This window comes from Doryrhamphus excisus, linkage group LG10, assembly GCF_037039965.1.
Source record: "Doryrhamphus excisus strain RoL-2023G ecotype Guam linkage group LG10, RoL_Dexc_Guam_v1.1, whole genome shotgun sequence".
Taxonomy (NCBI): domain Eukaryota; kingdom Metazoa; phylum Chordata; class Actinopteri; order Syngnathiformes; family Syngnathidae; genus Doryrhamphus; species Doryrhamphus excisus.
Window position 1 is genome coordinate 17,546,446 of NC_136366.1, and position 71,059 is coordinate 17,617,504.

General features: G+C 44.5%; 5 protein-coding genes across 5 annotated transcripts in view; 2 read left to right on the forward strand and 3 right to left on the reverse strand.

Moving 5' to 3' along the window:
• LOC144901165 (ras-GEF domain-containing family member 1B-B-like) overlaps positions 1-4,685 on the reverse strand; it is a 4,700-nt gene extending 15 nt beyond the window's left edge. The window contains exons 1-13 of the mRNA XM_078794349.1: positions 4,620-4,685; positions 4,420-4,539; positions 4,208-4,345; positions 3,418-3,621; positions 3,202-3,264; positions 2,991-3,068; positions 2,785-2,887; positions 2,543-2,622; positions 2,267-2,458; positions 1,981-2,104; positions 266-270; positions 130-188; positions 1-88 (exon numbers count right to left, since the gene is read on the reverse strand). The exon at positions 1-88 is cut by the window's left edge and continues 15 nt beyond it. Of these exons, the coding sequence (XP_078650475.1) occupies positions 1-88; positions 130-188; positions 266-270; positions 1,981-2,104; positions 2,267-2,458; positions 2,543-2,622; positions 2,785-2,887; positions 2,991-3,068; positions 3,202-3,264; positions 3,418-3,621; positions 4,208-4,345; positions 4,420-4,539; positions 4,620-4,685 (1,320 nt within the window). The remainder of the gene's footprint in view (positions 89-129; positions 189-265; positions 271-1,980; positions 2,105-2,266; positions 2,459-2,542; positions 2,623-2,784; positions 2,888-2,990; positions 3,069-3,201; positions 3,265-3,417; positions 3,622-4,207; positions 4,346-4,419; positions 4,540-4,619) is intronic.
• A 13,601-nt stretch (positions 4,686-18,286) lies between these two features.
• On the reverse strand, positions 18,287-21,389 carry LOC144901166 (ras-GEF domain-containing family member 1B-B-like). Its single transcript, XM_078794350.1, has 12 exons — positions 21,324-21,389; positions 21,124-21,243; positions 20,912-21,049; positions 20,123-20,326; positions 19,907-19,969; positions 19,696-19,773; positions 19,490-19,592; positions 19,249-19,328; positions 18,973-19,164; positions 18,687-18,810; positions 18,497-18,535; positions 18,287-18,399 (listed from the first exon to the last, which is right to left on the reverse strand). Exons 1-12 carry the CDS (start codon positions 21,387-21,389, stop codon positions 18,287-18,289), a joined length of 1,320 nt encoding a protein of 439 aa, XP_078650476.1.
• An 8,327-nt stretch (positions 21,390-29,716) lies between these two features.
• Positions 29,717-34,229, forward strand: LOC131127868 (uncharacterized). Its single transcript, XM_058070163.2, has 2 exons — positions 29,717-30,699; positions 30,777-34,229. Exons 1-2 carry the CDS (start codon positions 29,805-29,807, stop codon positions 30,914-30,916), a joined length of 1,035 nt encoding a protein of 344 aa, XP_057926146.2. The 5' UTR covers positions 29,717-29,804; the 3' UTR covers positions 30,917-34,229.
• Positions 34,230-36,613: 2,384 nt separating this feature from the next.
• LOC144901167 (ras-GEF domain-containing family member 1B-B-like) lies at positions 36,614-39,671 on the reverse strand. Its single transcript, XM_078794351.1, has 11 exons — positions 39,606-39,671; positions 39,406-39,525; positions 39,194-39,331; positions 38,411-38,614; positions 38,190-38,252; positions 37,979-38,056; positions 37,773-37,875; positions 37,531-37,610; positions 37,255-37,446; positions 36,969-37,092; positions 36,614-36,681 (listed from the first exon to the last, which is right to left on the reverse strand). The coding sequence occupies exons 1-11, from the start codon at positions 39,669-39,671 to the stop codon at positions 36,614-36,616; spliced, it is 1,236 nt and encodes a 411-aa protein (XP_078650477.1).
• A 19,879-nt stretch (positions 39,672-59,550) lies between these two features.
• On the forward strand, positions 59,551-63,574 carry LOC144901168 (ras-GEF domain-containing family member 1B-B-like). The gene is made up of 11 exons (XM_078794352.1): positions 59,551-59,616; positions 59,697-59,816; positions 59,891-60,028; positions 60,627-60,809; positions 60,963-61,025; positions 61,159-61,236; positions 61,340-61,442; positions 61,605-61,684; positions 61,769-61,960; positions 62,123-62,246; positions 63,378-63,574. The coding sequence occupies exons 1-11, from the start codon at positions 59,551-59,553 to the stop codon at positions 63,572-63,574; spliced, it is 1,344 nt and encodes a 447-aa protein (XP_078650478.1).
• The last annotated feature ends 7,485 nt before the right edge of the window (positions 63,575-71,059 follow it).

A 71,059-nucleotide genomic window follows, 5' to 3' on the forward strand; every position in this document is an offset into this window, starting at 1 on the left:
AACGTGCAAAATCTGGATGAAGAGGGCCTTCACACAGTTCTTTGTGAAGTGGAGTCCATCGTTAACAGCAGGCCGATTACCAAGGCATCTACAGATCCGAATGATCTGGAGGCCTTGACGCCAAATCACCTGTTGCTGCTGAAGACTTTACCATCTTTACCACCAGGAGACTGCCAGGCAGCTGACCTCTACGCTCGCAGGCGATGGAGGCAGGTGCAATACATGTCAGATTTATTCTGGAAAAGGTGGATTAAAGAATACTTACCACAACTGCAGGAGCGTCAGAGATGGTCCAGAGTGAAGCGCAACATTGTCCCTGGAGATATAGTGCTTATTGTGGACAACACAGCACCTCGAAATTCCTGGGTTATGGGAAAAGTTCTTCAAACCTTTCCAGATAGAAGAGGATTAGTGCGGCAGGTGCGGATCAAAACAAAGGGCAGTTGCTTGGATCGTCCAATTACGAAGATCTGCCTACTACAGGAAGCTGAAGACTTGCCACAGAATGATGGCTAAAATCTTTTGATTGAGCCTGATTATTGACTTCACAGACTTTGGATTCAAGAAGAAAGAAGACAGAAGACAATATATGTATTATGGACTCTAAATATGAAGCTTTTAATTGTTACATGTCTCCTATTGATATGAATATGGGTAATTATTATGTGTGAACCTAATAATTAGGGGCTGGAATGTAGGAGCCATGAATGAATTTGGATTGATTCTTTGTAGGTGCATGATAGTTTAAACTTGAATAGTGGTGTTTGTTATTGTTTATGATATTATTTAGATTCGTTGTGATCACGTGGACACGGGAAGTAGGTCAAATGGTTATGAGCGGTGACGTTTCATTAATAAAGGCACCTGTTCACCTGTGTGGCCAGAGAGAGACAGAGAGAGGGTGAGCAGGGTTGCCGTATTTTTTGTTGACCGCTAATTCATTTAATCTCTGTGATTACTTTGATTATGAGTTTGTGCACGGTATCATAAGTTGATCTTTAATTTTCTTTAATAAAAGGTTGAACTCATTTTTTGTATCTCGGAGATTTTTTATGTGTGGCGCGTCAGACAAAGGAAAGGCCCGGCTTCAGCCTCTCAGCGACTCTTTTGGATGAAGTCGCTATAGGTGTTATTTAATATTTAGAGGGTTCTAATAATGTTGCACGGCGGACAAATGGTTAGCACCTCACAGCTAGGAGACCCGAGTTCAATTCCACCCTTGGCCATCTCTGTGTGGAGTTTGCATGTTCTCCCCGTGCATGCGTGGGTTTTCTCCGGGTACTCCGGTTTCCTCCCACATTCCAAAAACATGCTAGGTTAATTGGCCACTCCAAATTGTCCATAGGTATGAATGTGAGTGTGAATGGTTGTTTGTCTATATGTGCCTTGTGATTGGTTGGTGACCAGTCCAGGGTGTACCCCGCCTCTCGCCCGAAGGCAGCTGGGATAGGCTCCAGCACCCTGGTGAGGATAAGCGGTAGAAAATGAATGAATGAATGAATGATTTCTTATGAGAAAAATCTATTTGGTTAGCATCCGTTTTGGTTTGAGTAAGACCTTTTGGACTGAAACCATGGCCTCAGAGTCTCATCCCCAAAGCATTTAGATGAATAAAATTATCTGCCCCAATGGCTGAGCAGAACAAAAGTGAGTGAGCATCCTGAATGATGCTGGACTGATGGGACAGAGGATCTTCAGAGAAAGAAAGGAATATAAGAATGGTTTTGAATGGTTTATTGTTTTTTCTTTTTTTTTAATTTTTGTGTGAGGAACCCCCAAAAAGATGGACGGCTGTCCTTCACGATGCCTTCAGAGATCAGATGGAACTCTGCAGAAACAAAACACCACACATAACTTTAACTAATTGTCTCATAAAAAAAATAATACATTCATCCCTAATCCACATGCAGTCATTTTTATCCATATAATGTACATGATAAAGTATAAAACAAGACAAGATATAACAGCGGGTTGATTTACCGTCTTCGGTGATGATCGGCATGGTGATGAGAAACTGAAGGATTGTCTCATCTCTGTGGAATGGGCATATGGCCTGACGCCAGAGCAGAAACTGGCTGATCGGCTTTGTAATATCCTCCAGTTTCTGAAAAAAAAGAAAACACATTTGAGTCAAATCTAATCATAGCTACCTACACTTACATACACTATACTCATCCATATTTTATTTATTACATTTGTGTGGTTTATTTGGTTAAAGTACAGATTAATGATGAAAACTGAGGTGTGTGTTTAATTGTGTACCAACCTCAAGGTTGATGTGTCCATTAGGAAGCCTGCTAGCACAGCTTTCATCCAGGAAGAAGATGTCCTTCATGAGAAGACAGAAGAAAGGAATGACAATCTTCTCCTGGGTGCTGTCAGCAGTGTTGGACATCTCAGTGGCGTCATGGAGCGCAGTGCGATAGTTCTTGAAGTTATAGGATGGGTCCATCAGGTTCTGAGACAACCAAGAATAAGGCAATGATAGTGTACTGTGTCCTCCATGATGGTATTTAGTATTTGGTCATGTGATTTTTCTCACCTCTAAGGTTTTAAACCTGTGAGTGTTGTCTTTATTCCAGGTCTTTTTCAGCTTGGAAATACAGTTCATGTTCATCCCCGCTGAAAGGTAGAATCACAGATTTAGTGACACACACAAAAAGAGTCCATCTGTGCTTTTTTTGTAAGACAACAATACTTCACTATCAGGTCCAGAAAAAGAAAAAAGAAAAACTCAAAAGCTGGAACAAAAGGCAGCAGAGTTCATGGTAAAAAAATACTCACCAATGATGGCCATTAGGGAGTTGAAGTTTCCAATATCCAAACACTGCTGAGCCACATCGATGAAGAACTTGACCACTCCATCTCTGTGTTTCTTCTTGGTCGGCTGCAATGCCAGAACACGAATAAGTCACAGACTCCTAAACAACCCGTATGGAGCGCCATGAAATCTTTACAAGCTGACTAAATGCAAACACCAGTGAACATACCATACAGATCTCAGTAGCCACAAGGGAGCTCAGTCTGTTGAACCACCTCACATAAGCCTCAAGGTTGCTGCCCTGACACTGAAAACATGCACATGAGAGACAAAAAAGACCAACACACAAACACCTGTAAGTCAGTAAGTAGGGAAAATTGGTCATGTAATGTTTTAAGTCCAGACACACACAGACATAATAACTGTCACTGCACATCTACCTGAGGGTTCTTCACTGCAAATGATTGGGTGAACTCCTCCGGCCCGATCAAACTCATCCTGTCCTGGAAGAAAAAGAATCAGCAATAAAAGTTAAATGGTGATGAAGAAAAATCTTCAAAAGTTGTATTTGTACACCACAACCACATATTTACTATATGACTAAAGGTGTGGTTAGTGTACAATATCATACTATGGAGTCCCAAGTAAGTGCTTACTATTTCAATGTGTGTGAGCTGCTGGGCGAAGATGATGGGGTAATCGCACATGCTCAGTATGCCGCTTCTTTCCTCCGGTTCCGGTGAGGCAGGATGCTCGGCTAGCATGGAGTTTAGCACAGCGAATTCCTCTTCATATTGGATGAGTGTTGACTTGCTTTTCAGAAGACGGTCAGTCGCCTGCTGTATGTCTCGTAATGAGTACTAGTGACAAAAAGAAAGGGAAAAAATAAATCATATGAATAGAAAGTGATGACGAGTGAACTGTGTGTCAGTGCCATTAGCTGACCAAAAGACGCATATGCACCATCTAGTGAACAAAATGAGTTTACCGCCCTCTAGTGGACAGAACAAAAAGTAGCATCAGTGCAGTCCAATGGAATTGAATGGGGATTTACAGCTCTATAATATAGTATATAATATAGTTAGTGTCATCTAGTGTGGTAATTTTCAACCACTGTGCCGTGGTGCACTAGTGAGGAATTATCACTTTTTTTAATTAACATTTATTAATAATTTTCTGCAAATATTATGTAATTGTCTAGTGTCCGTGGTGTAACGACTGCCCGAGCAATGTAATATTCGTCCGTGTGGGAACACGAAGCTGATTGCATCGTTCCTACAATAGACTAGTGATGCACGTGAGAGGTCGTGGCGACATTTTGTAACATTTTGGGTTAGTGATGTGCCGCAAGATCCCCCCCCCCCCCCCCCAAAAAAAAAGGTGTCTCAGGAAAGGTGGAGAAACACTGATCTAGTGTTTGATGTACGGAGGAAATGTGACACTAACCTCGTCCACGCCAGCTACATGATGTGTTATATCTCTGAGAGAACGCATCATCCGCTCATCGCTGAAGTCGTGTGGAAAGGCCTCAGTCCACTCAGTCATCAGCTGCACCAGCTTCTTCGCCTCTTCGTAGAGACGTATCTGAAGAAACATCAAATGTAAGCATAAATACCTTGTCAGTTATTACAACTTGTTGTCAGTTGTAATCTACAGACCTGATCTAGCAGGTCATCTCCAGAGCCCTGCTCCAAACACAAGTGGCAAACTCGTGTCATTAGATCATAGGGCTGCAGGAAGAGACGTGAAGTCAACAGGAAGTTGAAGGCGTACGGCTTCTAATGATGTGAAGGACACAGAAGGGGATGGTGAGGACAAGTGAGGCTGACAAGTGCATTGACAGAAAGATGGAACTCACATCAGGGTAGTAATCCATGTGTTGGATCAGCGCCTCAAGAGATGCTGAAACCAAATTGTTTGCCATTTGCCTGTAATTGAACATGTTCACCTGCAAACAAGACAATAAACAACAAAATATTATTTTCATTCTCGAAGTCAACGTGTAAGTAAACAAGTGCAAGTTAGTCGTTATATTTCATATTATAATTAACACGTTACTACACACAAATCACACGTTACCAGCCTGTAAAAATTAACAAAACTAACCAACAAAGCAGAACATCTAATATCAGCAAATTGTTTTACGATGTATTTCTTTTAAGCCGTGCGTTTTATTTTTTCCAGCGTACCTGTCCAATGATGCAGCTCAACGTTCCGTTAGCCGTTAGATGAAAATTATTTATTAATTCTTCGTTCGATGTACTTTCCATCCGATTGACGTTATTTTATCTTTATCTTTTTACAATAAATACACAAAACTGTGTTACAACTGGAACTTTATGCAATTAGACAATTAGAAAATCGCACTTACCATCGCAATGATGCAGTTCAACGACGTTAGAAAGTATCCTGTCGATGTATTTTTTCACAAAAAATCCAGACAAAACAAATCAATCTTCAAGCAGGTTGTTCGTGATGCTGTCAGATCCCTTGGGTGTTTACCCTCCTGATATTTCAAGCACAGTAAACTTGATCTCTGGAGGCCCGATAAACCTGACCAATCAGGGCCAGGTGAAAAGTCTCACGTGGGATCAAGGGGACCAATCGCAACAGAGTACGTAAACTGTTCAGTTGCTGCCATCCATCCATCCATCCATCCATTTCTATACCCTGTAAAAAAAAAATAAAAAAATAAAAAATGATGACTATAATTATTTGAATTATTATCTAGTTATCTATCAATCAAATGGTTGTTTGTGTACATGTTTAAACTTTAACATTATCTAATAGCATTATAGAGGAGAAATAACCCATATATTAATGGGAATTTCTTTTACAAATATTTCTACATTAAATAATTCATTAAAACTACAGGCGGCACAATTGTAATGATAAATTATGAACTGATTTAAAATCACGAAGAACTAAAAAAGAAGATGGTTTTAAGAAGTGTTAAAACACAATGTAGCAGTTGTCATGCAATGCTATGAATGTCATTGCTAATATTTGATCAATGTAGACATTTACTTGTCCTGATCCCCTTGCCCTGCTGCGATTGGTCCGCTTGGTACAACGTGGTCCCACTTCTGCGCTATGATTGGTCAGGTTTACAGGGCCTCTGGAAGTCAAGTGGCGGGTTGCTTGCTAGCAAAGGTTAACCTGCTGAAATCACTTTTGTGTGGCTCGTGAGTGACAGAAGTAAAAAAATAGACCGTTTTAATTTTTGACGGTTCACCGAACTTAATTCAGCTATATCACTCGAAAGGTCGGTGTGATTTGAAAAATTGTTCTGTTAAATAACGTCCCAGTTTTAACTTCCGATACAGTTTTACATATTTGTCGTTAAGTGTACTTAACGTCGCTCAGGTGGAAAGTGCATCGAACGGACGGTTGTGTAACGGCTAATGGAACGTTAGTGTACTGTAAGAAATAAAACCCCTACAACTTTGAAATTCTTATTATTAGTAGTAATTTTCTTGATTATGAGCTGAGATTTCATATGTGTTGAATTAGCGTGTGTGTTTATTGTGGGGTTTTTTTGCAGGTGATCATTCCAGTTACGAAGAAATCCCTTGAGGAAATGATCCATCACTTGGATTTCTTCCCTGATGTGAGTTCCAAGCAGTCATTGTTTTGTTTTTTTATGCACTTGCAATCTCACTTGTCTTCAGCATCCTGTTCTGTGTCCTTCACATCATCAGAGGTCAGACATCTTCAACTTCCTGTTGAGTTCACGCCACTTCTTGCAGCCGTACGAGCTAATGACACCAGTTTGTCACCTGTGCTTGGAGCAGCAGCGCTCTGGAGATCATCTGCTATCAGGTAGGTGGATTATAAACACACACACACGCATAATATTGCTGACATGTTGACACTTTTGTGTGCAAACATTTTAAACACATCTTCACCAATTAAACATTTCACCTTCATGCTAATCTTCGATTGCAAACATTGATTTTTTTGTGCCCAATAGATGGTACTAACATACCTCTTTCTATCCACTAGATGGCACTAACTGCTGTCATTTGGCATACACTACATGACAGCTGCCATGCTGGATTCAATCCACTCGATGGCACATTTATCTCTGTTCGGCCCATTAGACTGCACTGATACTTTTTATTTTGAGAAGGTACTGACATGCCTCTCCACTGTTGGCAAAGTCATTATCACACAATTTCTGTCCACTAGATGGCACTAACACGTCTCATTTGGTCCACTACATGGTGCAGATGCTTCTTTTGGTCAGCTAATGGCACTGAAAAAGTCACTTTCTATTCATATGATATATTTCTTCCCTTCCTTTTTGTCACTAGTACTCATTGCGAGACATACAGGAGATGCCCCACCGTTTTATGAAACGCCAGTCAACACTCATCCAATATGAAAAGGAATTGCCCTTTGTCACCCCCGGTGGATGGTGGGGTCCGTCGGTGGCCTTGTGCTGGTCTTTACTCCTCGGCTCTGGTGCTTGGCCTCCCCATGACTTGGAGCTATGGCTCTCCCTCACGGGGGTGAGCTGCCCGGCGGGTGTCGGCCGGCGCGGTGGTTCTGTTTTTAATAAATTTGTTTGTTTTTTTTGGAAAACCTGATGCGGCCCAGCCTTGCCCAGACCCTAGCTCCGGTGGCCCCCAGGTAAATTGAGTTTGAGACCCCTGGTCTAGAAGGTACGTGTCCTACGTGTCCACCTTGTGGTGCTGGGAATCCCCATTGAGGCCAACCAAACGGATGTTTATCCATTCCTAAGAGTGTGTATTCCTGTTCCATGCCAAACCATATCTGGTGCTCTTTGACCTGGTCCATCACTTTCTTGCAGCTCATTCGATGGTTCGTTTCTGTACAGAACAAACACTTTCAGAATGCACTATTGGGAAATCGCACATACGTACAAACAAGCAAGTGGAAAAAAGGTACCTTCAGGCAACCGTTCTTAAGAACTTCACATAGAACCAGCTTGTTTGGGTCAAGGGTAAATGGATCTCTGAACATGCACACTGGTATGAGGAACAATTCATTGTAGCATACTTGGACCAGCGATAATCTGTGTGCCGTACAAAAGTTCCATTCAGGGATTTCTGTTTGGATAATTGCACATGAGAGCTTTAACATCAGTAGAGCTAATGTGACTAAAACAAAAATGAAGATGATTTCTGAGGATAGTAAACTGACTTCATGAACATTAACTATTTTACATTTATTACATCATTTCTCAATACTCGGAACAATACTCATATTGGGTCTGCTTTTAAATCATATACTCAAGAAGAGGTTTTCAATATGCAATACTGCAATCAACACACACCAAGTCAAGTCAAGTCAAGTTTATTTATATAGCCCTTAATCACAAAAGAGCCTCAAAGGGCTTAACAAGCAGGCAACAGTAGATGATAGACAATAGACGACAAACGACATCCCCTGATCTGAACCCCCATCAGGGCAAGGAAAAACTCAAAACCCATTAGGGAAAAAGAAACCTTGAGAAGGGACCGCAGATGGGGCAATCCCCCTTCAAGGATGACCAAGCTGCAATGGATGTCGAGAGGTTAACATGTGACAGTTAAATATAAACAGAGTATAATAGTCCAGGTCCAAGATGTAATGCCATTAGGACAGTTGGGCAGCCGCGGGTCTTGAGATGATCACCATCCCTCTGCTGCAGCGCCTTCACAAGGTAGGCCACGTCAGATGTCCAGTTCTGTCAAGGCAACTTCCAAACAGCCTCTCCTGGACCCCCCCCCCCCCCCCCCACCGGGGGGGGCGGTATGGGAGAGAGAAGGAGTGGCAGTCAAAACAGGCAGGGAATATTTTTAACTAAACACTAAAGTATAGAAATGAGTCTTTAGTCGGGACTTGAACATTTCTACTGAGGTAGCAGCTCTAATATTAACAGGTAGAGCATTCCACAACGTTGGGGCCCGAATGGAAAAGGCTCTAGAGCCCGCATACTTCTTTCTGGCTCTCGGGATAGTCCAAAGACCGGCGTGTTGTGAGCGTAGGTTTCTAGACGGAGCATAGGGTACAATTAGGTCAACCAGATAAAAAGGTGCCAACCCATGTAATATTTTGTAAACCAGAAGCAGTACCTTAAAGTCACATCTTAAATGAACTGGGAGCCAGTGCGGGTTGGCTAGTATTGGAGAAATATGGTCACACTTACGTGTCCTTGTAAGAAGTCGCGCTGCAGCATTTTGTACTAACTGCAAGCTTTTGAGACTCGCCATTGGAAGACCAGAAAGCAGTACATTACAGTAGTCAAGGCGAGACGTGACAAATGCATGGACTAGGGTCTCTGCATCAGAAGTGGATAAAATAGGTCGTATCTTCGCAATATTGCAAAGATGAAAAAATGCTGTTTTAGTAACATTCTAAATGTGTTTATGAAAGGATAGAGTCGGGTCCAATATCACACCCAGATTTTTTACAGAGTCACTTTGGGAAATTATGCTATTATCAAAACTCAGAGTGGTGTCCTTAAACAGGCGGCTCTGTTTAGCAGGGCCGATGATCAACATCTCAGTTTTATCAGGGTTCAAGAGTAAAAAGTTACAGGACATCCAATGTTTAATATCAATGAGACAAGCCTCCAAATTAGAGCAGTCCTGCGGGTCAGTTAACTTTAGTGGGACATTAGCTGAGTGTCATCCGCATAAGAGTGAAAGCTAATCTTATGTTTGCGAATGATGTCGCCAAGCGGCAACATGTAAATGTTAAACAAAAGAGGGCCGAGCACTGAACCTTGTGGAACTCCACAAGTGACACCACAGAACTCTGAAGTCATATCATCACAAACGACACGATGCGTCCGATCCTCAAGATAAGATCTAAACCAAGAGAGTACCGGACCAGTAAGACCAATATATGTTTGAAGGCGTTCCAGTAGGATAGAGTGATCGACAGTGTCGAAAGCAGCACTGAGATCAGGTAACAACAATATTGTAGATGTGTCACAGTCCATAGATAGAAGAAGATCATTTGTCACTTTTGCAAGGGCTGATTCAGTGGAGTGGTTCATCCTGAAAAGACTGAAAAGGTTCAAAAAGATCACCCAAAGCCATGTGGTCATTGAGCTGTTGTGCTACAATTCTTTCAAGGATCTTGGACAGAAATGGGAGGTTAGACACCGGCCTACAGTGGGAAATACTCCCGGGGTCGAGGGTTGTTTTTTTCAGCAGGGGTCGAATCACTGCAGTCTTGAAAGCTGCAGGCACAGTGCCAGATGAGAGTGATAGATTAATTATATTTAAGATTGAGGGGGCTAGAATTGGGAACAATTCTTTAACAAGTTTCCCAGGAAGCGGGTCAAGCAGACATGTTGTCTGTTTTGCTGCACTGACAAGTTTTGTAAGCTCGTCCAGAGATACTTCCTCAAAGTAGGAGAAACTAGTGGGACAGAGGATGGAAGTAGTCCCAGCAGTGGTCATGGCGGCCGACATGTTTAAACTGTCTGGCGGTAGGGTGTCCTTTATTTCCTTCCTGATGAGCTCAACTTTATTTGTGAAGAATCGCAAGAACTCGTCGGCTGAGAAAGGGGAACTACTAGGAGAGGTCCTCTTCTGGGTTAGCAATGCAACTGTGTCGAATAAGTATTTAGGGTTATTTTTATGGAGGTCAATTAGTCTAGAAAAATAGTTGTTTTTTGCCGCAACAAGAGCCTGTTTATATTTAGTCAGACTATCTCCCCATCGGAAGACCTCAAGTTTAGTTGCACGCCATCTGCGCTCCAATCTCTGACAAAATTGTTTCAGCCTTCGAGTTTCACCTGTAAAACCTTGGCATGGCCTGTAAACCTTTTGGCATGACACTTAAATCTCAAAGGTGCAACAGTATCAAGAGCTTTACATAACACCTTGTTGAAATCATTTGTAAGGTTGTCTATAGGGCCCTTACAGGAAGGGAAAGAGGAAACCACTGAGGGCAGTACCTCAGCAAGTGCAGTAGCAGTCGAAGAACTAATATTACGACTGCTAGAGCACTGGTTCCGGTCCAAGCGCTGGCATTGGGTCAAGATTTCAAATGTTATAAAATAATGGTCAGACACAGTGGTTATGTAAGGAAGGACTGTTACGTTGGAGGTCCTAATACCTCGAATTAAAACCAGATCCAGGGTATTACCACTGATGTGGGTTGGCTCATTAATTAATTGAACAAAACCAAAAGTATCGATTATTGTCTGAAAAGCCACACTAAGGGACTCTTCAGGAGAATTGACATGGATATTGAAATCACCCATGAGTACAATATTGTCTGCGTGGGTTACCAGGTCTGCAATAAATTCAGAAAATTCATCCAAGAAGCCCGAGTACGGACCAGGAGGACGATAGAGAAGTGCTAGATAAAATGGCAATGATGCGGTCGATCGCAAAACGAGGACCTCAAATGTTTTAATTTCAGATTTTGACCAAGTTCTGAGGTTAAGAGCAGATTCATGGATGAGGGCAACACCCCCACCTTTCCTATTAGGACGTGGAACCTGAGAACTCAAAAAATTAGTTGGAGATGCCTCATTAAGGGATATAAAATCGTTTGGTTTTAACCAGGTCTCGCAAAGACCGATTATGTTGAGATTATGATCTCTTATCAGATCGTTAATGAGCACAGCCTTTGAGGAGAGCGATCTAATATTCATAAGACCAATTTTCGTAAAGGTTGGCTGACTGAGGCTGTTCACTCCCAAAGAATTAATAGTAGTAATATTAACGAGATTGCTCCGTCTAGAACCCATGCCATATTTTGACTTGTTGTACACACGATAAGAAGTCAATACCATAGGGGTCTGATAGTTGTTTGTTGAATCATCATTAGTACAAGAGGGAGGTTCAAATTTATCACGAGGCCCTACCTCAGTAGAAGGCAAGACAGACTGTGGAGCATTTATGGGTTGTGAATCTGTATGCATAATATGTTGCTTTATTCTACAGAAAAGGGCTATGTGTATTGTTCAAGTCCGGCATAGCGCCAGTTAGCCATACCCTTACAGACTCCACACCCGTTCTAACAGGCTCGCTAATCACCTGTCCCCCGACTTGTTCTAGTGCAGGATGTCATGTGGGACTTAAACAGTAATCTATATTTCTGGAAAGGGTAAGAGCACCTTCCCCATTAGGGTGAAGGCCATCTCTACCAAACAGTCGAGGGTTCCTCCAGAAGGAAGGCCAGTTATCTACAAACTGAAATCCCTGTTCGTTACAGAAGCCAGCCAGCCACCGGTTTAGCGAGAATAATCTACTAAACCTCTCATCATTGCCTCTCGCAGGCAAGGGACCAAAGACAACTACTCGATGCCGACACATCTTTCTGGCGAGATTACAAGTCCTTGCTATGTTCCTTTTTGTAATCTCTGATTGCCTCATCCTAGTGTCATTGGAGCCGACGTGTATCACTATATCAGACAAACTAGTGTCGTTTGCTTTATGTCGGTGTTTGGACCTGTTGCGAGTCAGCTCCCTAAGGCTAGCTTCAATATCGGGTGCTCTGGCCCCAGGAATACACATTACGGTGGCTGGGTTCTTAAGCTTAATGTTACGGGTGATGGAGTCACCTATAACTAATGTGCGGGAGCCAGTAGACTGTGACATCGTGGGGCTTTCTAAGGGAGTGTAACTGTTATGCGTCTGAATTGGCTCACCGCGGTTAGCCGGCCGCTTAGGGCTAATGCTAACCAGACTAGTAGGTTGGCTACAACCTACGCTATCCGGTGTGCCCGCCACATCTATCGTTACGAAATTACTCTCCTCTAGTTGGCGGACACGCTCCTCCAGCAGGGAAAGCCTCTCAAGGAGGAGGGAACAGGAGTTGCAAGAAGCCATACTCACGTTTCTTGTTGATCGGCGAGTTAGTAGGAAACTTGAAGAACAACTCCGGTGACACCGCTGGAAGTCCAAGTCGACGGGCAAGCTTGGTCCAGTCAGTCGTTTTAGTTTAAGAAAAAAAATTGGTTGAGAAAAAAGTCTAGAAGAAAAGATCTGTTGAAGATCGGAATGAACGGAGCTAGCTTAATTTAACGAGCGCGCGCGAGAAGCAGTCTGTCAGCACAGGAAGTGACGTGTTATAAAACTATAATTGCAAAACTATAAAAACATGTTTTTTTTATTGTTGTTCAAATGTATTAACCGGGGGGAATGTTAACTGAGGTTCCACTATCATTATTTTGTCCTCATGCCACTCCTGCCTTGTTTTGTTTGTTGCCTTCAAACTCCTTGCATCACCGTTAGTGATTTATCCAGTTCTTTCCATGGCCCTCTGCAAAGCTTTTTGTTGTTGTATTTTTACCATTCATGGTTTTAGTACTTTATTTTTTTCAAGACACCATGCATCACTCTAAATTTATCTAAATTTTTTTTAAGTAATGAAGACTCTACATCTTGAGTTCTTGAGTCTTATTTGCAAGTATTTGTTCTCTGTGGTCCGACAGTTAAAAACTACCACACATACTGACATTCATTCCTTAAAATGCATGTTTTGGGCTGTGGAAGGTTACCATAGTAGGAAGAATAATAAACTCCATATGTATGTATCACTATTATATGAATTAAATGTACTTACTTTGTTGGAAATTCTGCCGGGTGTCTTAGTGGTGTCTGATATCTGCAGTCAGATGTTTCTGTGACAGATCAAAACCTGTTTGTGGTACAGTAAAGTCTCGTTATATCGATATCGGTTATATCGAAGTACTGCTTATTACGATACTATTTTCATTTCCCGGCAAATTTCTAGTCTTTTATGATATAATTAGTTCCGTTAGTACGATACCCGGTTATTATGATAATCCGGTTACTACAATGCCCTTTTCATCTCCCGCCAGCCAATTTGGTCTGCTTATATCGATACAAAAGCAGCTTAAATCAATCTTTGCTTAAGGATTTCAATACCAAAAAAGAACACAGCGAACGGCTGCTTCCAGTCAACTTTATTTTTCACACTTCCACCACCAGAGCACAGCACACACACCGATTCCCGCACTTCCTGGTTCACAGGTCATGCTCAACCCGCCCCACATAGCTGGCCAAACACATGCCTGCAACAGAAGAACCAACTGACATAGCATACACACCTATTCCAACGAAGACACAAGCGTACAAATACATGTATTTAATTGTGTTGTATTCAGATATCTTTTATCGCTTGCAATAATCACTGTTTTTCATATGTACATGCTGGCGTTTGTGGTTTCTCTCGTGTGTATAGAATCTATATACACACAGAAACCACGAACGCAGTTGGTTCTTCTGTTGCAGGCATGTGTTTGGCCAGCTATGTGGGGCGAGTTGAGCATGACCTGTGAACCAGGAAGTGCGGGAATCGGTGTGTGTGCTGCGCTCTGGTGGTGGAAGTGTGAAAAATAAAGTTGACTGGAAGCAGCCGTTCGCCGTGTTCTTTTTTGGTATTGAAATCCTTAAGCAAAGATTGATTTAAGATACTCGACATTGTTCTATGCTATAGAACAATGTCGAGTGCATTATTGCCCACTTTTAATGCAGTTCGGCGCAGCATCGGATATATCGACAGTCCGGTTATATCGATATTTTTTTCCGACTCCCGACAATATCGATATAACGAGACTTTACTGTATTTGTGTTGGCCCCTGCTGTGCGGCCTACCCCCCGCCCCCCACTTCTCTCTCTCTCTTTCTCTCTCTCTGTTTAGGTTACTGCAATATCTGATGCAATACCAATACCTAATGCAGGTGAACTCCCGATAAACAAGATCACAGCAGAGGAACCAGAGTACTGACACAGACATCAGTGTTGTTACTGAGCAGGTCTACAATAACTAAATTGAAAGCTTTTAAAATAAAATACGAATAGAAAATACTTATCTTCTACAAGATGGATGGATGGATTCTATATTATACTCCTACTGCACTGATATCATGGCTCAGTCCATCCCCCCAACGCATTCACTTCAAAATTCTTCTCATCACCTACAAAGCCCTCCATGATCTGACCCCCCATATCTCACAGACCTCCTCAATCCACATAATCCCCCGCGTCCCCTTCGCTCCTCAGACTCAAACCTCCTGGCACTCCCCTGTAAGACCAAGCTCCGAACCTGGGGAGACAGAGCCTTCTCCATCGCTGCCCCCACCCTCTGGAACTCTTTGCCCCATTCACTCCGTGCTTGCCCTGACCTTCCCACCTTCAAAAAACAACTCAAAACCCACCTCTTTAAATCTGTTTTTAATGTCTAACCTTTTATATCTGACTGCTGTGCCCCGCCCCGCTTTTACTCATTTTTTAACTGTACTCATGTTTTTACTCATGTATTAACCAATGAATGTTGTATTTTGGTGTGTCTTTTATTCTGTTTACTTGTTTACTTGTTACTCTTTCGGTCTTGACACAAAGCTCATGACCATAGGTGAGGGTGGGAACATAGATCGACCGGTAAATTGAGAGCTTTGCCCTCCGGCTCAGCTCTCTTTTCACCACGACGGTCCGGTACAGCGACCGCATTACTGCCGAGGCTGCACCGATCCATCTGTCAACCTCACGCTCCCACTTTCCCTCACTCGTGAACAAGACCCCGAGATACTTAAACTCCTCCACCTGGGGCAGGACCTCATTCCCAACCCGGAGGGAGCACTCCACCCTCTTCCGACTGAGAACCATGGCCTCTGATTTGGAGGTACTGAGTCTCATCCCAGAAGCTTCACACTCAGATGCAAACCGTCCCAGTAAACGCTGAAGGTCGCAGCCCGAAGAAGCCATAAGAACCACATCATCTGCAAATAGCAGAGATGAGATTCTAAGGCCCCCGAACTGGACTCCCTCAACACCTTGGCTGCGCCTAGAAATTCTGTCCATGAAAATTGTGAACAGAATCGGTGACAAAGGGCAGCCTTGGCGGAGGCCAACGTTTAAACAGGCTCGACTTACTACTGGCAATGCGAACCAGACTCCTGCCCCGTTTGAGGCTGAGGAGTGTGATCCCCCTGTAGTTGGAACACACCCTCCGGTCACCCTTCTTGAAAAGGGGGACCACCACCCCGGTCTGCCAGTCTAAAGGTACTGTTCCCGACTTCCATGCAATGTTGAAGAGACGTGTCAGCCAAGACAGTCCCTCAACATCCAGAGCCTTGAGGAATTCTGGGCGGAACTCGTCCACCCCGGAGCTTTGCCACTGAGGAGCGTCTTAACGACCCCAGATACCTCAGCCACAGTGATGGCACTGTCCACGTATGTGTCCTCAGGCTCTGCTTCCTCTATGGAAGGTATGTCAGTGGGATTGAGAAGGGCCTCAAAGTATTCCTTCCACCGTCCGACTACATCCCCAGTCGAGGTCAGCAGGCCCCCGTCTCCACTGTAAACAGTGTGGACTGGGCACTGCTTCCCTTTTCTGAGGCGCCGGATGGTTTGCCAGAACCTCTTCGAGGCCGACCGAAAGTCGTGCTCCATGGCCTCACCGAATTCCTCCCACACCCAAGTTTTTGCCTCGACAACCGCCGAAGCCGCAAACCGTTTGGCCTGACGGTACCTGTCAGCTGCTTCCGGAGTCCCAAAAGCCATCAAGGCTCGATAGGACTCCTTCTTCAGCTTGACGGCAGCCCTGACCTCTGGTGTCCACCATCAGGTTCGGGGCCTGCCGCCGTGACTGGCACCGACCGCCTTGCGGCCGCAGCTCCAGTCGGCTGCCTCAGCAATGGAGGCACGAAATATGGCCCATTCGGACTTAATATCCCGGTTCTCCCCCGGGATGCAGGTGAAGCTCTGCCGGAGGTGAGAGTTGAAGACTCGACGAACGGGAGACTCTGCCAGACGTTCCCAGCACACCCTCACTACTCGTTTGGGTCTACCAGGTCTGTCCAGCATCCTCCCCCGCCATCTAATCCAACTCATCACCAGGTGGTGATCAGTTGACAGCTCAGCTCCTCTCTTCACCCGTGTGTCCAGAACATGCGGACGCAGGTCTGATGATACGACTACAAAGTCGATCATAGACCTGCGGCCTAGGGTGTCCTGGTGCCAAGTGCACTTATGGACATCCCTATGTTCGAACATGGTGTTAGTTATGGACAAACTGTGGTTCGCACAGAAGTCCAATAACATCACACCGCACGGGTTCAGATCAGGGAGGCCGTTCCTCCCAATCACGCCCCTCCAGGTCACACTGTCATTGCCCACATGGGCGTTGAAGTCTCCCAGTAGAACGACGGAGTCACCACCCCTCTGATGGACTCCAAGAAGGCCGGGTACTCCGAACTGCCATTTGGTGCGTACGCACAAATGACAGTCAGGACCCTTTCCCCAGCCCGAAGGCGAAGGGAAATGACCCTCTCGTTCACCGGGGCTGACTCCAACACAGAGGCACCAAGCCGGGGGGCTATTAATAAGCCCACACTAGCTCGCCGCCTCTCCCCTGCAGCAACTCCAGAGTAGAACAAGGTCCAGCCCCTCTCGAGGAGTTTGGTTCCGGAACCCAAACTGTGGGTCGAGGTGAGTCCGACTATGTCTAGTCGGAATGTCTCAACCTCTCGCACAAGTTCAGGTTCCTTCCCCACCAGTGAAGTGACATTCCATGTCCCAAGAACCAGATTTGGCCGCCGAAGACCAGGTCGCCTACGCACCCGCCCTTGACCGCCACCCAACACACATTGCACCGGACCCTTATGCTTGCCCCCGTAGGTGGTGGGTCTACGAGGGGGAGATCCCGTGTGGCTTCTTCGGTCTGGGCCCGGCCGGGCTCCACGGGTGAAGGCCCGACCACCAGGCGCTCGCCTGCGAGCCCCTCCCCCGGGCCTGGCTCCAGGGTGAGGCCCCGGTATCCCACATCCGGGCGAGGTACGTTGTCTCCTCTCGTTCTTGCTCATATGGGTCTTCTGAATCACTCTTGGTCTGTCCCGTCACCTCGGACCTGTTTGCCTTGGGAGACCCTACCAGGGGCATATAGCCCCAGACAACATAGCTCCTCGGATCACTCGGGCACTCAAACCCCTCCACCACGATAAGGTGGTGATTCACGGAGAGGAACTTCATGTTGAGTACGATAAATAAATAAAAAAATTAATGAGGAACTGCTAACATGTTTATCATGTTTATATGGCTACTATATTGGATAATACAAATGTAAAGGTGATTATATGGGTGTTATTTAATATTTAGAGGGTTCTAATAATGTTGCACGGCGGACAAATGGTTAGCACCTCACAGCTAGGAGACCCGAGTTCAACTCCACCCTCGGCCATCTCTGTGTGGAGTTTGCATGTTCTCCCCGTGCATGCGTGGGTTTTCTCCGGGTACTCCGGTTTCCTCCCACATTCCAAAAACATGCTAGGTTAATTGGCCACTCCAAATTGTCCATAGGTATGAATGTGAGTGTGAATGGTTGTTTGTCTATATGTGCCCTGTGATTGGTTGGTGACCAGTCCAGGGTGTACCCCGCCTCTCGCCCGAAGACAGTTGGGATAGGCTCCAGCACCCTGGTGAGGATAAGCGGTAGAAAATGAATGAATGATTTCTTATGAGAAAAATCTATTTGGTTAGCATCCGTTTTGGTTTGAGTAAGACCTTTTGGACTGAAACCATGGCCTCAGAGTCTCATCCCCAAAGCATTTAGATGAATAAAATTATCTGCCCCAATGGCTGAGCAGAACAAAAGTGAGTGAGCATCCTGAATGATGCTGGACTGATGGGACAGAGGATCTTCAGAGAAAGAAAGGAATATAAGAATGGTTTTGAATGGTTTATTGTTTTTTCTTTTTTTTTAATTTTTGTGTAAGGAACCCCCAAAAAGATGGACGGCTGTCCTTCACGATGCCTTCAGAGATCAGATGGAACTCTGCAGAAACAAAACACCACACATAACTTTAACTAATTGTCTCATGAAAAAATAATACATTCATCCCTAATCCACATGCAGTCATTTTTATCCATATAATGTACATGATAAAGTATAAAACAAGACAAGATATAACAGCGGGTTGATTTACCGTCTTCGGTGATGATCGGCATGGTGATGAGAAACTGAAGGATTGTCTCATCTCTGTGGAATGGGCATATGGCCTGACGCCAGAGCAGAAACTGGCTGATCGGCTTTGTAATATCCTCCAGTTTCTGAAAAAAAAGAAAACACATTTGAGTCAAATCTAATCATAGCTACCTACACTTACATACACTATACTCATCCATATTTTATTTATTACATTTGTGTGGTTTATTTGGTTAAAGTACAGATTAATGATGAAAACCGAGGTGTGTGTTTAATTGTGTACCAACCTCAAGGTTGATGTGTCCATTAGGAAGCCTGCTAGCACAGCTTTCATCCAGGAAGAAGATGTCCTTCATGAGAAGACAGAAGAAAGGAATGACAATCTTCTCCTGGGTGCTGTCAGCAGTGTTGGACATCTCAGTGGCGTCATGGAGCGCAGTGCGATAGTTCTTGAAGTTATAGGATGGGTCCATCAGGTTCTGAGACAACCAAGAATAAGGCAATGATAGTGTACTGTGTCCTCCATGATGGTATTTAGTATTTGGTCATGTGATTTTTCTCACCACTAAGGTTTTAAACCTGTGAGTGTTGTCTTTATTCCAGGTCTTTTTCAGCTTGGAAATACAGTTCATGTTCATCCCCGCTGAAAGGTAGAATCACAGATTTAGTGACACACACAAAAAGAGTCCATCTGTGCTTTTTTGTAAGACAACAATACTTCACTATCAGGTCTAGAAAAAGAAAAAAGAAAAACTCAAAAGCTGGAACAAAAGGCAGCAGAGTTCATGGTAAAAAAATACTCACCAATGATGGCCATTAGGGAGTTGAAGTTTCCAATATCCAAACACTGCTGAGCCACATCGATGAAGAACTTGACCACTCCATCTCTGTGTTTCTTCTTGGTCGGCTGCAATGCCAGAACACGAATAAGTCACAGACTCCTAAACAACCCGTATGGAGCGCCATGAAATCTTTACAAGCTGACTAAATGCAAACACCAGTGAACATACCATACAGATCTCAGTAGCCACAAGGGAGCTCAGTCTGTTGAACCACCTCACATAAGCCTCAAGGTTGCTGCCCTGACACTGAAAACATGCACATGAGAGACAAAAAAGACCAACACACAAACACCTGTAAGTCAGTAAGTAGGGAAAATTGGGCATGTAATGTTTTAAGTCCAGACACACACAGACATAATAACTGTCACTGCACATCTACCTGAGGGTTCTTCACTGCAAATGATTGGGTGAACTCCTCCGGCCCGATCAAACTCATCCTGTCCTGGAAGAAAAAGAATCAGCAATAAAAGTTAAATGGTGATGAAGGAAAATCTTCAAAAGTTGTATTTGTACACCACAACCACATATTTACTATATGACTAAAGGTGTGGTTAGTGTACAATATCATACTATGGAGTCCCAAGTAAGTGCTTACTATTTCAATGTGTGTGAGCTGCTGGGCGAAGATGATGGGGTCATCGCACATGCTCAGTATGCCGCTTCTTTCCTCCGGTTCCGGTGAGGCAGGATGCTCGGCTAGCATGGAGTTTAGCACAGCGAATTCCTCTTCATATTGGATGAGTGTTGACTTGCTTTTCAGAAGACGGTCAGTCGCCTGCTGTATGTCTCGTAATGAGTACTAGTGACAAAAAGAAAGGGAAAAAATAAATCATATGAATAGAAAGTGATGACGAGTGAACTGTGTGTCAGTGCCATTAGCTGACCAAAAGACGCATATGCACCATCTAGTGAACAAAATGAGTTTAGCGCCCTCTAGTGGACAGAACAAAAAGTAGCATCAGTGCAGTCCAATGGAATTGAATGGGGATTTACAGCTCTATAATATAGTATATAATATAGTTAGTGTCATCTAGTGTGGTAATTTTCAACCACTGTGCCGTGGTGCACTAGTGAGGAATTATCACTTTTTTTAATTAACATTTATTAACAATTTTCTGCAAATATTATGTAATTGTCTAGTGTCCGTGGTGTAACGACTGCCCGAGCAATGTAATATTCGTCCGTGTGGGAACACGAAGCTGATTGCATCGTTCCTACAATAGACTAGTGATGCACGTGAGAGGTCGTGGCGACATTTTGTAACATTTTGGGTTAGTGATGTGCCGCAAGATCCCCCCCCCCCCCCCCAAAAAAAAAGGTGTCTCAGGAAAGGTGGAGAAACACTGATCTAGTGTTTGATGTACGGAGGAAATGTGACACTAACCTCGTCCACGCCAGCTACATGATGTGTTATATCTCTGAGAGAACGCATCATCCGCTCATCGCTGAAGTCGTGTGGAAAGGCCTCAGTCCACTCAGTCATCAGCTGCACCAGCTTCTTCGCCTCTTCGTAGAGACGTATCTGAAGAAACATCAAATGTAAGCATAAATACCTTGTCAGTTATTACAACTTGTTGTCAGTTGTAATCTACAGACCTGATCTAGCAGGTCATCTCCAGAGCCCTGCTCCAAACACAAGTGGCAAACTCGTGTCATTAGATCATAGGGCTGCAGGAAGAGACGTGAAGTCAACAGGAAGTTGAAGGCGTACGGCTTCTAATGATGTGAAGGACACAGAAGGGGATGGTGAGGACAAGTGAGGCTGACAAGTGCATTGACAGAAAGATGGAACTCACATCAGGGTAGTAATCCATGTGTTGGATCAGCGCCTCAAGAGATGCTGAAACCAAATTGTTTGCCATTTGCCTGTAATTGAACATGTTCACCTGCAAACAAGACAATAAACAACAAAATATTATTTTCATTCTCGAAGTCAACGTGTAAGTAAACAAGTGCAAGTTAGTCGTTATATTTCATATTATAATTAACACGTTACTACACACAAATCACACGTTACCAGCCTGTAAAAATTAACAAAACTAACCAACAAAGCAGAACATCTAATATCAGCAAATTGTTTTACGATGTATTTCTTTTAAGCCGTGCGTTTTATTTTTTCCAGCGTACCTGTCCAATGATGCAGCTCAACGTTCCGTTAGCCGTTAGATGAAAATTATTTATTAATTGTTCGTTCGATGTACTTTCCACCCGATTGACGTTATTTTATCTTTATTTTTTTACAATAAATACACAAAACTGTGTTACAACTGGAACTTTATGCAATTAGACAATTAGAAAATCGCACTCACCATCGCAATGATGCAGTTCAACGACGTTAGAAAGTATCCTGTCGATGTATTTTTTCACAAAAAATCCAGACAAAACAAATCAATCTTCAAGCAGGTTGTTCGTGATGCTGTCAGATCCCTTGGGTGTTTACCCTCCTGATATTTCAAGCACAGTAAACTTGATTTCTGGAGGCCCGATAAACCTGACCAATCAGGGCCAGGTGAAAAGTCTCACGTGGGATCAAGGGGACCAATCGCAGCAGAGTATGTCAACTGTTCAGTTGCTGCCATCCATCCATCCATCCATCCATCCATCCATCCATCCATCCATTTCTATACCCCGTAAAAAAAATAAAAAATAAAAAATGTTGACTATAATTATTTGAATTATTATCTAGTTATCTATCAATCGAATGGTTGTTTGTGTACATGTTTAAACGTTAACATTATCTAATAGCATTATAGAGGAGAAATAACCCATATATTCATGGGAATTTCTTTTACAAATATTTCTACCTTAAATAATTCATTAAAACTACAGGCGGCACAATTTTAATGATAAATTATGAATTGATTTAAAATCACGAAGAACTAAAAAAGAAGGTGGTTTTAAGAAGCGTTAAAACAAAATGTAGCAGTTGTCATGCAATGCTATGAATGTCATTGCTAATATTTGATCAATGTAGACATTTACTTGTCCTGATCCCCTTGCCCTGCTGCGATTGGTCCGCTTGGTACAACGTGGTCCCACTTCTGCGCTATGATTGGTCAGGTTTACAGGGCCTCTGGAAGTCAAGTGGCGGGTTGCTTGCTAGCAACGGATAACCTGCTGAAATCACTTTTGTGTGGCTCGTGAGTGACAGAAGTAAAAAAAAATAGACCGTTTTAATTTCTGACGGTTCACCGAACTTAATTCAGCTATATCACTCGAAAGGTCGGTGTGATTTGAAAAATTGTTCTGTTAAATAACGTCCCAGTTTTAACTTCCGATACAGTTTTACATATTTGTCGTTAAGTGTACTTAACGTCGCTCAGGTGGAAAGTGCATCGAACGAACGGCTGTGTAACGGCTAATGGAACGTTAGTGTACTGTAAGAAATAAAACCCCTAAAACTTTGAAATTCTTATTATTAGTAGTAATTTTCTTGATTATGAGCTGAGATTTCATATGTGTTGAATTAGCGTGTGTGTTTATTGTGTTTTTTTTTTGCAGGTGATCATTCCAGTTACGAAGAAATCCCTTGAGGAAATGATCCATCACTTGGATTTCTTCCCTGATGTGAGTTCCAAGCAGTCATTGTTTTGTTTTTTTTATGCACTTGCAATCTCACTTGTCTTCAGCATCCTGTTCTGTGTCCTTCACATCATCAGAGGTCAGACATCTTCAACTTCCTGTTGAGTTCACGCCACTTCTTGCAGCCGTACGAGCTAATGACACCAGTTTGTCACCTGTGCTTGGAGCAGCAGCGCTCTGGAGATCATCTGCTATCAGGTAGGTGGATTATAAACACACACACACGCATAATATTGCTGACATGTTGACACTTTTGTGTGCAAACATTTTAAACACATCTTCACCAATTAAACATTTCACCTTCATGCTAATCTTCGATTGCAAACATTGATTTTTTTGTGCCCAATAGATGGTACTAACATACCTCTTTCTATCCACTAGATGGCACTAACTGCTGTCATTTGGCATACACTACATGACAGCTGCCATGCTGGATTCAATCCACTCGATGGCACATTTATCTCTGTTCGGCCCATTAGACTGCACTGATACTTTTTATTTTGAGAAGGTACTGACATGCCTCTCCACTGTTGGCAAAGTCATTATCACACAATTTCTGTCCACTAGATGGCACTAACACGTCTCATTTGGTCCACTACATGGTGCAGATGCTTCTTTTGGTCAGCTAATGGCACTGAAAAAGTCACTTTCTATTCATATGATATATTTCTTCCCTTCCTTTTTGTCACTAGTACTCATTGCGAGACATACAGGAGATGCCCCACCGTTTTATGAAACGCCAGTCAACACTCATCCAATATGAAAAGGAATTCACTGGATTTTCTACGCTGAAAAAGTCCTGGAATATAAAGACAGGAGAAGATTGTCATTCCTTTCTTCTGTCTTCCCATGAAAGACATCTTCTTCCTGGATGAAAGCTGTGCTAGCAGGCTTCCAAATGGACACATTAACCTTGAGGTTGGTCCACAATTAAACACACACACACATTGACTTAGTGACACATTAAGAAATAAATGAGTAATCACAATGCTATGATGTAACAATGCCACCTTGTGGATGTGTATAGCACACAATTGCTTGTGTACAGTTGTCCCTCATTTATAACGTAGAATTGGTTCCAGACCAACAATAAATTAATTTCTATGATAATGTTAATAAATGGATAGACCATAGAAAAACATGTTTATGACTTTCTAAATATGTTATTTAAACATCATTGGAGACCTGTTGACATGAAATAACACCTCAATAGTCACCTTACCACTTAGCCTTGAATTTATTTGTTCTTAACTTAACTTCATGCAGTGTTAAAGGGGACCTATTATGCTTGGCCCTTTGTATTGTATAGAGTGATGAAAAATTATTATAACATATTGAAAACTTCATTTAAGCTGTCCATTGTCTTGTATTTGGGTGAACCATGTAAACATTTATTATAGTTAATATTTAAGGTATGAACATTTGTATGAATCAGTTGTCTGTACATTTAATCAAAATTGGATCAACCCAATCAATATGATGATATGCTAAGAAGTTCTCTATGTATTTATATATAAATATAAGTAGTATGGACTTTCGCCAAGGCTGCCCTTTGTCACCGATTCTGTTCACAATTTTCATGGACAGAATTTCTAGGCGCAGCCAAGGTGTTGAGGGAGTCCAGTTCGGGGGCCTTAGAATCTCATCTCTGCTATTTGCAGATGATGTGGTTCTTATGGCTTCTTCGGGCTGCGACCTTCAGCGTTTACTGGGACGGTTTGCATCTGAGTGTGAAGCTTCTGGGATGAGACTCAGTACCTCCAAATCAGAGGCCATGGTTCTCAGTCGGAAAAGGGTGGAGTGCTCCCTTAGGGTTGGGAATGAGGTCCTGCCCCAGGTGGAGGAGTTTAAGTATCTCGGGGTCTGGGTGGCGTGTGAGGATGGGGAGCATGCTCCTCGGAGTGGGGCCTGCTGGGGGGGCGGTGCTCTTCCGGGCGTTTGGGTGTCTGCTGCCACTGGTCCTATGCTCTGCTGCATCGCTGTCCCTGTCTTTGCCCATCCCCAGTCTTGCCTTATGGCTCGTCGGGGATGGTTCTCCGGTACGTGGGTAGAGCGCTGCTGGTTCTGGGGGCGGAGGGGGGGTTGGCCCTCCCGGTGGATGGTGGGGTCCGTTGGTGGCCTTGTGCTGGTCTTTACTCCTCCGCTCTGGTGCTTGCCCTCCCCATGACTTGGAGCTATGGCTCTCCCTCACGGGGGTGAGCTACCCGGCGGGTGTCGGCTGGCGCGGTGGAGCGCCTCACCACTCGCCTGCTCGCCCCCTCCGCTTGCTCATGTGCGGGCCTCCTCCCCTCACCCGCTCCTTTGTCTGCCACACTGCCGTAGCCCTGATGCCGTGGTCGAGGGGAGTCTGGAGGTGCTATGCCTTGGCGGTCCATACCTCCCTGGGCTCGGGGCCTGGTTGTGGGTCTGGGACCCCTGGGTCCCCCGCCCTGTGATGCCCCGGACGCCCCACCCGGGGACGTCCACAGTGTGTGCTTGCGTGTGTGTGTATTGAGTGGATGGGGTGTGCGCGTGTGTCTGAGATTATTTTATGTATTTATTGTTTTAAATACTGAGATAAATAATGATTAGTTTTATTATAATTATATATATATATATATGTATGTGGGTGTGTGTGTGTGTATATGGCCATATAGATATACGGGAGGGGGGGCTCTGCGGGGGTCTGGTGCAGGGCGTTCCATCTCTACCGCCCGGTCCTCCATGGGGCAGTGTGCCCGGGCCTCTTCTGTCCTGGCCGGGGCGGTCCTATGTCAGTGGTCAGGCCTCGGGTTACCTGGGGCGGGCCGGGTTCTGCTTCCTGGGGGTGTGTGGGGGGCGGGGGGCGGCGCCTCCGGCCGTGGACGGGCTCCCTTCCGGCTGGCAGGGGCGCCCCTGTGCCCACGGGTGTGTGGCCTTCGATGCCCTTCTGCCCTAGTGGGGTATGGTCTCCCGCTGGTCTCGGTGGTGCGGCTCTCCTCCGGCCTGCTGGCGCCCTGTTGCCGGTTGGGATTGCTCCTCCATGGCCTCTTGCTGGTCTCTTCGGGGAGTTGCTTCGGGGGCGGGTCTTGGGGAGTCGGCCCTGGCTTTGCCCACACCCACGGGGCCGGAGGTTCTCTGGCGGTGGGGGCTTGACCTGGCTGCGCGGGGCGGGGTTTGCTGGGTGGTAGAAGGCAGTCTCTCTCCTTTTGTCATTCTCAGTGACAATTACACATTCACACACTCGCATTCACATACACAACACACCTCCATATGGACACTCACAGCACATGGGTGCTTCTCTATACAATCTACCATCTTATCCCTGATGTTTATATGCTATTGGTATGCTATTACTACAGTAATAATGGTTGTAATTGTGTTTACTATCATGGGTCATGTCTTCATTGTTACTATTGCTACTGGTAAGTTGGACTGTTTCATTTCACTGATGTCATCTCCATTGTGACCCTTAGCCATCATTGACATTTAACTGTTCTGTTTGTCACTGTTGTTGTTATGGGAATTCTTGTTGCTGCTGTTTTTGTCTCTCCCTCTACTGCCCCCCCCCCCCCCCCCACCCCACCTTTCTCTTCTTCTTTTCTGTTCTTCTTCTTGCTCCGGTCCAGTCGCTCCAAATGGCATAACAAAAACATCAAATAACGGCAAATAAAATTTCATGGTACAGGGAAGTTGTAGCCAACACCTTTCCTGACACAGAGCAAATCTGTCTAGCATGTAAGGGCATTTAGATCAACAATACTATCTGCCCCAATGGCTGGACGGGACACACAAAAAAAAAAGTATCTCGGGGTCTTGTTCACGAGTGAGGGAAAGTGGGAGCGTGAGGTCAACAGACGGATCGGTGCAGCCTCGGCAGTAATGCGGTCGCTGTACCGGATCGTCATGGTGAAAAGAGAGCTGAGCCGGAAGGCAAAGCTCTCAATTTACCGGTCGATCTATGTTCCCACCCTCACCTATGGTCATGAGCTTTGGGTCAAGACCGAAAGAATGAGATTGCGGGTACAGACGGCTGAAATGAGTTTCCTCCGTAGGGTAGCTGGACTCACCCTAAGAGATAGGGTGAGGAGCTCAGCCATCCGGGAGGGGCTCAGAGTAGAGCCTCTTCTCCTTCACATCGAGAGGAGTCAGTTGAGGTGGCTCGGGCATCTAGTCCGGATGCCTCCCGGACGCCTCCCTGGTGAGGTGTTCCGGGCATGCCCAGCCGGGAAAAGGCCCCGGGGCAGACCTAGGACACGTTGGAGGGATTATGTCTCACAGCTGGCCTGGGAACGCCTCCCGGTGGAGCTGGAGGAGGTGGCCGGGGACCGGGAAGTCTGGGCTTCCCTTCTAAGACTGATGCATGTTCAAATGAAATAAAATCATTACCATTACCATTGTCATTACCATTACCATTACAACAGGCTCTTATTGCAGGTTTGAATGATCTCACAACAGGCACAATAATCCCTAATAAATAATAAGAAAAATAACTTTGCCCACTCAACTCAACTCTGAGTCACTTCCTGTCTGTTTCTCGATGAGGCCCCGTCAGGAAGACGTTTATAGTACCACACATGAGCATGACTACTATGTACTTAAACGGACGAATAACTCTAAATTTTCTACTGTACTTTACTCTACTTTCCTAGTGTATTTCATTTGTAAGGTTCTCTAATGATGGTAAATGTTATTTAACTGTTTTTTCCCTATGAAAATATTCACTTTATGAATAAAGATATCTACTTTGCAGATATTCATTGATCCCAGTTGGCACAGGAACCAAGTAGCGGCAATGAACGATAGATTATTTATACTTAAAACATCGTGTTTTGCCTTGCCGCCTTATTATTATTATTCCTATTAAAATTACAGTGGAACCTTGGTTAGCATCATTAATTTGTTCCAGAAGGTCTTACTCTAACCAAAACAAATGCTAACCAAATAGATTTTTCTCATAACAAATCATTCATTCATTCATTCATTTTCTACCGCTTATCCTCACCAGGGTCGCGGGGGTGCTGGAGCCTATCCCAGCTGTACACCCTGGACTGGTCGCCAGCCAATCACAGGGCACATATAGACAAACAACCATTCACACTCACATTCATACCTATGGACAATTTGGAGTCGCCAATTAACCTAGCATGTTTTTGGAATGTGGGAGGAAACCGGAGTACCCGGAGAAAACCCACGCATGCACGGGGAGAACATGCATGCAAACTCCACATACAGATGCCTGAGGGTGATATCGAACTTGGGTCTCCTAGCTGCAAGGCCAGTGCGCTCACCACTCCTGCGCTGTGCAGCCCACATTTTCATTCATTCATTCATTTTCTACCGCTTATCCTCACAAGGGTCGTGGGGGTGCTGGAGCCTATCCCAGCTGTCTTTGGGCGAGAGGCAGGGTACACCCTGGACTGGTTTCCAGCCAATCACAGGGCACATATAGACAAACAACCATTCACACACTGTAAAACATAACATGGAGCTTAATAAAAAATACCAAGTGAACCTAACTAACTTTTCGTCAATCTGTTACGAACACTCAATTTAAGCAAGTACCATGTAATTAGAAGATGAAAAAGTTGAAGAACTCAGTATGTCTCAGTTGTATTAATGTAGAAAAAATAAGTTATTAGTGAGATGTGTTTAGTTAATCAATTCACACATGCGCAAAGGAGCCCTCATCTATTTGGCGCTTAATTAACTTCCGTGTCCGGACAAGTCCAGCGAGCGGATGTCCATGCTACTGAAGTGGTCACTTTTGTCGGGATTGCGTTGATTCCTGTGCTTCGAACGCTTTGGTAAGTAAATATGTCACTCTTTCACAAATTAACGATTGTCTTTTTATTAATAAGTGCGCAGTTCATTGAGTTTTTAATTCGGGCTAATGTTAGCTTAACTGAGCCATACAACAACACGAGGGGAGGAGGAGTTGTATGTGGACAAACAACTACATTACAAAGCGGTAAAGAATATGTCACTTGCTATTGACAATATCTTAGAATGCATAACTATTGAAATCTGTCAAGAAAAAAAGCAACAGAACGCCACATTTAAGGATAGGAATGAAACCATTACCATTAAACCATACAACCATGGCGACATCCTGTTGCAAATTTGGACCATTGCGATGAAATAAGTTTATGGGGTGCTCTAGCTAACACAGCCGACCCCACAGCATGCAGCTAGGATGCGTTGCGATACTTTTTTGCTTTTTATTTTGGCCCCACGAGCTGCCGAGGCAGCGGGTCTGCTTTCACCCAGCTCAGTCCGCTGCTGCATACAGAGAGACCCGGACTCTTTTCGAGCGGCGAATTCAACTGTTCACATGTCGATTTGTCCTCGTCCGTGAGTATGTATTTAACAAAGTGACATAACCCGTTACAGTAGTTGAGATATTGGGTGTCATACTTGCTAGATTATTGTTCATGTTGCTCATGTCAAGGATATATAAATTGGTGATTCCGGGTCATGTGATTGTCGTTAGCAACTGTTGCTCCGTTGTAGTCGCTGTGTTCAAGTGCAGTATTAACGCTTTTTACCGCTTATCCTTGGCTTTTAAATCTTTTTAAATCTTTTTAAATCTTTTTGAATCACATCTCCACCTTTGCTGACGCTCAGCGCGAGACAGGCGGCAGCGAGACAGAGGTGGCTCGGTGTTGGCCCCAGTCGTTAGCCGTGGAAGCTAACGTAGCTAGCTAACTTTTTAGCTGTGACGCTTGTACCTCATTATGCCAACATTGGACGCTGCTGACTCACCGGGAAAGTTGGAACAAATGCTGAACAAAGCATACGAAAAGATCGCTCACCTTCTCGAGGACATCGAGTGGATGTCGAATGAACTCCAGAGGAAGGATTCAGTGCTGATCTCCCTCAAGACCTGTTTCCCGACGCTGACCAACTGGCTGGAGACCTCTCGATTCGGTGAGTTCGCTCCGCCGAACACCACCTCCGTGCTCGGGCAAACTGTTCTTTGGGACCCGTCTTCCCCCTGTCAGCGGCCCGCCTGCTCCACTCCAAACAAGGGGACCCCCTGGACCGAAGTGGTTGTCCGCGGGCGGAAGAGGGCTCCGAGCGGGACTCACGGCGGGGCTGCTTCTCCTCCGTTACTGCTCTCCAACAAATACGCGGCTCTGTCCGTGAGCGAGAAGTCGGCAACCCGGGACCCACACCAAGAGTCAACATCTGTTGCTGTGGCCACAGGCACCATGCCCCCGCTGACGGGCACCACAACCTTCCCTCCACTCACTGCCAGCCGCCCTCCGGTCGGTGGGTGTCCAACAGGGAGCCGTCTGCCAGCACAGGAGCCGACCCACTCCTCAACTCGGCGTAAGCAGCTCGTGACGGATGCGGTGCGCCACCACTCGTCCCGCTCTTCCCACCTGGCGAGGAATCACACACGGGGCCCTGCTTTGGGTGGTGGGATGGCTGAGCTGGCTTGTTCCCCTGAAGACCGAGCGGCCGCTCCCACAACCCTGGTCATCGGGGACTCCATTGTGAGGCATGTCCGTATAAGGGAGGCGTTAACTTTGTCGTTCCCCGGAGCCACCGTTTCCGACGTAACCGGGAAAATACCAGACATCCTGAACTCTCATCCGCAGGCGAAAAGGATTATTATCCACGCAGGTACGAACGACATCGCCAGGCAACAGTCCGAACTTTTAAAACAGGACTTTAGACACCTTTTTAATTCCATTTCACAGTCCAAAGTGACTGTTTTTATCTCTGGCCCCACCCCCACCTGCGGCAGAGGGATCGGCAGATTCAGCCGTCTGCTGAGTCTCAACACCTGGCTCTCCTCTGCCTGCAACTCCCACCACGTCGGCTTCATCAACAACTTTGATGTTTTCTGGGAGAGACGACACCTCTTTGGGCCTGACGGGCTTCATCTTAACAGGGGAGGTGCCCGCATGCTCTCAGCCAACCTGGCTTATGGCCTTCAGCATGGTATCATCCCCAAACCCACACCTGTTGCTCTGTCCCACTCTGATTGATGTCCCCCAGGTCCATGCTCCTATCCACTCAGTTCCACCTCTGACCACCATACACACAATACTGGACTTGGACCTCAAACGTACATCAACACTACTTCCATTCCGGTAATCATTACACTACATCGACACATCAGACACCGCCATACTCACTCTGTGAACCCTCATAACCTCCGACCACTCAATAGACACCCATACCCCACCTCCATGATCAACAAGCCACCTGTCACCATCAATGTAGCACTTTTTAATGTTCGCTCTCTTTTAAATAGAACCTTTTTAATGAATGATGTGATTTTAGATAATAAGTTAGACTGTCTTCTTTTAACTGAGACATGGCTTGGTACTGACGCATCCGTTGTTCTCACTGAGGCCTGCCCACCAAATTTTAACTTTTTATATTCTACTAGAGAGGGTAAAAGAGGAGGTGGGACGGCATCCATCACAAATGACTCGCTGACCTCAAATGGAGTGTCTTTCAACAGTTACAAGTCATTTGAGCACCATGCCTTTACTTTTAGCAGCCCTCCGATTCTTTGTATCACTGTATACAGACCACCCCATCACTCTAGTTCTTTTATTAGTGAATTCTCGGAACTTTTATCAATCATTCACACTTCTTATAACAGGATTTTATTATCTGGTGATTTTAATCTACATGTTGATGATACCTCGGATCCAATATACAGAGAGTTTTTAAACCTTTTAAATTGTCTTGATTTTAAGCAGCACGTCACACAGCCAACTCACAACAGAGGACACACCCTGGACCTGGTCATAACCCATGGCCTGTCCATCGGTGTGTCCTCTGTTGTTGACCTGGCTATGTCCGACCACTACTGTGTATTTTTTAGCATCACCAGTTTTAACCAGGAGGAGGCCCCGGTGAGAACAGTGAGGAGACGCTATCTAACTTCTGAAGTGGCTGCAAATTTTATTGAGATTTTACAGAGCACTCCTGCTGAAATTTTACCTGCACCTTGTGATTTTATCGTTGATAATTTTAACAGTAAACTGAAGTCAACTCTGGACTCAGTAGCTCCACCTGTAACAAAAACAATAAAAAGGAAACCTACACCCCCGTGGAGAAATAACGATGAAATCAATAAACTGAAAAGAAAATGCAGGAGTGCTGAGAGAAGATGGAGAAAAACTAAATTGACAGTTCATTACGAGATTTTATGTCAACAACTCAAAACCTACAATAATACAGTAAAAAAGGCACAAATTTCCCATTTCTCACAACTCATTTCCAACCATAAAAACAATCCCCGGTTCCTCTTCTCCACCTTTAATATTTTAACAGGCACTAATTTTAATAAAGTTTTTAAGACACCAACAGACGATCTTTGTGAAAACTTTGCAGACCACTTCAGAACTAAAATCAAGGACATCAGATCCTGCCTGTTACCCCAGAAAGTTTTGCCTGTTAACACACCTGGACTGTTGTCCTTGCCTGAGGAGAGACTGGAGAGTTTTGCCCTGGTTGATGCAAGGACACTTGGTCGAGTTTTCTCCCAAGTCAGCCCAACAACCTGCCTTTTAGATCCAATTCCCACATCACTCTTAAAATCACTTTATGGATTCTTTGAGGAGCAGTTTTTAAACATCTTGAATTGCTCTCTTCAGACGGGTGTCTTCCCCACCGCCTTTAAAATGGTGGTGGTGAAGCCCCTTCTGAAGAAGAGCAACTTAGACCCCAACAATCTTAATAATTACCGACCCGTATCCAACTTGCCGTTTTTAAGTAAAATTTTAGAAAAACTGTTTTTTTTACCAACTTAATGACTTTTTAAACAGAAATAGCATTTTAGAGAAACATCAGTCTGGCTTTAGGAGGAACCACAGTACCGAGACAGCACTTTTAAAGATTTTAAACGACATCAGGTGGAATTTAGATAACAAAAAGCTTACAGTCTTGGTTCTACTGGATCTAAGCTCTGCTTTTTATACAGTGGACCATCACATTTTATTAAATAGACTTAGATACCTGGTCGGCCTCTCTGGTACTGTTCTTAACTGGTTCTGTTCTTATCTCACAGGCCGATGTTTTTATGTAAGTATGGATGCATGTTCCTCAGGAACCCATGAAATTGAATGTGGGGTTCCTCAAGGCTCAATCTTAGGTCCACTCCTTTTTAATCCGTACATGCTTCCCCTTGGGGACGTCATCAGGAAGCACGGCATCACCTTCCATAGTTATGCTGATGATACGCAGCTATACATCGCCGTGTCTCCTGATGACTCAGGGCCACTTGATGCCCTTTTTAACTGCATTGTAGACATCAAGTCATGGATGGCAGAGAATTTCCTGCAGCTCAACCAGGACAAAACTGAGGTTTTAGTTATAGGTCCTGAAGGCCAGAGAGAGAAACCTTTACCAAAATTACAGGATATTAAACCAGCCGACTCTGTTAAAAACCTGGGCGTGATTTTTGACTCTGAGCTAAATTTTATCCCACATATCAAAAATATAACAAAAATAGGTTTTTATCACCTTAAGAACATAGCCAGAGTCCGCCCGTTTCTCTCTCAGGCCAGTACGGAGGTGCTAATGCATGCTTTTATATCCTGTCGTTTAGATTACTGTAATGCCCTGCTCTCTGGTCTTCCCAAAAAAAGTATTTTAAATCTCCAATTATTACAGAACTCAGCCGCACGTGTGCTGACGAGGACCAGAGGGCGGGAGCACATTACACCGGTTTTAAAGTCGCTGCATTGGCTCCCCGTCCGCTTCAGGATCGATTTTAAGATTCTCTTACTGGTTTTTAAATGTCTTAACGGCTTTGCCCCTTCTTATTTATCTGATCTGCTTTTACCATATCAACCCCCGCGGACCCCGCGGTCCTCCGGCACTGGCCTTTTAGCGAAACCAAAACCCAGAACAAAAACCCACGGTGAGGCAGCATTTAGCCACTATGGCCCCCACCTGTGGAACAGCCTGCTGGAGAGCCTCAGGACTGCGGAGACTGTTGATATTTTTAAAAGAAGATTAAAGACGCACCTTTTTAATCAGGCTTTTAACTAATATTGTTAAGCTTTTCTTATGTTTTCATCCTTTTAGTCCGATTTTATGTTCTTATTCTTCAGCTTTTAACTCCAGTGTTTTGTTTTTATCTTGTTAGTCCTATTTTATGCTCTTAGTCTTTAGCTTCTAACTCCAGTGTTTCCTCAGGGGGGTCCTCCACACTGGGGGCTGTTCGGGTATGCTGAGTGGGTGCCATCCTTGGGTCCCTTCGACACGGCCGGCTGGGGTTTCCTCCCTTTAATGTGGGGGTCAGCCCGTCTATCGGAGTCGGGGGGCCCGGGTGCTGGTCCTCCGATGGCACGGCCTGCAGCCCCTCCCAGTATGGACGGCCCCAAAGGTGGCGTTTCCTTGTTCCTCAGTGCCATGCCATGTCTCCCTACTCTGTGTGATTGTGTGCTTGCGTGTGTGTGTGCGTGTGTGGGTCTAGTATGGAGGGTGGGAAGGAGGGGCTTTCTTTTTGCTTCATTGTTTTCCTTTTTAATTGTGGAAATTGTTTTAATTCTGGAAAGAACTTTGTGTTGCATCTCCTTGCAGGAAAAGTGCTATACAAATAAAGTTGATTTGATTTGATTTAATTTGACTGGTCGCCAGCCAATCACAGGGCACATATAGTCAAACAACCATTCACACTCACATTCATACCTATGGACAATTTGGAGTCGCCAGTTAACCTAGCATGTTTTTGGAATGTGGGAGGAAACCGGAGTACCCGGAGAAAACCCACGCATGCACGGGGAGAACATGCAAACTCCACATACAGATGCCCAGGGTGATATCAAACTCAGGTTTCCTAGCTGCAAGGTCTGTGCGCTAACCACTCCTGCGCCGTGCAGCCCTCATATAAAACTATAATTGCAAAACTATAAAAACATGTTTTTTTATTGTTGTTCAAATGTATTAACCGGGGGGAATGTTAACTGAGGTTCCACTATCATTATTTTGTCCTCATGCCACTCCTGCCTTGTTTTGTTTGTTGCCTTCAAACTCCTTGCATCACCGTTAGTGATTTATCCAGTTCTTTCCATGGCCCTCTGCAAAGCTTTTTGTTGTTGTATTTTTACCATTCATGGTTGTACTCGTTTTTAGTAATTTATTTTTTTGAAGACACCATGCATCACTCTAAATTTATCTAAATTTTTTTAAGTAATGAAGACTCTACATCTTGAGTTCTTGAGTCTTATTTGCAAGTATTTGTTCTCTGTGGTCCGACAGTAAAAAACTACCACACATACTGACATTCATTCCTTAAAATGCATGTTTTGGGCTGTGGAAGGTTACCATAGTAGGAAGAATAATAAACTCCATATGTATGTATCACTATTATATGAATTAAATGTACTTACTTTGTTGGAAATTCTGCCGGGTGTCTTAGTGGTGTCTGATATCTGCAGTCAGATGTTTCTGTGACAGATCAAAACCGGTTTGTGGTACAGCAAAGTCTCGTTATATCGATATCGGTTATATCGAAGTACTGCTTATTACAATACTATTTTCATTTCCCGGCAAATTTCTAGTCTTTTATGATATAATTAGTTCCGTTAGTACGATACCCGGTTATTATGATAATCCGGTTACTACGATGCCCTTTTCATCTCCCGCCAGCCAATTTGGTCTGCTTATATCGATACAAAAGCAGCTTAAATCAATCTTTGCTTAAGGATTTCAATACCAAAAAAGAACACGGCGAACGGCTGCTTCCAGTCAACTGTATTTTTCACACTTCCACCACCAGAGCACAGCACACACACCGATTCCCGCACTTCCTGGTTCACAGGTCATGCTCAACCCGCCCCACATAGCTGGCCAAACACATGCCTGCAACAGAAGAACCAACTGACATAGCATACACACCTATTCCAACGAAGACACAAGCGTACAAATACATGTATTTAATTGTGTTGTATTCAGATATCTTTTTATCGCTTGCAATAATCACTGTTTTTCATATGTACATGCTGGCATTCGTGGTTTCTCTCGTGTGTATAGATTCTATACACACGAGAGAAACCACGAATGCAGTTGGTTCTTCTGTTGCAGGCATGTGTTTGGCCAGCTATGTGGGGCGGGTTGAGCATGACCTGTGAACCAGGAAGTGCGGGAATCGGTGTGTGTGCTGCGCTCTGCCATCCTCGGCCATCTCTGTGTGGAGTTTGCATGTTCTCCCCGTGCATGCGTGGGTTTTCTCCGGGTACTCCGGTTTCCTCCCACATTCCAAAAACATGCTAGGTTAATTGGCCACTCCAAATTGTCCATAGGTATGAATGTGAGTGTGAATGGTTGTTTGTCTATATGTGCCCTGTGATTGGTTGGTGACCAGTCCAGGGTGTACCCCGCCTCTCGCCCGAAGACAGCTGGGATAGGCTCCAGCACCCTGGTGAGGATAAGCGGTAGAAAATGAATGAATGAATGAATGATTTCTTATGAGAAAAATCTATTTGGTTAGCATTCGTTTTGGTTTGAGTAAGACCTTTTGGACTGAAACCATGGCCTCAGAGTCTCATCCCCAAAGCATTTAGATGAATTAAATGATCTGCCCCAATGGCTGAACAGAACAAAAGTGAATGATGCTGGACTGATGGGACAGAGGATCTTCAGAGAAAGAAAGGAATATAAGAATGGTTTTGAATGGTTTATTGTTTTTTCTTTTTCTTTAATTTTTGTGTGAGGAACCCCCAAAAAGATGGACGGCTGTCCTTCACGATGCCTTCAGAGATCAGATGGAGCGCTGCAGAAACAAAACACCACACATAACTTTAACTAATTGTCTCATAAAAAAATAATACATTCATCCCTAATCCACATGCAGTCATTTTTATCCATATAATGTACATGATAAAGTATAAAACAAGACAAGATATAACAGCGGGTTGATTTACCGTCTTCGGTGATGATCGGCATGGTGATGAGAAACTGAAGGATTGTCTCATCTCTGTGGAATGGGCATATGGCCTGACGCCAGAGCAGAAACTGGCTGATCGGCTTTGTAATATCCTCCAGTTTCTGAAAAAAAAGAAAACACATTTGAGTCAAATCTAATCATAGCTACCTACACTTACATACACTATACTCATCCATATTTTATTTATTACATTTGTGTGGTTTATTTGGTTAAAGTACAGATTAATGATGAAAACTGAGGTGTGTGTTTAATTGTGTACCAACCTCAAGGTTGATGTGTCCATTAGGAAGCCTGCTAGCACAGCTTTCATCCAGGAAGAAGATGTCCTTCATGAGAAGACAGAAGAAAGGAATGACAATCTTCTCCTGGGTGCTGTCAGCAGTGTTGGACATCTCAGTGGCGTCATGGAGCGCAGTGCGATAGTTCTTGAAGTTGTAGGATGGGTCCATCAGGTTCTGAGACAACCAAGAATAAGGCAATGATAGTGTACTGTGTCCTCCATGATGGTATTTAGTATTTAGTCATGTGATTTTTCTCACCTCTAAGGTTTTAAACCTGTGAGTGTTGTCTTTATTCCAGGTCTTTTTCAGCTTGGAAATACAGTTCATGTTCATCCCCGCTGAAAGGTAGAATCACAGATTTAGTGACACACACAAAAAGAGTCCATCTGTGCTTTTTTTGTAAGACAACAATACTTCACTATCAGGTCTAGAAAAAGAAAAAAGAAAAACTCAAAAGCTGGAACAAAAGGCAGCAGAGTTCATGGTAAAAAAATACTCACCAATGATGGCCATTAGGGAGTTGAAGTTTCCAATATCCAAACACTGCTGAGCCACATCGATGAAGAACTTGACCACTCCATCTCTGTGTTTCTTCTTGGTCGGCTGCAATGCCAGAACACGAATAAGTCACAGACTCCTAAACAACCCGTATGGAGCGCCATGAAATCTTTACAAGCTGACTAAATGCAAACACCAGTGAACATACCATACAGATCTCAGTAGCCACAAGGGAGCTCAGTCTGTTGAACCACCTCACATAAGCCTCAAGGTTGCTGCCCTGACACTGAAAACATGCACATGAGAGACAAAAAAGACCAACACACAAACACCTGTAAGTCAGTAAGTAGGGAAAATTGGTCATGTAATGTTTTAAGTCCAGACACACACAGACATAATAACTGTCACTGCACATCTACCTGAGGGTTCTTCACTGCAAATGATTGGGTGAACTCCTCCGGCCCGATCAAACTCATCCTGTCCTGGAAGAAAAAGAATAAGAAGAAAGAAGAAAGTTAAATGGTGATGAAGAAAAATCTTTCAAAGTTGTATTTGTACACCACAACCACATATTTACTATATGACTAAAGGTGTGGTTAGTGTACAATATCATACTATGGAGTCCCAAGTAAGTGCTTACTATTTCAATGTGTGTGAGCTGCTGGGCGAAGATGATGGGGTCATCGCACATGCTCAGTATGCCGCTTCTTTCCTCCGGTTCCGGTGAGGCAGGATGCTCGGCTAGCATGGAGTTTAGCACAGCGAATTCCTCTTCATATTGGATGAGTGTTGACTTGCTTTTCAGAAGACGGTCAGTCGCCTGCTGTATGTCTCGTAGTGAGTACTAGTGACAAAAAGAAAGGGAAAAAATATATCATATGAATAGAAAGTGATGACGAGTGAACTGTGTGTCAGTGCCATTAGCTGACCAAAAGACGCATATGCACCATCTAGTGAACAAAGTGAATTTAGCGCCCTCTAGTGGACAGAACAAAAAGTAGCATCAGTGCAGTCCAATGGAATTGAATGGGGATTTACAGCTCTATAATATAGTATATAATATAGTTAGTGTCATCTAGTGTGGTAATTTTCAACCACTGTGCCGTGGTGCACTAGTGAGGAATTATCACTTTTTTTAATTAACATTTATTAATAATTTTCTGCAAATATTATGTAATTGTCTAGTGTCCGTGGTGTAACGATTGCCTGAGCAATGTAATATTCGTCCGTGTGGGAACACGAAGCTGATTGCATCGTTCCTACAATAGACTAGTGATGCACGTGAGAGGTCGTGGCGACATTTTGTAACATTTTCGGTTAGTGATGTGCCGCAAGATTCCCCCCCCCCCAAAAAAAGGTGGCTCAGGAAAGGTGGAGAAACACTGATCTAGTGTTTGATGTACGGAGGAAATGTGACACTAACCTCGTCCACGCCAGCTACATGATGTGTTATATCTCTGAGAGAACGCATCATCCGCTCATCGCTGAAGTCGTGTGGAAAGGCCTCAGTCCACTCAGTCATCAGCTGCACCAGCTTCTTCGCCTCTTCGTAGAGACGTATCTGAAGAAACATCAAATGTAAGCATAAATACCTTGTCAGTTATTACAACTTGTTGTCAGTTGTAATCTACAGACCTGATCTAGCAGGTCATCTCCAGAGCCCTGCTCCAAACACAAGTGGCAAACTCGTGTCATTAGATCATAGGGCTGCAGGAAGAGACGTGAAGTCAACAGGAAGTTGAAGGCGTACGGCTTCTAATGATGTGAAGGACACAGAAGGGGATGGTGAGGACAAGTGAGGCTGACAAGTGCATTGACAGAAAGATGGAACTCACATCAGGGTAGTAATCCATGTGTTGGATCAGCGCCTCAAGAGATGCTGAAACCAAATTGTTTGCCATTTGCCTGTAATTGAACATGTTCACCTGCAAACAAGACAATAAACAACAAAATATTATTTTCATTCTCGAAGTCAACGTGTAAGTAAACAAGTGCAAGTTAGTCGTTATATTTCATATTATAATTAACACGTTACTACACACAAATCACACGTTACCAGCCTGTAAAAATTAACAAAACTAACCAACAAAGCAGAACATCTAATATCAGCAAATTGTTTTACGATGTATTTCTTTTAAGCCGTGCGTTTTATTTTTTCCAGCGTACCTGTCCAATGATGCAGCTCAACGTTCCGTTAGCCGTTAGATGAAAATTATTTATTAATTGTTCGTTCGATGTACTTTTCATCCGATTGACGTTATTTTATCTTTATTTTTTCACAATAAATACACAAAACTGTGTTACAACTGGATCTTTATGCAATTAGACAATTAGAAAATCGCACTTACCATCGCAATGATGCAGTTCAACGACGTTAGAAAGTATCCTGTCGATGTATTTTTTCACAGAAAATCCAGACAAAACAAATCAATCTTCAAGCAGGTTGTTCGTGATGCTGTCAGATCCCTTGGGTGTTTACCCTCCTGATATTTCAAGCACAGTAAACTTGATTTCTGGAGGCCCGATAAACCTGACCAATCAGGGCCAGGTGAAAAGTCTCACGTGGGATCAAGGGGACCAATCGCAGCAGAGGACGTCAACTGTTCAGTTGCTGCCATCCATCCATCCATCCATCCATCCATCCATCCATCCATCCATCCATCCATCCATCCATTTCTATACCCTGTAAAAACATAAAAAAATAAAAAAATGATGACTATAATTATTTGAATTATTATCTAGTTATCTATCAATCAAATGGTTGTTTGTGTACATGTTTAAACTTTAACATTATCTAATAGCATTGTAGAGGAGAAATAACCCATATATTCATGGGAATTTCTTTTACAAATATTTCTACATTAAATAATTCATTAAAACTACAGGGGGCACAATTTTAATGATAAATTATGAATTGATTTAAAATCACGAAGAACTAAAAAAGAAGGTGGTTTTAAGAAGTGTTAAAACAAAATGTAGCAGTTGTCATGCAATGCTATGAATGTCATTGCTAATATTTGATCAATGTAGACATTTACTTGTCCTGATCCCCTTGCCCTGCTGCGATTGGTCCGCTTGGTACAACGTGGTCCCACTTCTGCGCTATGATTGGTCAGGTTTACAGGGCCTCTGGAAGTCAAGTGGCGGGTTGCTTGCTAGCAACGGATAACCTGCTGAAATCACTTTTGTGTGGCTCGTGAGTGACAGAAGTAAAAAAAAATAGACCGTTTTAATTTCTGACGGTTCACCGAACTTAATTCAGCTATATCACTCGAAAGGTCGGCGTGATTTGAAAAATTGTTCTGTTAAATAACGTCCCAGTTTTAACTGCCGATACAGTTTTACATATTTGTCGTTAAGTGTACTTAACGTCGCTCAGGTGGAAAGTGCATCGAACGAACGGCTGTGTAACGGCTAATGGAACGTTAGTATACTGTAAGAAATAAAACCCCTAAAACTTTGAAATTCTTATTATTAGTAGTAATTTTCTTGATTATGAGCTGAGATTTCATATGTGTTGAATTAGCGTGTGTGTTTATTGTGGGGGTTTTTTTGCAGGTGATCATTCCAGTTACGAAGAAATCCCTTGAGGAAATGATCCATCACTTGGATTTCTTCCCTGATGTGAGTTCCAAGCAGTCATTGTTTTGTTTTTTTTATGCACTTGCAATCTCACTTGTCCTCAGCATCCTGTTCTGTGTCCTTCACATCATCAGAGGTCAGACATCTTCAACTTCCTGTTGAGTTCACGCCACTTCTTGCAGCCGTACGAGCTAATGACACCAGTTTGTCACCTGTGCTTGGAGCAGCAGCGCTCTGGAGATCATCTGCTATCAGGTAGGTGGATTATAAACACACACACACACATAATATTGCTGACATGTTGACACTTTTGTGTGCAAACATTTTTAAACACATCTTCACCAATTAAACATTTCACCTTCATGCTAATCTTCGATTGCAAACATTGATTTTTTTGTGCCCAATAGATGGTACTAACATACCTCTTTCTATCCACTAGATGGCACTAACTGCTGTCATTTGGCATACACTACATGACAGCTGCCATGCTGGATTCAATCCACTAGATGGCACATTTATCTCTGTTCGGCCCATTAGACTGCACTGATACTTTTTATTTTGAGAAGGTACTGACATGCCTCTCCACTGTTGGCAAAGTCATTATCACACAATTTCTGTCCACTAGATGGCACTAACACGTCTCATTTGGTCCACTACATGGTGCAGATGCTTCTTTTGGTCAGCTAATGGCACTGAAAAAGTCACTTTCTATTCATATGATATATTTCTTCCCTTCCTTTTTGTCACTAGTACTCATTGCGAGACATACAGGAGATGCCCCACCGTTTTATGAAACGCCAGTCAACACTCATCCAATATGAAAAGGAATTCACTGGATTTTCTACGTTGAAAAAGTCCTGGAATATAAAGACAGGAGAAGATTGTCATTCCTTTCTTCTGTCTTCCCATGAAAGACATCTTCTTCCTGGATGAAAGCTGTGCTAGCAGGCTTCCAAATGGACACATTAACCTTGAGGTTGGTCCACAATTAAACACACACACACATTGACTTAGTGACACATTAAGAAATAAATGAGTAATCACAATGCTATGATGTAACAATGCCACCTTGTGGATGTGTATAGCACACAATTGCTTGTGTACAGTTGTCCCTCATTTATAACGTAGAATTGGTTCCAGACCAACAATAAATTAATTTCTATGATAATGTGAATAAATGGATAGACCATAGAAAAACATGTTTATGACTTTCTAAATATGTTATTTAAACATCATCGGAGACCTGTTGACATGACATAACACCTCAATAGTCACCTAACCAGTTAGCCTTGAATTTATTTGTTCTTAACTTAACTTCATGCAGTGTTAAAGGGGACCTATTATGCTTGGCCCTTTGTAATGTATAGAGTGATGAAAATTTATTATAACATATTGAAAGACAGCTACTTCCCCCTGGCCATCAGACTGCTGAATGCCAAATAAGCCCCTCTACCTTTACTTACATTATTATTATTTATTTAAATTATTTAAATTATTTGGGCAATTTACTGTTCACACTGCACTTTACATTATGTTGTTCATATTTGGTGTCTATTCTACGTATCTATTTATTCTCCACATTATTATTATTATTATTATTATTATTCATTATTACTTATCTTCTTTTGTGTCTGTTATTATATGGGAGCCAGGCAACGACATTTCGTTGGCAATTTCACTACTGTGTTTTTGTGCAATGACAATAAAGGGAGTCTATCTATCTATCTATCTATCTAAAAAACTTCATTTTGTCAAGGCAGGACGTGGGAAGGAGGACCCAAAGGCAGAATTGGCAGGCACTGCACGAGGTAAAGTTCTACACGCGGGTGAGGGTCGGTACACAGGAAGTCAGTCCAATAAGGCAAAGGTATCCAAGAGTGGCAGGCAGTAGGAGAGGTCGAAAGGCACGCGAGGGTCGAGAACCAGGCGAGGCGATGACAAGGAATGCTAGAGCGAGACATGAGAGTACAACGAACTTGCACCAGACAGGAGGAATCAGAGGCAATATATAGCAGCCGGAAATTGGGTGATGAGGGACACCTGAGCACAATCAGGCAGGAGGCGGGGTCTCCAAGGAGAAGGCGGGGTAGGCAATCGCAGGCATGACAGAACCCCTCCCTCAATGGCCGGCTCCTGACGGCCCAGGAACCTCAGGGTGAGCTACATGAAAGTCTTTGATGAGGGAGGGATCCAAAATGAACCGGGAGGGTACCCATTGGCGTTCCTCAGGTCCATATCCCTCCCAGTCGACGAGATACTGCCAACCTCGACCCCGCCGTCGAGCAGCCAGCAGTTTCCTGACTGTGTAAACCGGACCTCCATCCATGATTCGGGCGGGTGGTGGGTGGCTGGCTGGTGGGACCAGGGTGCTGGTTTTCGCGGGCTTTATCTGGCTCACATGAAAGGATGGGTGGGTTCGCATGGACCTAGGTAGTTTCAGACGGACTGAGACAGGATTAATAACTTTGGAAATTGGAAACGGGCCGACAAACCTAGGAGCAAGCTTCTTAGACTCCACTCTCAGGGGAAGGGTCTTGGAGGACAGCCAAACTCTTTGGTCCACCGTATAGGCAGGAGCAGGAATTCTTTTACGGTCCGCCGCCACCTTGTAAATATCAGACTGCCTTTGAAGGTTCTTGCGGGCCCTCTGCCAAACTCTCTTGATGCGGCCCACCAAGGCCAAGGCGGAGGGAACCACGGAATCCTTGCTGAGAGAGGGGAACAAGGAGGGTTGGTGACCAAATACCACATGATGCGGAGACATACCGGTGGATGCACTAGGCAAAGTATTGTGGGCCAATTCCACCCACAAGAGTTGTTTAGCCCAAGAGGAGGGGTTTTGAGAGGCGAGGCACCTCAACTTTGTCTCAAGCACCTGGTTGATCCTTTCTGCCTGTCCATTCGACTGGGGATGAAATCCAGATGAGAGACTGACTGTGGATCCCAGCAAGCCGCAAAATTCCTTCCAAAACAAGGAGATAAATTGAGGACCACGTTCGGACACTATGTCCTGAGGGAAACCAAAAATGAAAATTATATTGTTCATCAGTGCCTCGGCCGTTTCTTTGGCCGAGGGAACTTTAACAAAAGGAATGAACCTTGACATCTTGGAAAATCTGTCCACAACTGTGAGTACCACTGTCTTCTCCTCTGACGGGGGCAATCCACAAACAAAGTCCAACGAGATATGGGTCCAGGGCCGGTGGGGAATAGACAAGGACCTGAGTTCTCCCACGGGTTTCTGTGATGAAGATTTGTTCGCAGCACAAACAGGACAGGCAGAGACATACTCCGAAACATCCTTTGCCATGTTGGGCCACCAAAAGCGTTGCTGGGTTACGAATATGGTCTTTTCAACCCGAGGGTGACAGGAGGTCTTATTGGTGTGAGCCCAATGAATGACCGGACCCCTCATGGCTTCCACAACAAATAATTTATCTGGAGGGCAGTTCGGGGGCCGAGGCACTTCAAGTCCTGCCTCCCTAACCTTGTCTTCTATTACCCACTGCAAGGCTGAGACAAAACACGAGTTAGGTAGGATGGTTGCGACTTCCTCAGGTTCCTTTTCCGAAGGAAAAAAAATACGGGACAAAGCATCCGGCTTGGTGTTCTTGGAACCCGGACGGTATGACAAGGTAAAATTGAAACGGCTGAAGAACAATGACCACCTAGCCTGTCGAGAATTTAATCTCTTGGCAGATTTGAGATATTCCAAATTTTTGTGGTCAGTCCATACCTGGAACGGCAGCGTAGACCCCTCCAGTCAGTGTCTCCATTCTTCAAGAGCCGTCTTGACTGCCAATAACTCGCGATCCCCAATGTCGTAATTGCACTCTGCCGAAGACAATTTTTTAGACAGAAAGGCACATGGATGCAGTTTACCGTCTTTTGTACCGATCTGGGACAGGACGGCTCCGACTCCAATATCTGATGCATCTACTTCAACCACGAACTGCAGATGGGGATCAGGGATGGCCAGCACCGGGGCTGTGGTGAAGCTCTCCTTAAGCTTCACAAAAGCTTTCTCACACTCAGAAGTCCAGTGAAATGGTTTGTGCGGAGAGGTGAGGGCATGCAGAGGAGAGGCTACCGAGCTAAAATTTCTGATATATTTACGATAAAAATTAGCAAATCCCAGAAATCTTTGAACATCTTTACGAGACTTGGGAGTGGGCCACTCTGCCACTGCCGAGACTTTTCCCGGGTCCATCCTCACCTCCCCCTCGGACAGAATAAACCCTAAGAAGGATACAGAAGACTGGTGAAAGTCACATTTTTCTGCCTTCACAAATAGGTGGTTGTCAAGGAGCCTTTGCAGCACCTTCCTGACATGCTGCACATGGGTAGGTTCATCATGAGAAAAAATAAGAATGTCATCAAGATACACAAACACAAAAATATTCAACATGTCCCTCAAAACGTCGTTGACAAGGCCCTGAAACACTGCTGGGGCATTGGTCAGTCCAAAGGGCATCACCAAGTACTCATAATGTCCGGTTGGGGTGTTGAAGGCTGATTTCCATTCGTCCCCCTCTCGTACCCTGACAAGATGATAGGCATTACGCAAATCCAGCTTGGTGAAAATCTTAGCTCCTTCCAGGAGCTCAGTGGCGGTGGCAATGAGGGGCAGGGGATACCGGTTCTTTATGGAGATGTCGTTAAGGCCTCTGTAGTCTATGCATGGCCGAAGGGATTTGTCTTTTTTCTCAACAAAGAAGAAACCCGCTGTTTTGTGAAATAGGTTGTTACAGGTCCGGAGAGATCGCAGCAGAGAAATGATCACAAACAACGACTGTATGTACATTAATGATATTTAATGGTAAAACACACAGCAGTTCACAACTTAACATCATGAGTTATTATGCTAGACACAAGCTGTCACCCCCATGCCCCCACATAACACTCCAATCAACACAGTTCGAATCCAGAATAGCGTACCTTACCGTTGACAGAGGGCGGAGAGCCAAAAACCCCGGTAGAGTAATCTGGAAACCGAAAGCTGGACACTCGTGCACAGTTCACAGCAGACTCTCACCGGGATTGAGAAAACAAATGCTTTATATGCTCGCTCGTGCGAAAACAGGTGGCCAGCCTGTCTCCGCAGGAGGGGAGTCATCGCCTCCATCCTCTGTCTCAGGCACCTCAAGGTAACATTTTTCTCACAACCTTCTAGTTCGTTTCTCACAACATTCACAACATTCTATATGGGCATAATATTTATCCCGTTGCCGGGACCAGTGAATATTTAAGTGTGTGAAGTCAAAACAAGTCAAAAAGTGTGCAAAGCAAGTTACATAGCTGTAATAGCTGTAATAGCATAGCTGCAAAAGTACAAAGTTATATAGCTGCGAAGCAAGTTACATTCAAAAGTACAAAACAAGTGGTATAACCATTGGTATATAACCATGTGGTGGGTCAGCACAGGACAACACACCTAAAAATCTCTTCCTTCACTCCACCCTGTGGCCTGAGCTGAAACCACCACTTAATTGATAAACCGTTCAGGTCGATCGTCTTCATTTTCAAACATCCAATTAACATAGGCATAACCATGTGGTGGGTCAGCTCAGGACAACACACGTCCTTCACTCCACCCTGTGGCCTGAGCTGAAACCACCACTTAATTGATAAACCGTTCAGGTAGATCATCTTCATTTTCAAACATCCAATTAACATAGGCATCCCCCTGGAGCAACAACACCATGATGTCATGATTCCCGTGTAACATGTGCCCAATAACAAACTGATACATAGAAATACGATCAGGAAACGTAAAATGCAGGGGGTCCGAACGCCTTGGCCACCAGGATGCATGATGACCCGGAGGGTCAGCTTTCACAAACATCTTTGTTATTTCCCTCCCAAACGGCCCCAAATCATCGTATAGTTCTATTTTCATAATTCAAGAAACTGCGTTATAAATGCGTCGCGACAACATAGCTCGGGTGCGTCTAATATACCAAAACATGCAGAAGTTAACCAACGTTAGTAAAGCTAAGCATATGATAAGAACCAATGATGGAGGGACTAAGTGTCGTCGTGCTGTTATCGACATTCCTGTAAATATATCCCACCAGTGATGAGCCGAAGATTGCTCAATTGTCCTGGCGGCATGTACCACCTCATTCCGGGCGATCATGGTGGACACCTGCAACCTGGACACATCTGTCAAATGAGTTTTAACAAGATGCTTAAGTGTCTCTGAACGGTTCAGTGCGCTGCTGAAGCGTGTCAGATCCACCTGCCAAGGCAGCGATAGGGCTTGCCATTGCACAGTAGACAGTCGGTTTGTCCAACTGAAATTTGTCAATCGAAACGATTGATTGTGCCAGGTAAACAGATGCACGTCCCATAAACATCCGGAAAACGGTGTCGTTGGCAACTGGGGATGTGGATTCACTGTTGCTACACAAATAGAGTGGGGCCCTATCTGGTATAGCAAGTCCTCAGGCTTCTCCACATTCCAATCACACAGTGCCGTGTCATTCGTAAAACATGGGTCTCGATATATTTGCATTTGTAAGCATACAGTCCCCTTGTCCATTACGTCACAACCTTCCAGATCATAAGTCAGATTAGTCTGTGGACTAAACCAGTCCCCATGCGTTTTCAAGAAATAATAATGGTTTCCCACTATTAATGGCAAAATCCGATATCTGCATACGGTCATGGGTCGGGTTACGTTTACTTCCAACCACATCCCTTGACAGTGTGTTTCATTGCACTGAGTCAGGCTAGGTTTAACTTGTAACCATACGCGGTCCGATATGTTCCATAAGTGTCTCCACGGCTGCACTGCTGAGGAGGTCAATGTTCTCAACAGACGTTCTTGCTGAACTTTAGCACTAAGCATTTGCAAGGTACATTTGGTACTATTCAACGTTGCAACCTTGTGTAAAACTTCTGATGTTGCATCCCACATATCAACGTTCCAACCCAGAAATGTGTCTACTACATGAGCTCCCCCTTTCTGTATTTCTACAGTGGTAGGCATCCATTGTGCCACCCTGCGGAACCCATGAGCTGTCGCCTGACCTGTAGATGATAACATAGATCGTGTCACTTCCCCATCAATGGTGTTGAATATTCCTAACAAAGTTCCTGTTCCCCCTAACAGTGTATCATACCACGCTCGTTTGTTCCTTCGTGGCTTGCAGGTTGGTATCGATGGTAACCTAATCTCCCAGTGAATCTCATTATGTGTCGCCTGGTAAGCCATGTGTGTGCATGATGTCACTATTGGCACTAACGTAGGGTGTGTCACCTGCTGATGTGGTGGTACTACCAAGATGACCCAGATTGTTGACCTGCGTCCCGTGATCTCAGTTGAGTTTGAAATCCAGATGTCAGTGTCGCCTGATGTTACCGTCCATTGAGTCCCCTTGGTCGATGAGCATGATACGTCCTCACGAAGTGTGAAGGGATGTTCCGTCAGGAAGGGATTTCCTGTTAATCGACAGATGCTTACTTCAGCTTCAATGGTAACGTTGCATCCCGTTCTCAGGATCATGGACCATGCATGTGGTCCTGGGTAGGGGTCGCAGTCCATGGTGATGTTTGCAGTCTGGCAGACGGACCACGCAGGGCAGCGGAAGTTATCCTGCGTGCGATTATTGGTGCTGTTCTTCCATCCCACTCGAACCACGCGAGGCAAGCGAGGAGCTCCTTCCACCGGTGTCACCCAAGAGTGGGCGTTCCTTGGGCCGCATGCAGGCAGGACAGCCAGGAGAGTGCCCCAACAACCGACATGGCCATCTCCTGGGTGGGACCCCATGGTACGATGATCCTCGGGCCCCTTCTGCCAGACGTCCCACCAGCAGCCTCAACATCCACACTCCAATGCTCGCCACCAGGCTGTGACTGAAAAACAAAACACATGCTCCTCCCAGTCCAATCATGGATATTTTCGGTCCCTTGAATTTAGCAGGATTGCCTGAAATTATCGTGGGCTCCGCCCTTGTATCAACTAAAGCTCTTACTTCCTGATCTGAGCTTTTCCAATGAATAATCATATTTACATGAGGCCTAGGGTCTTCTTGTGACCAGCGGGGTACAAATTCGGCCGCTGCCTCCGGGGCTTGACCCCCATCCTATTCAAACTTGGCTAAGGAGGGGTAAAGACCACCGCCTTCCGAAAAGGGGTTCTTATTCTGCCTCCCCTTCCGATTCTGTTTTTTGGCCTTACTCTTTTCTTTTCTTTCTTTGCGTGCTCGCTTTAATGCAGCTATTTGATGCTTTTCCCGTTCGCCTTCTGATGTAGTTGAGTCTGAATCGGAATCATCAGAGCTTCTAACAGGCACACCAACCTCCTCCTCCCTTGGTGGCGGATTGGCACGCATCCATTTACACAGTGCATCATACAACTGCTGACCTTGAGCATCGGTCACCCTTTCCTCAGCAGGGGGCATCGCTCTTTGTACGCGTCGCCGACGCTGTACAGGTCTAGCTACACGAAGCTCACCATCACCCTCCCCCTGCTCTGGGTCAGGATACAGATCAGGGAAAAACTTCTCCCAATCCTCCTCTCGATCCCAGGCATCGGGATTATCCTCCCCACTTACCACAAAAGCTCGTATTTTCACCTCATCACCCCTGAGATTTTTCCTCTGCTTGCGAGTAACATGCCTCGTGCTAGCAACAGCCTTCTCACACATCCGCTGTAAATTAGCTTTTTTGCACTCCAGCAATGTTATTTTGGTTTGTAACATCTGATTCTCTATTTTTACTCTATCAACTTGTTCTCTTAGTTTCAACGTTTCATGCTCCGGGCTAGTACATTTTTCTGGCTGAATTTTCCATGCCTGCGCGCATGCCCACATGCACTTAACAGCTCCTCCAAGCGGAGCTTTGGGTTTCACCACAACCCTAGACAAAACCTTAATCAAATCATGAACATCAGCGGTATTTTCTGTCCATGCTTCCGGTCCAGAACTCCCCGCTTGCAACAACTTATCAGCTACCGTCTTCCACGGCACTGCCCCCCACCCCGGAACAACTCTGCTCTCCGCGGCGGGACTATTTTCCTTTTTCCTAAACATTTCTCTCACTGAGTCTCTCCTTTTCAAAAAGTTCCAGGTTCGTGACGCCAAATGTTTTGTGAAATAGGTTGTTACAGGTCCGGAGAGATCGCAGCAGAGAAATGATCACAAACAACGACTGTATGTACATTAATGATATTTAATGGTAAAACACACAGCAGTTCACAACTTAACATCATGAGTTATTATGCTAGACACAAGCTGTCACCCCCATGCCCCCACATAACACTCCAATCAACACAGTTCGAATCCAGAATAGCGTACCTTACCGTTGACAGAGGGCGGAGAGCCAAAAACCCCGGTAGAGTAATCTGGAAACCGAAAGCTGGACACTCGTGCACAGTTCACAGCAGACTCTCACCGGGATTGAGAAAACAAATGCTTTATATGCTCGCTCGTGCGAAAACAGGTGGCCAGCCTGTCTCCGCAGGAAAGGAGTCATCGCCTCCGTCCTCTGCCTCAGGCACCTCAAGGTAACATTTTTCTCACAACCTTCTAGTTCGTTTCTCACAACATTCACAACATTCTATATGGGCATAATATTTATCCCGTTGCCGGGACCAGTGAATATTTAAGTGTGTGAAGTCAAAACAAGTCAAAAAGTGTGCAAAGCAAGTTACATAGCTGTAATAGCTGTAATAGCATAGCTGCAAAAGTACAAAGTTATATAGCTGCGAAGCAAGTTACATTCAAAAGTACAAAACAAGTGGTATAACCATTGGTATATAACCATGTGGTGGGTCAGCACAGGACAACACACCTAAAAATCTCTTCCTTCACCCGCCTGTTGGAAGAATTGTACATAAAGTTATTCTATTTTTACTATATTCTTATGACCTATTTTTACTATATTCTTATGACCTATTTTCTTATGACCTACAAGCATTTCATATCACTCACGTGGCAAAAGTAAGATTAATGTTGTGTCGCTTGTACATTTTGGTGTATATCATGATTAGAGAAAACAGAACGTGACAGAACATTCTCTCAGCAGATAGTTTTATCACACTCTCGAGATGACGTAGCTGCACGGGTCAGAAGTAGATGTGACCTCAAAGAGTGTGTGTGTGTGTGTGTGTGTGTGTGTGTGTGAGTGTCTCCGGAAGATCACATGCCAAAGAGGAGATACCCACACACTATGGATAACATGTTGTGCAAAAGAACCGGTTTCAACTGGAATAGTTAGACCCCCCTTCCCTTAGCAGGTGAAACCATGTGTAACTAGGGCGTTCCTGATTCAATAAATAGCGAGGAGAATGGAGGCTGTTTCAGAGTTGGTAGTAGGATTGTAACTGTGCAGTCTCCATCATCTCTCCTTGCAAGTAAAAAGAAACTCACCTCTCTGTGTCTTCCTTTGTACAGGCACTGTTTTTTACAAGCGTCGGGATTTTTAAACCTGACATTTTAATTGGTCCTTCGAGCAGGATTCCAAGACACCTGACGATCCCAGCGGGCAAGCGAGATCCAGGCAAGACTGTGGCCACAGCATTCAGACCCTTTCCGGGACTGGTCCCTCTCTTGCGGGCTGGGATCCGAAGGTTGAAGGAAATCCAGAGACGCAGAGACTGTGAGTACAAATTTTGTTTAAAAGAAATGAAAGTGAGAAAAAGTAAAATAGAAGAAGAAGAGACAAACCCTGCAGGTCAGACAATTAAATTCCGTGGAGGAGTAGACTCCCCTAGTTTAAAAGGACTAGTTAAACTCTATAGGATGGCGGAGTCCTCTGGGCTGGAAAAATAAGGACGCGCGAAGTGTGAATGTGAATGTATGAATGAAAATACAATTACCACTAGGTAACTGTGTTTTATACCAAACCAACAAGAAGCAAATGGTGAGCCTTTGTGGATGCTTGTAGGCAAGAAAATTCCACCTGAAAAGGTTGAAGAGAATTTTACCACAAAAGGTTGTTGATCACCATCTTGTTGAAAATAACCCCAGTGTTAGAACACGACAGGTGTTAAGAACCACTGGGTCCAAATTTAGTTCAAACTGGGGAAGGGACAAAGTAAAGAAAAACAAAAAGTCCTTGAAGAACTCTCCTGCAAGGACTGGAAGGTAGTTGAAAAAGAGGATAGTCGAGCAGTAGACCCCCTATATTATTGGATAAAATAGCACAAATTCAACGGAAAAAGAAATGTAAGCAAAATGAGAAGAGATTGAAAAAGAAAGTGAGTTGTTTGGTCTTGTGGAAGGTCAGGTTATGAGTGGCTTGGTAAGTCAGGATAAGAATAAAGATAGACAGATGGTACGTGGGAAGTGTGTGAAGGGCAGAGTTGGGATAATATTGTGAAGGTTCAGAGTAAGTTTAGACGGGAGGAGGAAAAGATTATGAGCAGATATTCAGCACGACTAGGCTTGTCTTAACAAATACAACCAGAACCAAATGATGAACCAGTAGTATAATTACAAGTACACCTAATAAATAAATAATATATATATATATATATATATATATATACGTACACACGCTTACCACAAGAATATTGTGAAAGCCCGACAATTTATTCACAAGCAATGATGGCCAGTATGTCCACGTTTGAACCCCCAAATGGAAGCCAGAAACTATTATATGTAGATGACATCCTACTAGCGTCACCAGATAGGAAGTCATGCTAGGAAGACACAATAGCCTTATTGCATCAATTAGCGAAAGAAGGCCATAAAGTGAGTAAAGGCAAACTACAATTTTGTAAGCAATCAGTGAAGTATTTAGGCCATCAGTTGACAGGACAAGGGCGAACCATTCTAACAGACAGAAAACAAGCAATCTTAAATGAAGCTAAACCACATTTAACACTTGAGCGATGCACCACGCTCAACCCAGCTACCCTTCTACCATTCCCTGAGGAAGGCCAACCACGTGATTGTTATGAGCTAACAACACAAACTGCAAAGTGTAGACCAGACTTATTAGATCAGACACAAACAAAAAGGGGTGATTTTGTAGATGCTTCCTCAAAGGAAAAATTATTTGGGAAAAACAATAACAGGCTATGCAGTCATAGCGCTTACAGAAGCATGCAAATTAATGAAAGGTCAAAAGGAGACAAATTATACTGATAGCCAATATGTATATTCAACAGTACATATCTTTGCACAATAACAACCTTACTAGAAGCAGTGCAATTACCAAAACAAATTGCTGTATGTAAATGCACGGCACATACTAATAATTCGGATCCAATATCTTTAGGAAATATGTTTGCTGATAAAATGGTAAAACAAGCGGCACTAAAAGAACTGAGCCATCTTAACACAGAAAAAAAAAAATTATTACAAGTACACTTTGAGATCCTGGCAGACATGTAACAACAGAGTCCAAAGCAAGAAATTGACCACTGGCTAAGGAATAAAGCAATCCTGGACAAAAATGTTAATATGTCGACAAATAATAAAACAATCTTGGAAAAAAACAAAAATTGCATAAGTGGGACGCTATTTTGAGCCATGGTTTTATACATGTCTCAACAGGAGGGATGTGCTGTGGCACACTATTGTGCCACAGCACAGCACACAGTAGTGTGCTAGTATGTAGGGATTGAATTCTTATTCAAAAAATTTTTGTAGAGCGTGTGCAAAACACAATGCCCAGGGCAGCTTGCGACCTCGGCGTGGCCAATTTCAAAGAACCACAATACTTATTTCAAGAAATACACATGGACTTCATTGAACTCAACAACAGTGAAGGGAAAAAATTCTGTTTAGTGATAATAGACTCATTTTCAAAATGGATAGAACTGTTTCCTACAAAACAGCCAGATGCACTAACAGTAGCTAAAGCTCTATGCAAAGACATAATTCCACGCTATGGTATTCCAGAAAAAAATTACAGTGATAAACTATGACTAAATTATCTATCTCCATCTTAGTATTTACCCTAACTGTACCTATTTGCGTCATGATAATAGCATTGTGGTATCTGCTGTAGATTTGTAGCTCCTCAACGACCTTCAGAGGAAGTCCGGCTACAAAGGGGGCTGTAATTCTAGTTTGCAGTCGTCTCAAACCGGTGAAGATTGTCCACAACTCTGTTGTGTTATTAGGAGGGGTTGCAAGCCTGCAGGTAAGATGATCACTCAGACGCATAAAAATAAAAGTAGAAAGGAAAAAAATAAAAAATAAAATAATAAAATAAAAATAAAAATCTTAACATGCAGAAAAGAAGGGTGGGGACCCTAACCGATCACAAACGCAGATCAAACAAACACCTTGGATAATTAGGTGGGCATACAACAACTCCATATGTATGACCATAGCCCCAAATTCGACTACCAAATACCCATATCATCGTTGAAAGGATTTTCAAATAGACATCAGGTGTCAGGGGAGACATATGCTAGTTATTGGTGGTATGTTACTGGACACGTGTTAGATTTAAGTTGGGACACATTGATTACCACACAGGAAGGTGATTACTGGGCACCTGGTACCACATTAGAAGCCAGGCATTTCCATAATAAAATTATGTTAAAGAAACATGGGGCCATATTAAGTATGACGTTTGCTTTTAGCTCAGCTAAGCTCAACCCATATGACCAACCATTGGGCACTACTTTAATTACCTCGTGTTGGGGTTTCCTTTTATGGGCCTACTCTTCTGGGGCAGATCCCTACTTTCCTATAATGATTTGCAAAAATCAAACTATGACCCCTGTTGAACTGCCAATCACAAATAACTACACACGTCACGCTGGAGTTAAAATAGCCGTAATTCGAAATACAGATGATTGGTTTCAGGTCACTACGGGCATCTCACAACAAAGTAATAACTGGCTGCTGCTAGTGGAACAGGCAGCAAAAAAGTCAAATCAAGAAGATTGTGTAGATTGTGTAGAGAATGACAAAAGGAGAGAGACTGCCTTCTACCACCCAGCAAACCCCGCCCCGCGCAGCCAGGTCAAGCCCCCACCGCCAGAGATCCTCCGGCCCCGTGGGTGTGGGCAAAGCCAGGGCCGACTCCCCAAGACCCGCCCCCGAAGCAACTCCCCGAAGAGACCAGCAAGAGGCCATGGAGGAGCAATCCCAACCGGCAACAGGGCGCCAGCAGGCCAGAGGAGAGCCGCACCCCCGAGACCAGCGGGAGACCATACCCCACTAGGGCAGAAGGGCATGAAAGACATCTTCTTCAGGGCTACGGCAGTGTGGCAGACAAAGGAGCGGGTGAGGGGAGGAGGCTCGCACATGAGCAAGCGGAGGGGGCGAACAGGCGAGTGGTGAGGCGCTCCACCACGCCGGCCGACACCCGCCGGGCAGCTCACCCCCGTGACGGAGAGCCATAGCTCCAAGTCATGGGGAGGCCAAGCACCAGAGCCGAGGAGTAAAGACCAGCGCAAGGCCACCGACGGACCCCACCATCCACCGGGAGGGCCAACCCCCCCGCCCCCCCCCCCCGAACCAGCAGCGCTCCACCCACGTACCGGAGAACCATCCCCGACGAGCCATAAGGCAAGACTGGGGGTGGGCAAAGACAGGGACAGCGATGCAGCAGAGCATAGGACCAGTGGCAGCAGACACCCAAACGCCCGGAAGAGCACCGCCCCCCGAGCAGGCCCCACTCCGAGGAGCATGCTCCCCATCCTCACACGCCACCCAGACCCCGAGATACTTAAACTCCTCCATCTGGGGCAGGACCTCATTCCCAACCCGGAGGGAGCACTCCACCCTTTTCCGACTGAGAACCATGGCCTCTGATTTGGAGGTACAGAGTCTCATCCCAGAAGCTTCACACTCAGATGCAAACCGTCCCAGTAAACGCTGAAGGTCGCAGCCCGAAGAAGCCATAAGAACCACATCATCTGCAAATAGCAGAGATGAGATTCTAAGGCCCACGAACTGGACTCCCTCAACACCTTGGCTGTGCCTAGAAATTCTGTCCATGAAAATTGTGAACAGAATCGGTGACAAAGGGCAGCCTTGGCGAAAGTCCATACTACTTATATTTATATATAAATACATAGAGAACTTCTTAGCATATCATCATATTGATTGGGTTGATCCAATTTTGATTAAATGTACAGACAACTGATTCATACAAATGTTCATACCTTAAAATATTAACTATAATACATGTTTACATGGTTCACCCAAATACAAGACAATAGACAGCTTAAATAAAGTTTTCAATATGTTATAATAATTTTTCATCACTCTATACAATACAAAGGGCCAAGCATAATAGGTCCCCTTTAACACTGCATGAAGTTAAGTTAAGAACAAATAAATTCAAGGCTAACTGGTTAGGTGACTATTGAGGTCTTATTTCATGTCAACAGGTCTCCGATGATGTTTAAATAACATATTTAGAAAGTCATAAACATGTTTTTCTATGGTCTATCCATTTATTAACATTATCATAGAAATTAATTTATTGTTGGTCTGGAACCAATTCTACGTTATAAATGAGGGACAACTGTACACAAGCAATTGTGTGCTATACACATCCACAAGGTGGCATTGTTACATCATAGCATTGTGATTACTCATTTATTTCTTAATGTGTCACTAAGTCAATGTGTGTGTGTGTTTAATTGTGGACCAACCTCAAGGTTAATGTGTCCATTTGGAAGCCTGCTAGCACAGCTTTCATCCAGGAAGAAGATGTCTTTCATGGGAAGACAGAAGAAAGGAATGACAATCTTCTCCTGTCTTTATATTCCAGGACTTTTTCAGCGTAGAAAATCCAGTGAATTCCTTTTCATATTGGATGAGTGTTGACTGACGTTTCATAAAACGGTGGGGCATCTCCTGTATGTCTCGCAATGAGTACTAGTGACAAAAAGGAAGGGAAGAAATATATCATATGAATAGAAAGTGACTTTTTCAGTGCCATTAGCTGACCAAAAGAAGCATCTGCACCATGTAGTGGACCAAATGAGACGTGTTAGTGCCATCTAGTGGACAGAAATTGTGTGATAATGACTTTGCCAACAGTGGAGAGGCATGTCAGTACCTTCTCAAAATAAAAAGTATCAGTGCAGTCTAATGGGCCGAACAGAGATAAATGTGCCATCGAGTGGATTGAATCCAGCATGGCAGCTGTCATGTAGTGTATGCCAAATGACAGCAGTTAGTGCCATCTAGTGGATAGAAAGAGGTATGTTAGTACCATCTATTGGGCACAAAAAAATCAATGTTTGCAATCGAAGATTAGCATGAAGGTGAAATGTTTAATTGGTGAAAATGTGTTTAAAAATGTTTGCACACAAAAGTGTCAACATGTCAGCAATATTATGCGTGTGTGTGTGTTTATAATCCACCTACCTGATAGCAGATGATCTCCAGAGCGCTGCTGCTCCAAGCACAGGTGACAAACTGGTGTCATTAGCTCGTACGGCTGCAAGAAGTGGCGTGAACTCAACAGGAAGTTGAAGATGTCTGACCTCTGATGATGTGAAGGACACAGAACAGGATGCTGAAGACAAGTGAGATTGCAAGTGCATAAAAAAAACAAAACAATGACTGCTTGGAACTCACATCAGGGAAGAAATCCAAGTGATGGATCATTTCCTCAAGGGATTTCTTCGTAACTGGAATGATCACCTGCAAAAAAAAACCACAATAAACACACACGCTAATTCAACACATATGAAATCTCAGCTCATAATCAAGAAAATTACTACTAATAATAAGAATTTCAAAGTTTTAGGGGTTTTATTTCTTACAGTATACTAACGTTCCATTAGCCGTTACACAGCCGGTCGTTCGATGCACTTTCCACCTGAGCGACGTTAAGTACACTTAACGACAAATATGTAAAACTGTATCGGAAGTTAAAACTGGGACGTTATTTAACAGAACAATTTTTCAAATCACACCGACCTTTCGAGTGATATAGCTGAATTAAGTTCGGTGAACCGTCAGAAATTAAAACGGTCTATTTTTTTTTTACTTCTGTCACTCACGAGCCACACAAAAGTGATTTCAGCAGGTTATCCGTTGCTAGCAAGCAACCCGCCACTTGACTTCCAGAGGCCCTGTAAACCTGACCAATCATAGCGCAGAAGTGGGACCACGTTGTACCAAGCGGACCAATCGCAGCAGGGCAAGGGGATCAGGACAAGTAAAATGTCTACATTGATCAAATATTAGCAATGACATTCATAGCATTGCATGACAACTGCTACATTTTGTTTTAACACTTCTTAAAACCACCTTCTTTTTTAGTTCTTCGTGATTTTAAATCAATTCATAATTTATCATTAAAATTGTGCCGCCTGTAGTTTTAATGAATTATTTAATGTAGAAATATTTGTAAAAGAAATTCCTATTAATATATGGGTTATTTCTCCTCTATAATGCTATTAGATAATGTTAAAGTTTAAACATGTACACAAACAACCATTTGATTGATAGATAACTAGATAATAATTCAAATAATTATAGTCATCATTTTTTTTTTTTTTTTTTACAGGGTATAGAAATGGATGGATGGATGGATGGATGGATGGCAGCAACTGAACAGTTTACGTCCTCTGCTGCGATTGGTCCCCTTGATCCCACGTGAGACTTTTCACCTGGCCCTGATTGGTCAGGTTCATCGGGCCTCCAGAAATCAAGTTTACTGTGATTGAAATATCAGGAGGGTAAACACCCAAGGGATCTGACAGCATCACGAACAACCTGCTTGAAGATTGATTTGTTTTGTCTGGATTTTTTGTGAAAAAATACATCGACAGGATACTTTCTAACGTCGTTGAACTGCATCATTGCGATGGTAAGTGCGATTTTCTAATTGTCTAATTGCATAAAGTTCCAGTTGTAACACAGTTTTGTGTATTTATTGTGAAAAAATAAAGATAAAATAACGTCAATCGGATGGAAAGTACATCGAACGAAGAATTAATAAATAATTTTCATCTAACGGCTAAGGGAACGTTGAGCTGCATCATTGGACAGGTACGCTGGAAAAAATAAAACGCACGGCTTAAAAGAAATACATCGTAAAACAATTTGCTGATATTAGATGTTCTGCTTTGTTGGTTAGTTTTGTTAATTTTTACAGGCTGGTAACGTGTGATTTGTGTGTAGTAACGTGTTAATTATAATATGAAATATAACGACTAACTTGCACTTGTTTACTTACACGTTGACTTCGAGAATGAAAATAATATTTTGTTGTTTATTGTCTTGTTTGCAGGTGAACATGTTCAATTACAGGCAAATGGCAAACAATTTGGTTTCAGCATCTCTTGAGGCGCTGATCCAACACATGGATTACTACCCTGATGTGAGTTCCACCTTTCTGTCAATGCACTTGTCAGCCTCACTTGTCCTCACCATCCCCTTCTGTGTCCTTCACATCATTAGAAGCCGTACGCCTTCAACTTCCTGTTGACTTCACGTCTCTTCCTGCAGCCCTATGATCTAATGACACGAGTTTGCCACTTGTGTTTGGAGCAGGGCTCTGGAGATGACCTGCTAGATCAGGTCTGTAGATTACAACTGACAACAAGTTGTAATAACTGACAAGGTATTTATGCTTACATTTGATGTTTCTTCAGATACGTCTCTACGAAGAGGCGAAGAAGCTGGTGCAGCTGATGACTGAGTGGACTGAGGCCTTTCCACACGACTTCAGCGATGAGCGGATGATGCGTTCTCTCAGAGATATAACACATCATGTAGCTGGCGTGGACGAGGTTAGTGTCACATTTCCTCCGTACATCAAACACTAGATCAGTGTTTCTCCACCTTTCCTGAGCCACGTTTTTTTTTGGGGGGGGGGGGATCTTGGGGCACATCACTAACCGAAAATGTTACAAAATGTCGCCACGACCTCTCACGTGCATCACTAGTCTATTGTAGGAACGATGCAATCAGCTTCGTGTTCCCACACGGACGAATATTACATTGCTCGGACAGTCGTTACACCACGGACACTAGACAATTACATAATATTTGCAGAAAATTATTAATAAATGTTAATTAAAAAAAGTGATAATTTCTCACTAGTGCACCACGGCACAGTGGTTGAAAATTACCACACTAGATGACACTAACTATATTATATACTATATTATAAAATCATAATATACTATATTATGTAAATCCCCATTCAATTCCATTGGACTGCACTGATGCTACTTTTTGTTCTGTCCACTAGAAAGCGCTAAACTCATTTTGTTCACTAGATGGTGCATATGCGTCTTTTGGTCAGCTAATGGCACTGACACACAGTTCACTCGTCATCACTTTCTATTCATATGATATATTTTTTCCCTTTCTTTTTGTCACTAGTACTCACTACGAGACATACAGCAGGCGACTGACCGTCTTATGAAACGCAAGTCAACATTCGCTGTGCTAAACTCCATGCTAGCCGAGCATCCTGCCTCACCGGAACCGGAGGAAAGAAGCGGCATACTGAGCATGTGCGATGACCCCATCATCTTCGCCCAGCAGCTCACACACATTGAAATAGTAAGCACTTACTTGGGACTCCATAGTATGATATTGTACACTAACCACACCTTTAGTCATATAGTAAATATGTGGTTGTGGTGTACAAATACAACTTTGAAAGATTTTTCTTCATCACCATTTAACTTTTATTGCTGATTCTTTTTCTTCCAGGACAGGATGAGTTTGATCGGGCCGGAGGAGTTCACCCAATCATTTGCAGTGAAGAACCCTCAGGTAGATGTGCAGTGACAGTTATTATGTCTGTGTGTGTCTGGACTTAAAACATTACATGATCAATTTTCCCTACTTACTGACTTACAGGTGTTTGTGTGTTGGTCTTTTTTGTCTCTCATGTGCATGTTTTCAGTGTCAGGGCAGCAACCTTGAGGCTTATGTGAGGTGGTTCAACAGACTGAGCTCCCTTGTGGCTACTGAGATCTGTATGGTATGTTCACTGGTGTTTGCATTTAGTCAGCTTGTAAAGATTTCATGGCGCTCCATACGGGTTGTTTAGGAGTCTGTGACTTATTCGTGTTCTGGCATTGCAGCCGACCAAGAAGAAACACAGAGATCGAGTGGTCAAGTTCTTCATCGATGTGGCTCAGCAGTGTTTGGATATTGGAAACTTCAACTCCCTAATGGCCATCATTGGTGAGTATTTTTTTACCATGAACTCTGCTGCCTTTTGTTCCAGCTTTTGAGTTTTTCTTTTTTCTTTTTCTAGACCTGATAGTGAAGTATTGTTGTCTTACAAAAAAAGCACAGATGGACTCTTTTTGTGTGTGTCACTAAATCTGTGATTCTACCTTTCAGCGGGGATGAACATGAACTGTATTTCCAAGCTGAAAAAGACCTGGAATAAAGACAACACTCACAGGTTTAAAACCTTAGAGGTGAGAAAAATCACATGACCAAATACTAAATACCATCATGGAGGACACAGTACACTATCATTGCCTTATTCTTGGTTGTCTCAGAACCTGATGGACCCATCCTATAACTTCAAGAACTATCGCACTGCGCTCCATGACGCCACTGAGATGTCCAACACTGCTGACAGCACCCAGGAGAAGATTGTCATTCCTTTCTTCTGTCTTCTCATGAAGGACATCTTCTTCCTGGATGAAAGCTGTGCTAGCAGGCTTCCTAATGGACACATCAACCTCGAGGTTGGTACACAATTAAACACACACCTCGGTTTTCATCATTAATCTGTACTTTAACCAAATAAACCACACAAATGTAATAAATAAAATATGGATGAGTATAGTGTATGTAAGTGTAGGTAGCTATGATTAGATTTGACTCAAATGTGTTTTCTTTTTTTTCAGAAACTGGAGGATGTTACAAAGCCGATCAGCCAGTTTCTGCTCTGGCGTCAGGCCATATGCCCATTCCACAGAGATGAGACAATCCTTCAGTTTCTCATCACCATGCCGATCATCACCGAAGACGGTAAATCAACCCGCTGTTATATCTTGTCTTGTTTTATACTTTATCATGTACATTATATGGATAAAAATGACTGCATGTGGATTAGGGATGAATGTATTATTTTTTTATGAGACAATTAGTTAAAGTTATGTGTGGTGTTTTGTTTCTGCAGAGCTCCATCTGATCTCTGAAGGCATCGTGAAGGACAGCCGTCCATCTTTTTGGGGGTTCTTCACACAAAAATTAAAAAAAAAGAAAAAACAATAAACCATTCAAAACCATTCTTATATTCCTTTCTTTCTCTGAAGATCCTCTGTCCCATCAGTCCAGCATCATTCAGGATGCTCACTCACTTTTGTTCTGCTCAGCCATTGGGGCAGATAATTTTATTCATCTAAATGCTTTGGGGATGAGACTCTGAGGCCATGGTTTCAGTCCAAAAGGTCTTACTCAAACCAAAACGGATGCTAACCAAATAGATTTTTCTCATAAGAAATCATTCATTCATTTTCTACCGCTTATCCTCACCAGGGTGCTGGAGCCTATCCCAACTGTCTTCGGGCGAGAGGCGGGGTACACCTTGGACTGGTCACCAACCAATCACAGGGCACATATAGACAAACAACCATTCACACTCACATTCATACCTATGGACAATTTGGAGTCACCAATTAACCTAGCATGTTTTTGGAATGTGGGAGGAAACCGGAGTACCCGGAGAAAACCCACGCATGCACGGGGAGAACATGCAAACTCCACACAGAGATGGCCGAGGGTGGAGTTGAACTCGGGTCTCCTAGCTGTGAGGTGCTAACCATTTGTCCGCCGTGCAACATTATTAGAACCCTCTAAATATTAAATAACACCCATATAATCACCTTTACATTTGTATTATCCAATATAGTAGCCATATAAACATGATAACAAACATGTTAGCAGTTCCTCATTAATTTTTTTTTTTAATTTATCGTAGTCAACATGAAATTCCACTCTAAATACGCTCTGCAATATGACTCTTGAATATATGTCCATTGGGGGGCATGACAGAAAATAACATAGTAGCATTGATTTAGGGCAAGAATACTGTCATGATCCATTCTCCCCATGCTATTTTCCTCCTGGTGAGTCTCTCCCTCTGTTTTGCCTGGCCAGCCAACCCCACACCCAGCTCCCTCCAACACACACTCTGCACACCTGCAGCCAATGATTACCTGCCCTGCCTGCTCTACATAAGCCTCCCCCACTCAGTGCCTCTTGTCGGATCGTCTGCAAGCCTGCACGAAGCTCTGCTCTCTGTTTCAGTCCACAGCTCGACTCTGACTCCAGAACCAGAACCTGACCTGCCCTGACCACGATCTCCGCCTGACCCCTGCCGGTACCTTTGCCTTGTCCTGACCACCTGCCACAACGACCTGACCTGCCCTGACCACGATCTCCGCCTGACCCCTGCCTGTGCCTCTGCCGAATAAAGACTCGTTCCTGATCTCTGCTGGAGCTTCAATAAACATCTTGAACTGTGACGCTCGTGTGGTCCTCGTTCTGTCTGATCCCTGACAGTACGATCCGACCAACATGGACCCAGCGCGCAGTTCTCCCAGCAGAGGACCCGAAACACCCTCCGCTATGCAACGCCTGGAATCCACTGAGGGAAAGGTGAGCCGCATGGCTGTTGACATGTCCTCTCTGCTTCAGCTCAGCCAGCAACAACAGCAGCAGATTCAGCAACAACAACAGCAATTGGCTGAGATCGCTAATCTGCTCTCCAACCAGCCACCGCCCGCTGCACCTACCCCACATCAGTCTGATCCGAACATGTCTGATTCTGTTGCTCCATTCTTCACCACCACTGCTCCAGAACCCAAGGTCGGCAACCCTGAACGCTTTGATGGTGATCCTGCACAGGTTCGGGCATTCCTTACCAGCTGTCGACTACAGTTTGCTCTGCAACCTAGAACCTTCGCTACGGAGGGAGCAAGGGTGGGTTTTGCAATCACACATCTGACTGGCCGTGCACGACTCTGGGGAACGGCTGAATTTGAACGCCAGACAGCTGTGTGCTCTTCCTTCAACCTGTTCGCTGAGGAGATGCTGAAGGTCTTCGACTTGGGATCGTCTACAGATGAAGCATCACAGGCTCTGATGACGATCCGTCAAGGTCGAAGGTCAGTGGCAGACTACTCAATCGACTTCCGAACCCTGGCGAGACGCAGTTCTTCGAGTATGGAGGCCTTGGTGGATGTCTTCCTCCATAGCCTGGCAGACTACTTGAAGGACGAGCTGGTTTCCCATGATCGACCTTCCACCCTGGATGAAGCAATCGCCCTAGCTGTCCGCATTGACCGCAGGATCCAGACCCGCCGTCAAGAGAGAGGGCGCCAGACTCTTCGTGATCGCCGATCTCTGACCATGCACTCAACCTCTGCGTCTGCTGATCACGTTGAACCCATGGAGATCGGTCGTGCCTCGCTCTCTCCCAAAGAGCGCCAACATCGCTTCGACTTCAACCTGTGCCTGTACTGCGGAGGAGAAGGGCATCGTGTCGCCACTTGTCCAGTAAAAGACGGGGCTCACCGGAAGTAGGAGGGGTCCGGCTGAGCCCAACAAACCTGCAATCCTCCAACTTCAGTAAACCTCTTTTCAAAGTTTCTCTTCACTCTCCCAATGTAACCAACACCCTGTCCGCTCTGATAGACTCTAGTGCTGAAGCTAACCTGATGGACACTGATTTAGCTTGCCAGTTGGGAGTTGAGAGTCGCCCCTTACCCGAACCCATTCCCGTCCGCGCTCTGGATGGCCATCTTCTGGGCACCATCACCAGTATCACCTCACCCATTTCCATGATGATCTCAGGCAACCACCGTGAGACAATCAGCTTCCACCTACTTCGCTCACCTAATCAACCTCTCATCCTAGGCTCCCCTTGGCTCCGCCTGCACAATCCTCACCTTGATTGGGTCTCTGGCACCATCAAGGAATGGGGTGAGAGATGCTATCAGACCTGTTTACACTCTGCCTCACTGCACCGCTGCCCAGTCCCACCTGCATCCGCTATTGACGTTTCTAACGTTCCTGAGTGCTATCACGATCTACGCGAGGTTTTTAACAAATCCAAAGCCATGTCCCTGCCACCACACCGTCCCTATGACTGTTCCATTGACCTCCTCCCAGGTACCACTCCACCCAAGGGCCGTCTGTATTCTTTGTCTGCTCCTGAACGAAAGGCTATGGACGATTACATTAGTAACTCCTTGTCTGCTGGGATCATTCGCCCTTCTTCCTCTCCAGCCGGTGCCGGATTCTTCTTCGTGGGGAAGAAAGATGGCTCACTTCGACCCTGCATCGATTACCGTGGACTGAATGACATCACAGTCAAGAACCGGTACCCTTTGCCTCTTTTGACCTCTGCTTTTGAGCTACTCCAGGGAGCCACCATCTTCACAAAATTGGATCTCAGGAACGCCTACCACCTTGTCCGAGTCCGAGAGGGGGATGAATGGAAGACGGCCTTCAACACCCCATCCGGCCACTATGAGTACCTGGTCATGCCATTTGGCCTCACCAACGCTCCAGCTGTGTTCCAGGCCCTGGTGAATGATGTGTTGCGAGACATGCTGAATAAGTTTGTTTTCGTTTACCTGGATGATATTTTGATTTTTTCCAAGGATATGTCCGAACACATCTGCCATGTTCAGCGGGTCCTCCGCCGCCTCCTGGAGAACTCCCTCTATGTCAAGGCGGAGAAATGAGAGTTTCACGTCAAGTCAGCAACCTTCCTGGGGTTCATCGTGGCGGATGGCAGTATCCAGATGGACCCAGCGAAGGTCTCGGCGGTGACAGACTGGCCTGTTCCGGAGAACAGAAAGAAGTTGCAGCAGTTTCTGGGGTTCGCCAACTTCTATCGGAGATTCATCCGGAACTACAGCACAGTCGCTGCTCCTTTGACTGCACTGACCAGTACCAAGCAGCCCTTCGCTTGGACCCCAGAGGCTGACAAGGCCTTTGCCACCCTGAAGGACCGGTTCACCTCAGCTCCCATCCTCCAGATGCCGGATGCTGACCGACAATTCATCGTGGAGGTGGATGCGTCTGATGTAGGAGTCGGGGCTGTCCTCTCTCAACGGGCAGGTGATGACAATAAAGTACATCCTTGTGCGTTCTTTTCCCGTCGACTGTCCCCTGCAGAACGCAATTATGACATTGGCAACCGTGAGCTGCTAGCGGTCAAGCTAGCCTTGGAGGAGTGGCGCCACTGGCTGGAGGGAACCACAGTCCCATTCCTGGTATGGACCGATCACAAAAATCTGGAGTACATCCGCTCTGCTAAACGCCTGAACCCAAGGCAGTCCCGCTGGGCTTTATTCTTCACCCGTTTTAACTTCACTCTGTCATATCGTCCTGGTTCACGTAACACCAAACCAGATGCTCTTTCCCGCCAGTTCCAGATTGATGACACACATTCCACAGAGCCTGCCCCAATCCTGCCTGATCCCTGCATGGTAGCAGTCCTGACCTGGGAGGTGGAGGAACAGGTTCGACGGGCCCTCCAAGATCAGCCCGGTCCTAGTGCGTGCCCTGACGGCCTGCTCTTTGTCCCGGAAAATCTTCGATCCCAGGTCATACAATGGGGTCATGACTCCCGTCTTGCCTGCCACCCTGGCTCCGCTCGCACCAACCATCTCCTCGCTCAGCGCTTCTGGTGGCCTTCGATGAAGAGGGATGTCAAGGAATTTGTGCGAGCGTGTCCAACCTGCAACCAAAACAAGTCCACCAACCAGCCTCCTGCCGGACTACTCCAGCCTCTGCCTGTGCCCACTCGTCCCTGGTCCCATGTCTCTTTGGATTTTGTCACAGGCCTGCCTGCATCTAACGGTATGACAGTCATTCTTACAGTTGTTGACAGATTCAGTAAAATGGCACATTTCATTCCGCTACCTAAATTACCATCTGCCAAAGAGACTGCACAGTTGGTCATTGACCATGTTTTTCGCATTCATGGATTGCCAAGAGACGTTGTCTCAGACCGAGGGCCACAATTCACCTCCACTTTCTGGAAGGAGTTCTGCCATCTCCTAGGAGCTACTGTGAGCCTAACCTCTGGTTTCCACCCCCAATCTAACGGCCAATCTGAGAGGGCTAATCAGGAGCTAGGAAAAGCACTGAGGTGCATGGCCTCTCGCAAACCTCAAGCCTGGACACAACAGTTGACATGGATCGAATATGCCCATAACTCCCTCATCACTTCTGCTACTGGCATGTCACCCTTCATGTGTGTCTATGGCTACCAGCCACCTGTGTTTTCCAGTCAGGAAGAAGAGGCCACCTGTCCATCTGCCCAGGCCAATGCACGCAGATGCCGCCGAACCTGGTCCCGAGCCCGTGCTACACTCAAGTCGGTCAGCAGCTATACCACCAGTGCCAACCGCAGGAGAGCCCCAGCACCAACATACCGGGTTGGCCAGAAGGTGTGGCTGATGGCCAAGGATCTGCCTCTTCGGGTGGAGTCGAAGAAGCTGGCTCCTCGCTACCTTGGTCCCTTCCCCATCCAAAGGGTCATCAGTCCGTCGGCAGTCCGACTTCAACTTCCCCGATCCATGAAGGTACACCCAACTTTCCATGTTTCTAGAGTGAAACCTTTCCAGGAGAGTCCACTGGTCCGCCCAACACCTGCTCCCCCTCCTCCTCGTCTCATCAATGGAGATCCTGTCTACACCGTCCGGCGCTTGCTCCGCTCCAGACGATGGGGTCGAGGCATTCACTACCTCGTCGATTGGGAGGGCTACGGTCCAGAGGAGAGGAGCTGGGTGCCATCGAACAGGATCCTGGACCGAACTCTCATTAGAGAATTCCATCAGCAGCATCCTGACCAGCCTGCCGTTCGACGGGGCCGCCCACCTCGCCAGGCCACCCAGCCAAGACCACCTGAACCCCAATAGTCTGCAGCCGACTCTGACCTGTCAGAGGAATTCTAGCACACCACCAGCTTTGGGGACTTCAGGAGCCGTCCCTTGAGGGGGGGGGGGGGGGGGGGTTCTGTCATGATCCATTCTCCCCATGCTATTTTCCTCCTGGTGAGTCTCTCCCTCTGTTTTGCCTGGCCAGCCAACCCCACACCCAGCTCCCTCCAACACACACTCTGCACACCTGCAGCCAATGATTACCTGCCCTGCCTGCTCTACATAAGCCTCCCCCACTCAGTGCCTCTTGTCGGATCGTCTGCAAGCCTGCACAAAGCTCTGCTCTCTGTTTCAGCCCACAGCTCGACTCTGACTCCAGAACCAGAACCTGACCTGCCCTGACCACGATCTCCGCCTGACCCCTGCCGGTACCTTTGCCTTGTCCTGACCACCTGCCACAACGACCTGACCTGCCCTGACCACGATCTCCGCCTGACCCCTGCCTGTGCCTCTGCCGAATAAAGACTCATTCCTTATCTCTGCTGGAGCTTCAATAAACATCTTGAACTGTGACGCTCGTGTGGTCCTCGTTCTGTCTGATCCCTGACAAATACATACAATTTGCTTAAACAGACATTTTGTATTTACTAATAGGTCGTATTCAACCATAAAACAGCGATCATTTTGTCATTATTTTTTGAAAAATCGTGATTACAGAGAGGGAGCGCTATTCCAACCACAATATAATAAAAGATGACTATTATTGTTTGTATTTCGTGATGCTCTTTACCTCACCTGCTTCCCCTGACCTCACATCAACGGGATAGAAAGAATGAGAAAAAACTAGAAGAGATTCTACTAAAAGTCATTCTACTAATGTTCCTAATGGAGCTGTGCTAACAGTCGCATGGTTGCAAAAATTGAAGTCCATTTGTGGCTCTACCCGTTCTCATTAGGTAGTTCCTCCCATAGTTCACAGACTTCAAGTCAAGACAATGCCCCATAAAAGTAATACTTACAGTAGTCAAGACAAGGCCTCATAAAGTCATACTTAGTCGTTAGTTTAGTCCATATTCATGTCTTCATGTCCAACGATATTAAGTCTACTCCAACGTAACGCCAACCATGAAATTAATCTCATCATTCCATTCATAGCCATACATCTCCTGGATCATGTGAACACCTGGGAGAGTGAAACCTTATTATGCCATTATTGAATGGACCGAGCCATGATATCAGTGTAGTAGGAGTATAATATAGAATCCATCCATCCATCTTGTAGAAGATAAGTAGTTTCTATTCGTATTTTATTTTAAAAGCTTTCAATTTAGTTATTGTAGACCTGCTCAGTAACAACACTGATGTCTGTGTCAGTACTCTGGTTCCTCTGCTGTGATCTTGTTTATCGGGAGTTCACCTGCATTAGGTATTGGTATTGCATCAGATATTGCAGTAACCTAAACAGAGAGAGAGAAAGAGAGAGAGAGAAGTGGGGGGCGGGGGGTAGGCCGCACAGCAGGGGCCAACACAAATACAGTAAAGTCTCGTTATATCGATATTGTCGGGAGTCGGAAAAAATATCGATATAACCGGACTGTCAATATATCCGATCCTGCGCCGAACTGCATTAAAAGTGGGCAATAATGCACTCGACATTGTTCTATAGTATAGAACAGGGGTGGGCAAACTACGGCCCGGGGGCCACATCCGGCCCGCCAAGTGTTTGAATACGGCCCGCCCAATTTTTCCAAAGTATTTCATTTAAACTCAACATGCAACCTGGCATCATGGCCTGAGCCAACCTTTTGATGGTTTTATCAATTTCGTTTTTTGACATGGTCTGTTGTTCACAAAGTGCTCCTGAAAAAAGGGACACAAGCACATAATAATAATAATAATAATTATTATTATTATTAGATTATTATAATTATTATTAGAACTATTATGATTATTATAATTATTATATTAATGCTAATTATTATATTAATTATATATAATATTATTGTTATATTTGCATATTTTACATAATAATAAATAATAATTATTATTTTAATTTTATTGTAATTATTATATTATTTTATTATTTTTAAAATATTTAAATATAAATATTAAATAATAAATAATAATAGCAGATTGCATGACAATTTTACAGATACAATAATACCAGGTGGACTGTTACGTGTAAAATATATAGTCTGCCCCCCCCCCCTAAATTTTGTCATATCAATGCGGCCCGGGAGTCAAAAAGTTTGCCCACCCCTGGTATAGAACAATGTCGAGCAGCTTAAATCAATCTTTGCTTAAGGATTTCAATACCAAAAAAGAACACGCCGAACGGCTGCTTCCAGTCAACTTTATTTTTCACACTTCCACCACCAGAGCACAGCACACACACCGATTCCCGCACTTCCTGGTTCACAGGTCATGCTCAACCCGCCCCACATAGCTGGCCAAACACATGCCTGCAACAAAAGAACCAACTGCGTTCGTGGTTTCTCTCGTGTGTATAGAATCTATACACACGAGAGAAACCACGAACGCCAGCATGTACATATGAAAAACAGTGATTATTGCAAGCGATAAAAAGATATCTGAATACAACACAATTAAATACATGTATTTGTACGCTTGTGTCTTCGTTGGAATAGGTGTGTATGCTATGTCAGTAGGTTCTTCTGTTCAGGCATGTGTTTGGCCAGCTATGTGGGGCGGGTTGAGCATGACCTGTGAACCAGGAAGTGCGGGAATCGGTGTGTGTGCTGCGCTCTGGTGGTGGAAGTGTGAAAAATAAAGTTGACTGGAAGCAGCCGTTCGCCGTGTTCTTTTTTCGTATTGAAATCCTTAAGCAAAGACTGATTTAAGCTGCTTTTGTATCGATATAAGCAGACCAAATTGGCTGGCGGGAGATGAAAAGGGCATTGTAGTAACCGGATTATCATA

Bases quoted from the DNA above. Each gene is read 5' to 3' on its own strand.
- LOC144901166 (XM_078794350.1), bottom strand. From the start codon at position 21,389: ATGGCAAACAATTTGGTTTCAGCATCTCTTGAGGCGCTGATCCAACAC. The intron at 21,050-21,123 runs GTCTGTAGATTA...ATGTTTCTTCAG, and splicing joins GAGATGACCTGCTAGATCAG to ATACGTCTCTACGAAGAGGC. The intron at 19,970-20,122 runs GTAAGCACTTAC...TTTTTCTTCCAG, and splicing joins AGCTCACACACATTGAAATA to GACAGGATGAGTTTGATCGG.
- LOC131127868 (XM_058070163.2), top strand. From the start codon at position 29,805: ATGCCAACATTGGACGCTGCTGACTCACCGGGAAAGTTGGAACAAATG. The intron at 30,700-30,776 runs GTACGAACGACA...TCCATTTCACAG, and splicing joins AAGGATTATTATCCACGCAG to TCCAAAGTGACTGTTTTTAT.
- LOC144901167 (XM_078794351.1), bottom strand. From the start codon at position 39,671: ATGGCAAACAATTTGGTTTCAGCATCTCTTGAGGCGCTGATCCAACAC. The intron at 37,876-37,978 runs GTATGTTCACTG...CTGGCATTGCAG, and splicing joins TGGCTACTGAGATCTGTATG to CCGACCAAGAAGAAACACAG. The intron at 37,611-37,772 runs GTGAGTATTTTT...TCTACCTTTCAG, and splicing joins CTCCCTAATGGCCATCATTG to CGGGGATGAACATGAACTGT.
- LOC144901168 (XM_078794352.1), top strand. From the start codon at position 59,551: ATGGCAAACAATTTGGTTTCAGCATCTCTTGAGGCGCTGATCCAACAC. The intron at 60,810-60,962 runs GTAAGCACTTAC...TTTTTCTTCCAG, and splicing joins AGCTCACACACATTGAAATA to GACAGGATGAGTTTGATCGG. The intron at 61,237-61,339 runs GTATGTTCACTG...CTGGCATTGCAG, and splicing joins TGGCTACTGAGATCTGTATG to CCGACCAAGAAGAAACACAG.